General features: G+C 44.0%; 3 protein-coding genes across 3 annotated transcripts; 2 read left to right on the forward strand and 1 right to left on the reverse strand.

Annotated features, from left to right (window-relative positions):
- Positions 1-8,405: 8,405 nt before the first annotated feature.
- On the forward strand, positions 8,406-10,472 carry LOC119365180 (60S ribosomal protein L19-3-like). Its single transcript, XM_037630786.1, has 3 exons — positions 8,406-9,074; positions 9,708-9,830; positions 9,915-10,472. The coding sequence occupies exons 1-3, from the start codon at positions 8,858-8,860 to the stop codon at positions 10,097-10,099; spliced, it is 525 nt and encodes a 174-aa protein (XP_037486683.1). The 5' UTR covers positions 8,406-8,857; the 3' UTR covers positions 10,100-10,472.
- Positions 10,473-31,682: 21,210 nt separating this feature from the next.
- LOC119368117 lies at positions 31,683-32,416 on the forward strand. The gene has a single exon (XM_037633458.1). It carries the CDS (start codon positions 31,795-31,797, stop codon positions 32,140-32,142), a length of 348 nt encoding a protein of 115 aa, XP_037489355.1. The 5' UTR covers positions 31,683-31,794; the 3' UTR covers positions 32,143-32,416.
- Positions 32,417-65,293: 32,877 nt separating this feature from the next.
- On the reverse strand, positions 65,294-66,176 carry LOC119365181 (3-hexulose-6-phosphate isomerase-like). The gene has a single exon (XM_037630787.1). The coding sequence runs from the start codon at positions 66,084-66,086 to the stop codon at positions 65,481-65,483; it is 606 nt and encodes a 201-aa protein (XP_037486684.1). The 5' UTR covers positions 66,087-66,176; the 3' UTR covers positions 65,294-65,480.
- Between the last annotated feature and the right edge of the window lie 5,913 nt (positions 66,177-72,089).

Below are 72,089 nucleotides of genomic sequence, written 5' to 3' on the forward strand. Positions count from 1 at the left end.
GCAAACACGGCCCGAAGCTTGACACTAATGGATGTATTCGAAGGCCCAAGCCAGGCAGTCCTGAATTGATCTCCCTTTAAGAAAACCGTATTGGTTTTTATGGATGATTTGGAGAATTACTTTCTGCAACCGATTAGCCAGGATTTTAGTTATCAACTTCAGACAGCAGTTCAGGAGGGTAATGGGCCTGTAATCATTAGTAGTCTCAGGCGAGTAGGATTTCGGGATTAAGGTAATAAACCCCGAGTTTAGGCTCTGCAGGTCCAAATTTCCATCATAGAAATCTGCACAAAGGGTGTAAAAATCATGCTTTATGATATGCCAGCATGATTTTAAAAAGCACCCATTAAAACCATCTGGTCCAGGCGCACGGTCGGGAGGCATTTCTTGGACTACTTTATCGATCTCCTCATGTGTAAAAGGTTTTGTCAGATCCTCTAGCCCTTCCACTTTTTTAATTAATCGAGACAGATCAAACTTCATGTCATGTGGTTCCGCCCTGCCCAACTTATTTTTGTATGTCTGGTAAAGCTCAAGCGCTTTCCCTCCATGGTCAGAAACAATCGATCCATCAGATAATTTCAAAGAGGCGATCGAGTTTCTCCTGAAGCGCTCACTCGCTGCGGAGTGAAAGAATTTAGTGTTGTCCCCCCCCCCCCACTAGAACCATCTAACCGTGTACCTCTTCCTCCAGTATTCTCGTTTATAACCAAGGAGGACAACCAAATGTTCCTTAAGAATAGCACGAAAGTTCTTCTCTAGGATCGTGAGAGGCCTCAAATCCTCAATCCCATCCAATTCAAGAAGAGCCCAATTGGAGTTATCAATACACAGATTTAGTCTGGAGATATTCTTGCTCCACTTCTTAAGAGCATATCTGAGATGCTTAAATATTTTGCACAACATGGCATCCGAGTTATGTGCAAAGCAACTTTTGTTCCAAGTGGACTGCACAACTTCAAAGAACCCAGGGTGTGATATCCAGAAGTTTTCAAAACGAAAGATTTTCGACTTAGGGACAGAAGTCTCAATTGAGATCACACACGGCACATGATCCGAGACAGGTTTTGGGAGAGGTGCAACAGTCGTGTTGGGGTAACTAGAGGTCCAATTGGCCGAGGTGAAGAACCAATCAAGCTGCTCTAGGAGTGGATCTGTCTGTATGTTACTCCATGTAAACCTCCTCCCTTTGATCGGCAGTTCAACTAGGTCTTGCGATTGGATGAAATCATTGAAGGTTAACATGTCATTAGCACTCCCACCTGGCTTGTTGCGATTTTTCGGGGCCCTTATATAGTTGAAATCTCCGCATAACAGCCAATCCTCATTGTGTGGAATATCTAGATCAAACGGCCAGGAGGTAAAGGTTGTCCTAACAGGGCCATCACATGGGCCATATATATTAAACAAGTTCCACGATTTGGCAGTTTGCAACGAAGTAAACTTAATACCCAAAGCAAAAGATTCAGAGCAGATAAGATCGCCAATAAAGATCGAGCTGTCCCATAAAGTGATCAGGCCCCCAGAAGCCCCTTGAGAGGGCACAACTTCAAATTTATCGAACCGTTTTGGACAGAAAGTTCTTACAAAAGACTTATCAAAAGAGACACGCTTAGTTTTAGATAACCGAGCACCCACTACTATCAATTGCATTGCGCAACGCCAAAAGTTTCTGATCGGAGTTGATCCCCCGCATGTTCCAGCACAGCACCTTCCACGCCTTATGCATCAGCCTTGAGATCGCCACGCTCCTGCGCCACCAAGGACGCGAGCAGTTTCTGCTTGCTCAACTGATTTGGGCGTAAGCCACACATATTAGTACCAATAGATTGTATGGTAGAAATAGGTGTGGGAGGGGGGATCTCACTATGTACCTTGTTGTTCTTATCTGAAGCATATGGCACTGTGGCAGAAGAAGAGCATTGCACTTGAGGAACTTTGTGTGGTTTCACTTTGGACTGCACTGGCTTCTTGTCAGACATCGGCGGCACTTTAAAGCCGTCGTACTTGTTAGAACGCGCACTCCGGCGCAACAGAACAGTATCCACATGTGCAGGTTCATTAGCCAGCAGAGAGCTAATGTGATCATCAATAGAACCAGATCTCTGCATGTTCCGCTCATCACTAGAAGAGGTTTCAACAGAAATAGAAACTTCCCCAACATCACTGCAGCAAACATCCATGAAGATAAAGCGAAAATGCGGCCAAGAACATCAGCTTCAGGAGAAATTGAGTCCATCAAAGCACGGGCAAACCCATGTAGTTGCTGCTGCAGGAAAGTAAACGGATTGAGCGGCAAATAGGCTCCATCAGGGTGGTCAGCAGGAAGTAGCGTCTTTGTATAGATCCTTTTGAGCATGCCTCCAATCCACCGCAGCAGTTCAATGTCTGCAGTTATAAGGAACGAGACAGATTCCCCCCCAGCCCGGACAAACGCAAACTGAGCCGAAGGGACCCCATTAATAAAGTTGTCAGCCAATTCTTCAACCTGAGAGAATTCAGACCAGACATCCGACAGATTGTCCACAATGTTATTCTCTTGGTGCACTCCATCCATGAGGGAGGGACCATCATACTCAAAGAACGTCCTGAAACTGAACCCAGTGAAAGGAGGTGGGACTACCGGCCAAACAGCCCAGCCATTTTCCTGAACTTCTTCTTACACGTGACCAACAGCATTCCATATCTGCTCATTGGCCGCCTGTTGGGCCTCCATCTCATTTATCCTGGCTTGCTGCATCAGAGTATAATAAGGGAGTTGATAAGGGTGGGGAGATGCATTGAGGAGGGGTGGAACATCCTCATTGTCAACCAGCCCAGGCACTGTGTCTCTGCCATTCATAACATAAACTGGGACTGACCAAGAACGGCCCAAACCTGGGAGCATGCCAACTCTAGACACTACCAGACTGTGCGGCACCTACGCTATATCCTTAATGTGGCACTTAACTAAAACTCTGGCTTTGTTCTCATTGGGCCTTGGCCAAGCTATCAACTTCCCAAAGTTAGATACAGCCTTATGGACATAGTGCTCTGTCATGTAATCCATCGGAAAAGCTAAAATCATGACCCAAACTTCATACTGAAAAGCGAGCATCCTCATATTGATGCCTTCATCATGGGGAGTGAGGGTGAAATAGGAGTCCTCATCTATAGCATGAGGACCATCTCTAATGGCCTCATCTCTGCTTTGCATATCTTCAAAAGCAACGCAACCAATGCCAAACGAATATATAAACTCATCTGAAATCTGATACTCCAAGTCCTGTCTAATGATGCGGCAAATCTCTTCCAACCAGTAACTCTTCTGATGATCGGGAGGGGGAGGCTGAATCGAGATGATAGCGTACCTGTCATGGTTTAATGGCGGGTCATCCACCACCATGACACTCCTCTGCAGCCGATGATTTGGCCCCCTCTCAATGTTGGCACCGAGCGGAGCAAACGTGAACGGCCGGACCGGAAAGTTCGCCATCTTGTCACCGGAGGAGGTCGCCAGCGTAGCAGAGTTCTTGGATGGAGATGGCGGAGCGAGTTTGGAAGGGGTAGAGGGGGTTTTGGAAACAGAGGAGACTAGACGGGATTGGGTCCCCCGGGCGGTGGAGTTGACAGCTGAAGCAGGGGGGAGTCGTATCGGCAGGCAATGAGAAGATGACACGTCAACACGTGGTGGGATTTTCTGTTTCACTTGCCAAACTGAACTCCGATTATATTCCCGTGCGTTACGATTTCCATGATTTTGTTTTTGGGCACAAGTCGGAACACACAAATCCATATCATTAACCCCAATGCTACCCGAGGCGGGTACGGGCAGCCATCTGAACTTGGGACAATGTTGCTGGTGTTGCAGCCCATGAGCTGTGTGCCCCAAAAAGCCACAGGAGGCACAACGAATAAGGCCGGGGCATTGGTTAACTTGGTGATCACTTCGACGGCATGCAGTGCATGCAGAGTTACGGCCCAGCAGGCATGCAGCCTCCATCGAACGTGTCACAAGGCAGGTGCACTCATGTAACAGGTTGATGCATCTTTCACAAAATTTACCTGGGCAATCCCCAACCAGATGACCATGGCGCAAGCAATTCAAGCATTTCAGAAGCCTGGCATCAATGTAGTCCTGAGTAGGCACATCTTTGATTTGCACCATAACTTTAACCTCATTATCCGAATACCCAGCTTGCCAACCATCCATAATATGAAATAATTTTTCATCCGGGAGAGACTGCCAGTATGATTCCTTGAATTGGGGGCCATGAAAAGAAGTACGAGCATTATGCCGGAAATCTTTCTGCTTGAGAACAAAATCCTCCAATCGAATATGCATATCCTGATCCGAAAAAATCGGGAATTCGAACTTGCCAAACAGGATACTTGGCCCGGCCGGTGGGGTATACATCCTCGCCGCCGGCAACTTTGTGGATTGAGAGTTAACCATTATTTGCTGCTCTCGAAGCCAATTAGATCGTATAGCGATCGGCCTAACCTTAGGAAGATGATCATCTACATGCCAGCTCATATCAGAATAATCCACAACAGAAAGATCACCACGATAGAGGTGGAAATGACAAATAAAGTCAGGCCAGATGCGGTCCCTAAGACCATAGATGAAATGACCAACTATCAATGACATCCAATGTCCATGGTCAGGAAACCATAACCATCTATTGATCAACGAGCTAGTCAACTAGAGGCTCACTAGGGACATGTTGTGGTCTATGTATTCACACATGTATTACGGTTTCCAGTTAATACAATTATAGCATGAACAATAGACAATTATCATGAACAAGGAAATACAATAATAACCATTTTATTATTGCCTCTAGGGCATATTTCCAACATGAAGCACAAGTAGTATTTCTACTTGGTGCAAGGAATTTGGCTAGCATGAGGGGGAAAGGCAAGCTCAATATGTTTGGAAGGTCAATGACAATATACTTTAACTGAGACGCCGGAAAACATAAACCATTACGTTGTCTTCCTTGTCCAACGTCAACTCTTTTAGCATGTCATACTTAATGAGTGCTCCCAATTATAAAAGGTGTCCAAAATAATATATTTATATGTGAACCCCTCTTTCCTTATCACTTCCTATTAATTGCAACGATGACCAAGGCTAAGTTTATCAACTCTCAACATTTTTTATGCCTCATACTTTCTATATGTGAAGTTATCACTATCCATAAGATCAATATGAACTCTTTTATTCTTTCTACTTTCTCAAGATCATAGCAACATAGCAAAGCCCTTGACTCAACACTAATCTTTATTATAGATAGCTCGCGGACTCGGTTACATAAAGAGATCACAAAGCAAAACTCAAACTACTTGATATCAAAACTTCAATCTACTAGATCAAGATACTACTAAAAGGATCAAACTAAATAAAACGGTAAAGATAGGAGTGTGATGGTGATACGATACCGGGGCACCTCCCCCAAGCTTGGCAGTCGCCAAGGGGAGTGCCCATACCCATGTGATTATGTCCTCGGAGGTGATGGAGGTGGTGATGATGACGGTGGATAATCGCACATCGAGCGTAAAAGCTCCTCCAACTTGCAGATAATGCCCTTGAGTCCAGCGATATGATCCTTCAATAGAATATTCTCTTGTGTAAGATACTCGTTCTGTATGCGAGCTAACTCAATCATCTTAAAAGCTTCGATCTCTGTTGGAGTGAAAAGGTTAGGTAAAGGTTGAGGGATGTCTTCTTCTTTCACCGTCGGAGCTTGAACCTCCGTGGCCTTCTTGATCCCTTCATCCCTGTTGATCTCTTCCAGTTCTTCTCTTTTCAGCTCTATCTTCAATAGCCAAGCATCCTTGTCTTCGCTGTTGGTGGAGGGTGAAGTCATGGTGCTTTAGATCTGCAACGAAAACAGCTTGAAACGAAAACATGGGATATTTGCATGATACGGTGGTCAAAACCTTCGGGAGTATATATAATGAATTTTTACCGACCAAAATACATAATGTGCAAGAAAACGGAGTCCGGGAGGCACACGAGGTGCCCACAAGACAGGGGGGCGCGCCCAGTAGGGGGGCGCCCTCCACTCTCGTGGGAGCCTCATGTCCCTTTCGGACTACTTCTTTCTTCCTAAAATTCTAAAATATTCCAAAACTGATAAAAATTGCCTTTGGAGTTGTTTTGTAGTCGGTTTACTTACCATACCACATACTATAACCTTTCGGAGTCTGGAACGTTCTGGAAAGTTTCCCTTATGTGTTCCTCAGGGGTTACGGTTTCAATAATATTAGTTTCAACATTGATAGGATGACCTGAAATATAATGTTTAATTCTTTGACAGTTTACCACCCTTGGACTCGTGCCTTCGAAGTTGTTGATTTTTATGGCACCAGAATGATAGACCTCCTCAATAACGTAAGGACCTTCCCATTTCTAGAGAAGTTTTCCTGCAAAAAATCTCAAACGAGAGTTGAATAATAATACATAATCTCCTACGTTAAACTCACGCTTTTGTATCCTCTTATCATGCCAGCGTTTGACTTTTTCTTTGAATAGCTTGGCATTCTCATAGGCTTGAGCTCTCCATTCATCAAGTGAGCTAATATCAAATAACATCTTCTCACCAGCAAGTTCGAAGTCATAATTGAGCTCTTTAATAGCCCAATATGCCTTATGTTCAAGTTCAAGAGGTAAATGACACGCTTTTCCATAAACCATCTTATATGGAGACATACCCATAAGATTTTTGTATGCAGTTCTACAGGCCCATAAAGCATCATCAAGTTTTTTGGACCAATTCTTTCTAGATCTATTCACAATCTTTTGCAAAATTAATTTGAGCTCTCTATTTCTCAACTCTACTTGACCACTAGACTGCGGATGATAAGGAAATGCGATTCTATGATTGACATCATACTTAGCAAGCATCTTACGGAAAGCACCATGAATAAAATGTTAACCACCATCAGCCATAAGATATCTAGGGACTTCAAACCTCGGAAAAATAACTTCTTTAAGCATTTTAATAGAAGTGTTATGATCATCACTACTAGTTGGAATAGCTTCTACCCACTTACTAACGTAATCAATAGCAACTAAAATATGTGTATAACCATTGGAGGCAGGAAAAGGTCCCATATAATCAAAGCCCCAAACATCAAACGGTTCAATAACAAGAGAGTAATTCATTGGCATTTCTTGTCGTCTACTAATGTTACCTATTCTTTGACATTCATCACAAGATAAGACAAACTTACGAGCATCTCTGAAGAGAGTATGCCAATAAAAACCAGATTGTAGTACCTTGTGTGCAGTTCTATCTCCAGCGTGGTGTCCTCCATAGGATTCAGAGTGACACTTATGTAGGATCTGTTACTGTTCATGCTCAGGCACACAACGTCTGATAACACCATCTACTCCTTCTTTATAAAGGTGTGGGTCATCCCAGAAGTAATGTCTTAAATCATAAAAGAACTTTTTCTTTTGCTGGTATTTGAAACTAGGCGGTATAAATTTAGCAACAATGTAATTAGCATAATCAGCATGCCAAGGAGCAGTACAAGAGGCATTAACGATCGCTAATTGTTCATCAGGAAAGCTATCATTAATAGGTAGTGGGTCATCAAGAACATTCTCTAACCTAGACAAGTTATCTGCAATGGGGTTCTCAGCTCCCTTTCTATCAATAATATGCAAGTCAAATTCTTGGAGCAAGAGAACCCATCTAATGAGTCTAGGCTTAGAATCTTTCTTTTCCATAAGATATTTAATAACAGCATGATCAATGCGAATAGTAACTTTGGAATCAACAATATAAGGTCTAAACTTATCACATGCAAACACAACTGCTAAGAACTCTTTTTCAGTAGTAGCATAATTTCTCTGGGCAGTATCAAGAGTCTTACTAGCATACTGGATAACATTTAATTTTTTATCGACTCTTTGCCCTAGAACGGCACCTACGGCAAAATCACTAGCATCACACATAATTTCAAAAGGTAAATTCCAATCAGATGGCTGAACAATAGGTGCAGTGATCAAAGTTTTCTTAAGTGTTTCAAATGCTTCTACACAATCATCATCAAAGACAAAAGGAATATCTTTTTGCAATAAATTAGTTAGAGGCCTGGAGATTTTAGAAAAGTCCTTAATGAACCTCCTATAAAAACCGTCATGACCAAGGAAACTTCTTATACCTTTTATGTCCTTGGGACATGGCATCTTTTCAATAGCATCAACTTTGGCTTTATCAACTTCAATACCTCTCTCGGAAATCTTGTGCCCTAAGATAATGCCTTCATCTCTACTCCTAATGGAGCAGTTGGTGAATAGTCCGCCGGTTATCTTTCGCTGTTTTTTTTCGTCCTCCACCTTCGCTGGTTTTTTTCGTCGGTTTTTATCATCCCACCTCCCCATACCTAGAAAAAAATGTACCCCGCCCCTTCTCTCGATCCGTCCCCTCCCACTGCGACCTCTCTCTTCCCCTCGTCTCCCGCTCCACCGCCGCCGCCCCATCTCCTGCTCCACCGCCGCCGCCCCATCTCCTGCTCCGTCGTCGAGAGGAGTTGCCCTTCGCCGCCGCCGAGATCCCGTGCCTCTCTACAGATCCCTCCCGCTCTCCTCTTCGTCCATCCACCTAATCAAAAATTGAAACCCGCCGCCCCTCTGTCTCTGCTGGTGCTCGAAGGAAGACGAGGGCTCCTCCTCCCGGCGATTCCCTGTGGTCCTCGGCGGCGGAGACAGCTAGGTCAATCCTCTTTCTCTGGCTCTCCCAATTTGCCCGGGCCGGCGAGCTAGGGTTAGGGTTACCAGCTCGACGCCGCCGCCCCGTGATGTCCCAGGTGCTGCTATTACCCGCTGTCGACCCCGTGTGCTCGTGGTCGGCCCGTATCGATGTTGTTGTTCGTGGCTGACCCCCCTTGTGTTCGTGCTGCTTCTGCTTACTGTGCTCACATGCGGAGGTCGTGCGTCCGCCTTGATTTATACATCGCCTTTATTGCGGACCTCCAGGTCGTCGTCAGGCCACGTCGATGCCACTTGCATCAAACCCGAGGGCAGGGCTCTTCGAACCCCGTGGAAGGGCGGCCTGGGATGAGCGAACCACACAAAGGTACTAAACCTCGCTACGTTCATCTATTATAAGATCCCACATCTCTGTATACTTGTATTTGTAGTTTTGTACACATATGTTGAGATCACATGGCCGCTCGTCTGTACACATATGTTAAGATCACACATGCTGCCCTAGGACGAGGTGTTAAGATCCCACATCTGGAACCTGTGGAAGTAATACATTTTTGGTTAAATGTTGTGTCACTGGCTGGGCGCTGAGATCCCCATCAGTGAGCAGCCATTAACGCCTCTTCAAAAAGCAAAGCAGTGGACATGTTGTTAGACCTAGCTCCCAATTCTATTCCTCTTGTCTGTTAAGGCTCAATTGTCGCTTCATTTGTGAATGTCAACCTCATGGACCTAGCTCCCAATTCTGTTCCTCAGTTTGTATTAGTAAATATGTAGTTCACATGCACTTGAATGTCATGGTATTGCAATCACATCCATTCTTATGCTATATGTTGTTTGTTTACAATAGGCAGTTTTTGTGTTAGTTTAACTCATATTTCTGCATACTTTGTACCTGTTCTGTTGTTTCAATCCATTGGAGCCTCTTCAATCTTCACTATGTAGTGTCCATTGATCCATAACTGAGCATAACTATGATGCCTTGTTTGGTTAATACTTGCAGGGCAGAACATCCGGAAGCCGGTAAAGGATGGTTTAACCATCAGGAAGCCTCAGAAGATCCACTACAGGTTTCATGCAAGGAGGGCACATGAGGCCAAGCAGAAGGGCCATCACTCTGGATATGGTTTGTAGCTGCAACTTTAATTGGCACGAGGGTGTTCATTTGTGCATATATATGTTGTAACCTATGATTTTGTTCTCTGCACAGGTAAGCATATGGGTACTAGGGAGGCTAGGCTCCCCACCAAGATCATGTCGATGAAGAGAATGCGCATCCTGAGGCCTCTTCCGCGCAAGTACCGTGAGGCCAAGAAGATTGACACGCACATGTACCATGACATGTACCTAAAAGTCAATGTAACATGTTCAATCACAGGAGGTGTCTGCATGTAAAGTATCTACAAGTCCAAGGCTGAGAAGACAAGAGAGAAGACCCTCTCTAACCAGTTTGAGGCCATGTGCGCTAATACCAAGGTAATAGGGAGAGGAAGATTGCGAGGAAGGAGGAGAGATTGGCTCATGTTAAGTCCAAGGCTGAGAAGACAAGAGAGAAGACCCTCTCTAACCAGTTTGAGGCCATGATGTTTTCACTCGAGCCCTCTCATTTCCTCGCATAGTTAGATTTGTGTTGCATTATATTGGTACTGAAATACATAATGTGTGCACATGTCTCTTGTTGGATGTTTCAGAGATGCTTATGCAGTGTTTCTTTAAACATTTGGGTTCACAGAACCAGCTAATGAAATTTACGTGCTCTGATGATGAATTCGTGCCATGTCGAGTAAGATGATGCTTATCCATTCACTTGCAAGTTGCAATCATGAGAGGATTCCGGACCTTAAAATTTCAATGCATTTTGTTTAGCACTAAATGTCGGAAACTGAAAATCATAAGAGGATCGGATGCATCCGTCTGTAGTTTTTACCAGTAGATATGTGGAACAATACTTCTGCTTGTGTTTCCTACCATGTTTGTTTACATTCATTGATCCTTTGGTTTACTAAGAAATTCCTGAAACACAGCCATCTAAGTACTTTTACTATTGCATCAGGTGGTCGAACCAAGCATGCTATCAACAATACTTTAGTTAATACGATTGTGATTTCACATAATAAATACTGAAGTTCAGTACTAGCTCCAAGGTGAGTAGTTCAATTACTGATAATGGAGGTAATTAAGTGGTTAGCTAAAATGATAAGGAGTTGATGTATTCACTCCAGTCATGTGTCTGATTTCCTGAAAGTTGTTAATCTGTCGGATGCATATTTTTTCCTAGATGCCCCCACTCCTCCATCGCCAGGTTCTCCATCTTCTTAGATCCCTCCCTGCCATGACGAACATCTCCCTTGACGCCGGAAACTGCATTTTGTGTTCACTAACCTACCGATCCTCTAGAGGCCCACTATCCAGATTTGATGTGATAGGGTACAACATGTAAATATATATAATTCAGCTATCCATGATCTATCAATCTTACCAAGATGGTTTTTATCTTATAGGACATCATAAGTGCACATGTCTCCTGTTGGATGTTTCAGAGATGCTTATGCAGAGTTTCTTTAAACATTTGGGTTCACAGAACCAGCTAATGAAATTTAGGAGCTCTCATGATGAATTCGTGCCATGTCGAGTTAGATTGGCAGCGGCGTATTTTTCTTCTTCTGGTTTAGTCAAATTAGTGAGATGATTTGTTCTCTTCTTTATATGAACGTACGTGCTTATACAATGTAATTAGGTGCAGTACTTTTGGTCAGTCAAAGCAGAAGAAAGCTACATGTATGACCAGTATTGGGTCACGACGAGAGCATAATGTAGCTTCGTCCCTCCCTGATGCTGCTAATGCGAGATGCATAGGAATCTTATTCAAAATCAAAAACTGACATACCATGCAATCATGTCTAATGTCTTTCATTAAATCTACTCAGAGGTGCCGGCCAGTCGGTACATACGTCAGTGCATCATCTATCTCAGACTCTCAGTCACAGCTATGATAATTGGAGTATATTCATCTCCAGTTATAGCCTCGTATTTTTTTTGGACATTCATTTACAGCCCCATCTACATGGATGTGTAGACCTGGGAGTTGGAACAATTCACCCAGAGAAGCCACCAGTTCGTGTATAACAGAATAGGTGAGTAAAGCCGTGTCATACTCCACATCTCCATTCACATTTCAGAGAACAAGACAGTAATTATTGATATTTTGCTCTACAGGTGGAATTTATCGTGAGATCTTACCCAAATCCGAGTACTTCTCCAAGGCACTATAGATATTCCATCATGCCCAAAATGATCTCACCAAGGAGCGGTTCACTGCAGCAATGTAGGTACAATTCAAGCTAATTTGCTGACAATCTTGCTCACAGCCAAGAAAATTTTAGTTCTGATTCTTTGAAAAAAAATCAAGTTCTTGGCACAATTAATATTGCATGATCTGTGTTGGCTACAATTTATTCATGCTTGCTTTGAATTCTTGGTTCATGGGAATAATTTATAATTTTATCTCTGTACTACACATGTAATATAACTTGTACAAGGAGAAGAAGCTTGTCAAGTTTTACCTCTATACTAGACATGTAATATAACTTGTAGAAGACGAGTACTAGACATGTACTCCCTTCGTCCCAAAAATCTTGTCTTAGATTTATCTAGATACGGATATCTAACACTAAAATGTGGATAGATACATCCGTATGTAGACAAATCTAAGACAATTTACTTGTAGAGAAGAAGAAGCTTGTCCATTTCCTCTCAACGAATTTGCCAGGCTGGTCTCACAACTGAGCCATATCTACGATGCTCAATATCTTGTTGCTTTTCTCTCTGAACCCTTTGGTATGAGGCCCAAGCTTTGCCAAATTAGTAATCTGGCTTATCCATTCACTTGCAAGTTGCAATCATGAGAGGATTCCGGACCTTAAAATTTCAATGCATTTTGTTTAGCACTAAATGTCGGAAACTGAAAATCATAAGAGGATCGGATGCATCCGTCTGTAGTTTTTACCAGTAGATATGTGGAACAATACTTCTGCTTGTGTTTCCTACCATGTTTGTTTACATTCACTGATCCTTTGGTTTACTAAGAAATTCCTGAAACACAGCCATCTAAGTACTTTTACTATTGCATCAGGTGGTCGAATCAAGCATGCTATCAATAGTACTTTAGTTAATACGATTGTGATTTCACATAATAAATACTGAAGTTCAGTACTAGCTCCAAGGTGAGTAGTTCAATTACTGACAATGCAGGTAATTAAGTGGTTAGCTAAAATGATAAGGAGTTGATGTATTCACTCTAGTCATGTGTCTGATTTCCTGAAAGTTGTTAATCTGTCGGATGCATATTTTTTCCTAGATGCCCCCACTCCTCCATCGCCAGGTTCTCCATCTTCTTAGATCCCTCCCTGCCATGACGAACATCTCCCTTGACGCCGGAAACTGCATTTTGTGTTCACTAACCTACCGATCCTCTAGAGGCCCACTATCCAGATTTGATGTGATAGGGTACAACATGTAAATATATATAATTCAGCTATCCATGATCTATCAATCTTACCAAGATGGTTTTTATCTTATAGGACATCATAAGTGCAAATAGGAGTTGAAAGAAAGCATGTTCCAGCAGAAAAAAATGTTTATGTGCACACAACTTAAGTAGCGAACGCTGAATGTCAAGAGCTCGATGAGAAGGTTCGCAATATTTGGAATATCCTGAGTACATGCGGTGTACATCCGCTGAAAATTACAATCGAAACCAAACAACCAGGCTTATGTCGTAAGTTAACTATGATCAGAGGGTCGACCGGTCTGATCCCGCGTCTGGGCTCGCCCCACTCCTTGCCCGCCACCAGCAACGATGCGTCCTTCCCATCACTCCACCACCTTATAGCCAAGAGGACCAGACGCCTCTTTGCCTCATGTTCTACCAGCGCTCAAGGCAAACATGTAGCCCTTCGAGACCTACAATGACAATATCAGATTTCTCCACACCTACAAGAACTTAAGTGGCTTTCTTGATTCCTAATGGTGAGATTCTCCATGTCCAGTACTGTACCATAAATAACTTCAATATGTATTAAATAGTGCTGATGAATGCGTGGGTGGGGAAATGTATAATTCAGCACATTTCTCAGTTCTATAGGAAGTTTTATCCTTGAGCTGGACCATCAGGTATCCACCTCTGAAACCACACTTCTGGTGTCCCCCTCTTTTTTTTACCTCAAGTATGGATTACCCATGTGCTACGATTACTTAGATTTGCACATGAATTTAATATGAATACTTGCACTGAACTATTATTCATTGAGCTAAGTATTAAGTCTGGTTTGAAATCTTTATGTTTTTAGACCAGCGTATACCTGAAGTTCACTTTTTAGGACCCAAAGGGACGCTACTGGACAATGGGTTGCAGGACGTGGTTCCAGGGTCATATATGTTGAATGGTAAGTATGCATTTTTGTCTAATTCTAAGTTAGCGGTGGATGTATTCCATGCTACCATGTTGATCAGAATTGGGACTCTGATTTCAATCTTCGAGTCCGTGATTGATGCATACAAGAGTTATACATTGTATGGAAGATAGTATGAAGAAGTAAATAGAATATTGGTAAAAAGCATGGTGAGGAACAAGGTTTTCTTTATCAAGTCAACCTGTGGTCTGATTTGTATTTTCTCGTTGGTTATCATAAACAGTAGGTGTGTATATATGTGTCTGAGGATCATAAACGGTGTGTTAAACATGATTGATGTTGAACCACTAAATATGTGTACCCCCTAACAACGCACGGGCAATATCCTAATTTAGGGATGGAAATTTTAAACTTCGGTTTATGCTTTATTGGCCGTTTTTCTCTAATAAATATATTCCATGTAGTATAAACATCTCGAGGTATGATGGGTTTTTCTTTAATTCTGTATAAGACAACAACTGCGCGAAAATACAAAGGTGAACATGGGTGTGCTCGCACCAACGTGAATAGTAGATTCATAAAAAATACAAGAAAAAATAAAAAATTCTGAAATTTCGTGGTATGAACCTTAGTAGATCATTCTACTCATGTGTGAAGTTTCATGATGTATTGACACCCATGGTATTCTTAGTAATTAAATACACATGCGACCATACTATTCATTAAATAGTGCTTTTTTAATATAACTTCGATTAGCCCGAGCGAATGAGGAAGGAATGAGCTTCGACCTAGGATATGAGCTTAATCATTTTTTAATTCATTTATATGCATTGCAGCCCGTAGCAACTCACGGGCATTCTACTATATATTTAAGTTGCCATGGAAATGAAAATTGAGTTGCCATGGTGAAATGTTTATTGTTTTCAATGATGATGATGTAAAAATAAAATGTTATACAAGAAATTGCCATGTTGGAAATAATAAAATTGACATGCCATTTAAAAATAAAACTGTTGCCGTATATTTTCATTGTCATAGCAAAACATGACAAACAGGAAATTGCCATAATTGAAATAATGAAATTGCCATGCCATTTAAAATAAAACTAGCATGATTTAGATAAATTAATTTTGGTGTGAACTTATAAGAAAATTGATGAGGTATATATTTTCTTCGTCGTCACATAAAATCACACATAGAAATTTACCATGGTGGAAATAATAAAATTGCCATGGAATGTACAAAATAGTTGCCATGATACGTTCAATGAAAGTGCATGTCCTAAGATTGAAAATGGAACTACATAACATAAATTTGCCGCTAATAAACCTTTCACACAAAAAAATTGCATTCATGAAGCTGGAGCTCGCTGGAAGCCGAATAGAATAAACCGCTCTTTGGTGAAGCTGCAATTCATGAGTGCGACTGCTCCAAAGTTAATTTGGTGGAGTGAAGTTGTCCTAAAAATACTTCAACTCCTCTAAGGCAGCGGAGTCCATCAAAAATATTTTATACGATCAATAGGCACTATGCCACATTATAGAATCAGGCTAATTAATTTAGCCAGCATAGAGGATTTAGTATTTAAGCCTGAATAACACATTGTCACTATAGGAGTAGGATTGCATCCCCACCCCACCCCACGCACACAACTGGTTTGTGGAATGACAATGACACAGCTTTGTTCTGCGTTGTTGTACGTCTATTTATGATCCATAGGAATATAAAGTTAAGTGATGGAGGTGCCGAGGGAGAAAAGGACCATCTTATGTGGAGAAGAAGGCATAGCCCATGTGTAGGTTGGAGGCAAACAAAACATCATTCAAATGAGTCGCTAAATGAGGGTGTAGTGGAATGAATGTTTTCTTGCCGAGTCCCTTCTCTTATTTCACTTTTTAATTCATTTTCTTATGATTTGTACTAAGGTGAGGCGCCTTATGAATCACCATTCGGTGATGGTTTGAAATATATTAGAGAGCAACAAAACGACAAAGAAGCCACAAACATAGTCAAAGGGCAGTGAATTAAAAGATTAATGATGTAGGGACGTAGAAGGTGATTGATAACAACTTGGATGAAAAGGTCTGCCGGAGGGGTGAATGTTCTTTGTTAAAAATAGAGAGGAAGATGCTTGTGTTGTCTCGTGGAATATCACACACAATATACACACTCATGGTAAAAAACGAGTAATATTTACATTTAATTTTTGGCCAGTGGCAACGCACGGGCACTCTACTAGTTAACCATAAAGTGACACTTTTCCCAATTCAGGACGAGACTAGTGTCTTCGCATCTCTGCAAAACTCGATCAAGGTTGCTCAAACAATCATCAAAAGAGGATCCATAGACGGAGAAGTCATCCATGAATACCTCACAAATCTTTTCACAAAAATCAAAAAATATAACCATCATACATCTTTGAAAGGTAGCAGATGCACTACACAAACCAAAAGGCATACGTCTATAAGCAAAAGTACCAAAACGGCAAGTAAAAGTAGTTTTACATTGATCCTTTGCTGACACAGGTATCTGAGAGAAACCAGAATAACCATCTAAAAAGCAGAAATGTGTGTGTTTGGATAGTCTTTCTAGCATTTGATCAATAAAAGATAAAGGGTAATGATCTTTCTTAGTAGCCTTATTTAACTTACGGAAATCAATTACCATCCTATAACCTGTAATAATTCTTTGCGGGATCAATTCATCTTTACCATTAGGAACAACGGTAATGCCTCCCTTTTTAGGAACACAATGGACATGGCTTACCCATTCACTATCACCAACGGGATAAATAATACCTGCCTCAAGGAGCTTTAGTATCTCCTTTCTTACCACTTCCTTCATCTTGGGATTTAATCGTCTTTGAGGATCTCTAACTGGTTTGGCATCGTCCTCCAATGTAATTTTGTGTTGACATAACGTGGGACTGACGCCCTTAAGATCATCCAGAGTATTTCCAATAGCTGCTCGGTGCTTCTTCAGAGTTTTCAATAATCTTTCTTCTTCTTTCTCTAAAAGGTTAGCACTAATAATAACAGAATATATTTCTTTTTCATCAAGATAAGCATACTTAAGATCGTCAGGTAAAGGTTTGAGTTCAAAAACAGGATCACCCTTGGGTGGAGGGGGATCCCCAAGAATTTCAACGGGAAGGTTATGTTTCAGCATAGGTTCCTGTTTAAGGGACACTTCATCTATTTCCTCTCTTTCCTTCATAAACATATCGTTTTCATGGTCTAGCAAGTATTGTTCTAACGGATCAGTTGGAGGAACAGCAATGGAAGCAAGAGCAGTAATTTCATCCTTACTAGGTGGTTCCCTTTCATGAGGTTGTCTACTAAACTTGGCGAAATTAAACTCATGAGACATACCATCTATGCCAACAGTGACAATATTCTTTTCACAATTAATCTTAGCACTAGCTGTATTCAAGAAGGGTTTATCAAATACAATGGGACAAAAATCATCTTGTGGGGAACCAAGAACGAGGAAATCAGTAGGGTATTTAACCTTCCCACACAAAACTTTAACATCTCTAACAATCCCAAAGGGTTTAATGGTATCCCTATTAGCAAGCTTAATAGTAACATCAATGTCTTCTAATTCAACGGGTGCAATGTCATGCATAATTTCTTGATATAAAGAATAAGGTATTGCACTAGCACTAGCACCCATATCACATAAGCCGTGATAACAATGATCTCCTATTTTAACAGAAATAACAGGCATGCCTACGACAAGTCTACGTGTCTTAGTATCTGGCCTAGCAATATTAGCAGTCTCACCATTGAAAGAAATAACATGCCCATCTAAATCCTCATCCAAGAGATCTTTAACCATAGCAATACTAGGTTCAACATTAATTTGCTCAGTAGGTGTATAAGTCCTAGTATTACTCTTACGAACAACAATCGAAGATTTAGCATGATCCTTTATCCTAACAGGAAAAGGAGGGTTTTCAACATAAGCAGTAGGAACAATAGGATCACTATAGGTAATAGTCTTTTCTTCAACTGTAATAGGTGCAACTACTTTCACTTCAACAGAAGGATTATATTTAAACCACTTCTCTTTAGGGAGATCAACGTGAGTAGCAAAAGATTGACAAAAAGTAGCTACTATCTCAGAGTCAAGTCCATATTTAGCGCTAAATCCACGAAAAGCATCGGTATCCATAAAAGATTTAACACAATCGAACTTAGCTGTCATACCTGACTCCTTACCATCGTCGTAACCCCAATCTCCAGAGTTGCGTTTAATTCTTTCCAATAAGTCCCATTTGAAATCAATAGTCTTCAGCATATAAGAACCAGCACAGGAAGTATCGAGCAGGTTGCGATTATCAAGAGAAAGCCAAGCATAAAAGCTCTAAATAATCATTTCCCGAGAGAGATCATGATTGGGGCATGAATATAACATTGACTTAAGCCTCCCCCAAGCTTGAGCGATGCTTTCTTCTTTGTGAGGCCAGAAATTATATATGTAATTACAATCACGATGAACAAGATGCATAGGATAGAACTTCTGGTGAAATTCCAACTTCAATCGCTTATAATTCCAAGATCTCATATCATCACATAGCCTATACCATGTCATTGCATCTCCCTTCAAAGATAAAGGAAATACCTTCCTTTTGACAACATCATCAGGAATACCTGCAAGATTAAATAATCCACAAACTTCATCCACAAAGATAAGGTGTAAATCGGGATGCAATGTTCCATCTCCTGCAAATGGATTAGCTAGAAGTTTCTCTATCATACTCGAAGGAATCTCAAATTAAATATTTTCATAAAGTTCAGTAGGTTGAGGAGCAACTCTTTGCTCTTCTAGTTGGGGTGAAGATACCCAAAACAAGCCCCTCAAAGGATTAGTTTCCATAGTGACAAGTAACAGAAAATTTCAGCATACTATATAAATGTTTCCTTACCAAGTTCCACTCATCAAAAGCGCTACACTCCCCGGCAACGGCGCCAGAAAAGAGTCTTGATGACCCACAAGTGTAGGGGATCAATCGTAGTCCTTTCGATAAGTAAGAGTGTCGAACCCAACGAGGAGCAGAAGGAAATGATAAGCGGTTTTCAGTAAGGATTTCTCTGCAAGCACTGAAATTGTAGGTGATAGATAGTTTTGTGATAAGATAAATAGTAACGAGCAACAAGTAAATAAAGTAAATAAAATGCAGCAAGGTGGCCCAATCCTTTATTTAGCAAAGGATAAGCCTGGACAATATCTAATAATGAGAAAGGAGCTCCCGAGGACACATGGGAATTATCATCAAGCTAGTTTTCATCACATTCATATGATTCGCGTTCGGTACTTTGATAATTTGATATGTGGGTGGACCGGTACTTGGGTACTGCCCTTACTTGGACAAGCATCCCACTTATGATTAACCCCTATTGCAAGTGTCCACAACTACAAAAGAAGTATTAAGGTAAACCTAACCACAACATTAAACATATGGATCCATATCAGCCCCTAACGAAGCAATGCATAAACTAGGGTTTAAGCTTTTGTCACTCTAGCAACCCATCATCTACTTATTACTTCCCCATGCCTTCCTCTAGGCCCAAATAATGGTGAAGTGTCATGTAGTCAACGTTCACATAACACCACTAGAGGAAAAGACAACATACATCTCATCAAAATATCGAACGAATACCAAATTCACATGACTACTAATAGCAAGACTTCACCCATGTCCTCAGGAACAAATGTAACTACTCACAAAGCATATTCATGTTCATAATCAGAGGAGTAATAATATGCATAAAGGATCTGAACATATGATCTTCCACCAAGTAAACCAATTAGCATCAACTACAAGGAGTAATCAACACTACTAGCAACCCACAGGTACCAATTTGTGGTTTTGATACAAGATTGGATACAAGACATGAACTAGGGTTTTGAGAGGATATGGTGCTGATGAAGATGTTGATGGAGATTGACCCCCTCCCGATGAGAGGATCATTGGTGATAACGTTGGTGATGATTTCCCCCTCCCGGAGGGAAGTGTCCCCGGCAGAACAGCTCCGCCAGAGCCCTAGATTGGTTCCGCCAAGGTTCCGCCTCGTGGCGGCGGAGTTTCGTCCTGTAAGCTTGCCCATGATTTTTTCCAGGGTAAAAGCAATGATATAGTAGAAGATGGACACCGAAGGCCCACCAGGGGGCCCAGGAGATAGGGGCGCCCCCCTGTCTCCTGGACAGGGTGTGGGCCCCCTGGTGTATTTCTTTCGCTCAGAAATTCTTATTAATTCCAAAAAGTTGTTCGCACTTGCCCCTTCGCTTCTCCGCTAAGCCAAGTCCGAGTGTGCCTTGGGCCCGGGGGCTACTGTCGGCGTTCTAGGAACGGGGTCCCTAGACTTGCCTGCTTGCGGCCTGCGGCATGGCTCAAGTGGTGGCCCAGTACGACCCATCTTCATCAGCACAAGACTCAAGACCCTCGCGAGGGGCCAAGCCTCGCGGGGCGAATGACACGGGACTTCCTCAGGAACTGCCTCGCCAGGCAGGCTCGCGAGGAGGCGGAGAGATCAAGGCAGGGTACCTCGCGAGGTGCTCGTGACGCAAGCCATGACGATCAAGACCAGGCGGGCGCCAGGCGGGCGCCAGCCTGCGTAGTGTCCTTGTTTCCTCTTTGGTGCAAAGGGGGCAAGCACAGGCGTGGAGTACCAAGGCATCAGGCAAAGGTTGCCATTTCAGTGCAACAAGACCAAGACCAGCAGAGCGGCAGGATGGAGGTCACCGTGGAGCCCAAGACGGCGTCACCGCTAGTGCCTTTGGCAGCCGAAGACCAACTTTAGTCAGGATAACTTGTACTAGATGTTCCCCTTCAAAATGGCCGTTGTTGGCGCACTTCCCGCTCAATATTTGGGAAGAGGACAAGGGCCTCTATAAGGAGGACTAGCCACCACAGAGTGGAGGCAGATCAAGTACTCATTAAACCGAGAGGCGATTGAACTCACCCTTGCAGTTCATCGCACCAGCTCAAGAACACCTCTCACGAGGCTGTTCTTCCCTTGTATTGTTCATCATCAGCCCCAGAGGCAATCCACCACACCACACACTGGAGTAGGGTATTACACCACAACGGTGGCCTGAACCAGTATAAATCTTGTGTCCTTGTGTTGTTCATCGTTTAGCTTAGATTCTCACGAGGCGATCGAACATGGATCAGTAGGGGGAAGATCTTCATGCGCACCCCAGAGTTCGAACCTTGAGGGTCTGCCGGAACCCAACATCCGACACTCTTCAGCCCAATATCTTCGGATCCACTAAATCCGGTTCTTGCATTGGTTGTAGTTTTCATCAAGGTCTGACTTGTATTGTTCATACAAGGTAGGAGGCAGATCAAGAGTTGTGTTGCCTCGGTGTTGCCTGCCACCCTTCCGAGCAGACTTTTCTGTAGCCATAAAATTTAAGCTGATTGGCTTTAGCACAGTGAATGGCTTCCGTCTGATTGGCTTCAAACAGGAACTGGCTTTAGGAGATTCAATGCGATGCTGTAAATATTCTGCAAATGAATGCAGACTATGAGAACCAAGGGATTCTCCCAAGGACATGTACCTGTGACAGCATTAGAGATGCGAGGGAAGGGGAAGAGGTCATATGCATTCTTAGAAGATTTTGAAGATAAATCAGTGTTGAAGACATTGACCTCATAATGCGAAGACATTCACTTATTTGGAGAGAGTTGGTTCCAGATTTGTACGAATCCATGAATAAGTACAAGTGAGGAATCTTGGTATGAGATGCAAAAGAGAACAAATCCAGATTCGGAAGTTTAGAAACCACTTTTTGAAAAAGTGGTCAGATTTGACAGATGTAAAAGACAGTAAAAGTAAGATTTATTTACCCTTGACAAACTGCTAGATGGATGGGAAGAGAAGCCAAGCAGTTCGATCTCCCGCACCCTAACTTGGCGGCGGAAGACACCTACGGCGGCGGCGGAGAGGACAAGGTCCGCAGCCGGTGTGAGGACGGTGTTGAATAGGTTGCGGCAGCTAAGCGCTTCTTCTCCGGCGACAACGGGAGCTAGCGGAGGCGCTAGGGTTTGTTGGAGGTGGCAAGGTCGAAGAACAGATAATGACCGCGCGGGTGAGAATTTACCAGGAAGAGGAGGGCGGCACAGTGCAATTATGCAGGTGCCCCTGGTGGTTCACATCTGAGAGACATGTGGCATACATGCAACTCATTGAGAGTTGTTCCATGTTCCCACGCACGCCTGGATTGTCGGGTGGTTGTTCCGGCTTCTCCAGTTTTCAGGCAATAAGGATGCAGCATTAAAAACAGATTAAATGTTTTTCAGATTGTCCTCTGCTGACAGGGATTCATAGAAGACAATCGTCAGGTTTCAATAGAATGCACATGATTTGGACAGATAGAGTTGAGGTATAAGCATAGAATAGGTTAGGGTCCGATCACATTCACTTAGATCAAAAGATTCAAGAGTGAAGACATAGCTATAAGTGAATGTTGTAGAGGATAGAACACAAATATATATATATATATATATATATATATATATATATATATATATATATATATACATACACATATACATATGAACTAGCTCAACATTTTGAAGATAAATCATGAAGACAAATCAATGTTGAAGACAAACCAAATGCAAAGATTTTGCAATTATAACGCCAAGAGAAACACTTCAATAAGAATTTGGTGGTGACGTTACCCACCGTATAGGAAGTATTAGACCCAGACACGACGCACAATTATCGTGGCACTCCGAAGTCAAATTCCACATTAATGTATTCACACTCAAAGGGCAAGTCTTCATTAATTGAAGATATACGTTACTTCATGTGTTGCACATCTAAGTCGTCAACATGCATAAGCGTTAGGATGTGTGTCCATTCACAGGACATTCGAGGATTCTAAGATATTTAGCTCACACCGCTGCAAAACCTCTTTTTATCCAAGGGCTTAGTGAAGATATCTGCCAATTGCTCTTCAGTGTTGACGTGAATGATATCAATGTCTTCCTTGTTGACATGATCTCTGAGAAAGTGATGACCGATCTGAATGTGCTTTGTCTTCGAGTGCTGAACTGGATTCTTGGAAAGCTTGATGGCGCTTTCATTGTCACAGAAGAGTGTCACATTCTTCGTGTTGATGCCATAGTCCTTGAGAGTTTGCTTCATCCATAGAAGCTGAGCACAGCACGATCTAGCAACAATGTATTCAGATTCAGAAGTGGAGAGTGACACACAATTTTGCTTCTTTGAAGACTAACAGACAAGTGAGTGACCGAGAAAGTGACATGTTCTAGAGGTGGATTTGCATTCAACCTTGTCACCAGCATAATCAGCATCAGAATACCCAATCAGATCAAATGTCGAGCCCTTTGGATACCATGATCCTATCGTTGGGGTGTAAGCCAAATATCAAAGTATTCGCTTCACCGCTAGGTGATGCAACTCCTTTGGTGCCGCTTGGAATCGGGCACACATGCAAATGCTAAGCATTATATCTGGCCTAGATGCACATAAGTAAAGTAAGGAACCAATCATGGAGCGGTATACCTTTTGATCGAACTCTTTACCATTGTCGTCAGGACCCAGATGACTTTTGGTTGGAATTGGCATCGTGTAACCTTTGCAGTCTTGCATTCCAAACTTCTTCAGGCAATCTTTGAGGTATTTCTCTTGTGATATGAAGATCACATTCCTCTGTTGACGGATTTGAAGACCAAGGAAGAACTTCAGCTCACCCATCATGGACATCTGATATTGCTCTTGCATCATGTGCCTAAACTCATCGATGTATCTCTTGTCAGTGCAGCCGAAAATAATGTCATCCACATAGATTTGGCACACAAACAGTTCACCGTCGTATGACTTCGTGAAGAGTGTTGGATCTGGAGAACCAAGTTTGAAGCCTTTGCTCTTCAAGAAGTCTTTGAGCGTGTCATACCAAACGCGAGGAGCTTGTTTGAGGCCATACAGTGCCTTGTTGAGCTTGTACACCATATCAGGATGTTTTGGATCTTCAAAGCCAGGTGGTTGTGCAACATACACTTCTTCTTCAATCCTGCCATTGAGAAAGGCACTCTTCACATCCATTTGGTACAGAAGGATGTTGTGATGGTTGGCATATGCTAGCAGTATGCGAATGGCTTCAAGTCTTGCCACGGGAGCAAATGTTTCATCGAAGTCAATCCCTTCTATTTGAGTGTAACCTTGAGCAACCAGATGAGGCTTGTTTCTGACAACTTGACCATGTTCATCTTGTTTGTTGCGATAGATCAATTTGGTGCCAATGATATTATTCTTGCGAGGATCAGGACGCTTGACTAGTTCCCAGACGTTATTCAGCTCGAACTGATGAAGCTCTTCTTGCATGGATTGAATCTATTCAGGTTCCATAAAGGCTTCAGCAACTTTCTTGGGTTTAGATATAGAGACAAATGCAAAGTGCCCATAGAAATTTGCTAGTTGTGTTGCTCTTGAACGAGTGAGTGGACCAGGTGCATTGATGCTGTCAATTATCTTCTCAATCTGTACTTCATTTGCAACTCGGGGATGAACTGGACGAAGATTTTGCCCTTGCAGATCATTGTCTTCAGCTTCAGCATTGACTTTAGGCTGAGCATTGTCTTTAGGTTGATTTGGTGCAATGATGAGTTCGTTTTCAGCCTGAGCTTCAGAAGGTATGATTTCTCCAGTACCCATGAGCTTGATAGATTCACTAGAAGGGACTTCATCTAGCACATTTGGCAAGTGCTCTCTTTGCGAGCCATTAGTCTCATCGAACCGCACATCCACAGTTTCAACCACTTTATAGTGAAAGAGGTTGAAGACTTTGTAGGAGTGCGAATCCTTTTCGTATCCAAGCACAAAACCTTCATGTGCTTTTGGTGCAAATTTTGAAGTGTGATGTGGATCCTTGATCCAGCACCTAGCACCAAATACTCTAAAGTAACTATTGTTTGGCTTCTTACCAGTTAGCAGCTCATATGATGTCTTCTTTAGAAGCTTGTGAAGATAAACACGATTGATGACATGGCATGCAGTGTCAATGGCTTCAGTCCAGAACTTCCTTGGAGTCTTGTACTCATCAAGCATCGTCCGAGCCATCTCAATGAGGGTTCTGTTCTTGCGCTCCACGATGCCAGTCCGCTGAGGTGTGTAGGGAGCAAAAAACTCATGAGTGATGCCGAGTGTATCAAGATAGGTGTCGAGGCCGTTGTTCTTGAATTCTGTGCCGTTGTCACTTCTGATGCGCTTGATCTTGATGCCATAGTTTGTCATGGCACGATTGGCGAAGCGTCTAAAGACATCCTGCACTTCAGTCTTATAGAGAATTATATGCACCCAGGTATATCTCGAGTAATGATCAACAATAACGAAACCATAGAGACAAGCAATGGTAGTAAGAGTAGAGTAGTGAGTAGGGCCGAATAAATTCATGTGAAGCAGCTCGAAGGGTTGAGATGTTGTCATGATTGTCTTCGAGGGATGCTTGGCCCTCGTCATCTTCCCACCTTCACAGGCACCACACAGATGGTCTTTCTTGAACTTGATGCCTTCAATGCCCACGACGTGCTTCTTCTTTGCAAGAGTGTACAAGTTCCTCATGCCCGCATGTCCTAGCCTCCGATGCCAGAGCCAACACTTTCAAGCTTTTGCTAGAACACATACGGCAAGATGTGGTCCTACTGAGAAATCTACCATATACAAATCATCTTTTCGATACCCTTCAAAGACTAGAGATTTGTCAGATTCCATAAGGACAAGGCAACGATATTTTCCAAATATCACAATCATGTTCAAATCACATAGCATTGATACAGACATTAAGTTGAAACCAAGGGATTCAACAAGCATCACTTTATCCATGTGCTGATCCTTTGAGATTGCAACTCTACCAAGACCCAATACCTTACTTTTGCCAGTGTCACCAAATGTGATATGACTTTTATGAAACGGCCGAAGAGTTGAATCCATTAGAAGACTTCGATCACCAGTCATGTGGTTGGTGCAGCCACTATCCATAATCCATTCTGAAGCTTGAGGTGTCATAGCCTACAGTATAGTTTGGCGGATAGGCTTCACCAAGAGAGTTGTGAAGCAGAAACATTTGACAAACAAGCGGAACATAGAAGTTCAGATCTTGGTTAGGATAGATAGGATGAGTGTCAAGGAATCCCAAGACGAAATACATAGTAAGACCATTTGGACATTTTATCTTGCGTCCCACAAGATGTTTAAGGTCCCCAACATAAGTATCAGACTCCTTTGATTTCCAGCTGGAGACCTTTCCCTGCAAAAGAGAGTTAAGTTTTCTTAACCACCCACATCTTTAGGGGTGGCTTAGAAGCAATGAGTCTAAGTGCAGCATCTGAGAACTTTGACTTTGGAGCCCTAGCAAATAGCCTTGCAGGAGGAGAATAATACTCATAAGAATAAGCAAAAAAAGTTCTTAGACTTATGAACATAGCGGTTTGATGAAACACGCTCATATTCAAAGGTCTGAGTATGATTTCCCTGCAAAACATTGGCGTTAGGGTGACTCAGGTGAGTCCTCGGTGTGTATGAAGCCTTTGGTCTGGGGTTTGTCTTCTTTCCTGGTGGTGTCATGACGACATTCAAGGGAAGACTTTCTAGACAACGCTTGGGTACCCAGATCTTCTTAAGAGGTGGTCCATTCCTGCAGTTAGTACCAATGTACCTAGCAAACACTTCACCATTCTGATTCCTGAACATTTTATAGTTTGCATCAAAGGACTCATAAATGATAATTGGGTTAGCACTAGTGAAGCCAGATAAGGTAGATGGATCCACTAAAGGTCCCTTAGCAGCAACCCATGTGGTTTTGGGGTACTGCTCAAGCATCCAGTAAGAACCATCAACATTCATTTTCCTCTCGAACCCAACACCCTCTTTCCTAGGGTTTCAGTTCAAAATCTGCTTTTTAAGGACATCACATAGTGTCTGATGCCCTTTGAGAATTTTGTACATTCCTGTCTCAAGTAATGACTTCAACCTGGCATTCTCATCATCAATAGTAGTGGTATCCTCAGCTGAGGGGTTAGTTACCACATTGGCAGTTGAAGATATTGCAACAGTAGCAGCTGTTGAACATTCAGCAACAGAGACAGCATTATCACGCTCAATACATTTTAGACATGGTGGTTCAAATCCTTCCTGAGCGGAACTGATCTGTTGAGCGCGGAGTGACTTGTTTTCCTTTTGAAGATCTTCATGAGCCGATCTTAATTTCTCAAGTTCCTGCTTCCTTTGAAGGTAATCATAGGAAAGCTTTTCATGATAGGTTGAGAGAGATCCATGACGACTTTCAAGTTCCTCATACTTAACATGAATATTTTTAATGTCTTCAATTAAGGACTGAGATCGGGTCATTTCCGCGTCCAACAGGTCATCGCTTTTGTCTAACAATTTTTGAATATGTTCCATGGCATTCTGTTGTTAAGTTGCAATTTTAGCAAGTGTTTTGTAGCTAGGTTTAGATTCACATTCAGAGTCATCTTCACTTGATGTTTGAAAGTAAGAATCGCGTGAGTTTACCTTGGCACCAAGTGCCATGAGCAGTAGGTGGGAGCAGAGTCATCCTCATCCTTGGCATCAGCGTTGGTGATGAGGCCATTGTCTTTAGTGTTGAAGATGGACTTGGCGACGTATGCAGAAGCTAGAGCTAGGCTTGCTACTCCAGAATCATATTCCTCTTCGGACTCCACCTCTGCCTCCTCGGGTGCAGACTCCTCCTCTGAATCCATCTCCTTGCCAATAAAAGCACGAGCCTTGCTAGATGAGCTCTTCTTGTGTGATGAAGACTTTGATGAAGACTTGGAAGAAGACTTTGAGGATTTCTTCTTCTTCTTGTCATCAGAATCATATTCCTTGCTCTTCTTCTTCTTCTTTGTCTCATTGTCCCACTGTGGACACTCAGAGATATAGTGACCAGGTTTCTTGCACTTGTGACAGGTTCTCTTCTTGTGATCATGAGAGGAAGCTTCATCATTTCTTGAGCTGGATCTTGAAGACTTTCTGAAGTCTTTCTTCTTGGTGAACTTTTGGAACTTCTTCACAAGCATAGCAAGCTCCTTTCCAATGTCTTCAAGATCCCCAGAATTGCAGTCAGATTCTTCTTCGGACGAGGAGTTTTGCCTTCAAAGCATGAGTACGAACATAGTTGGGACCATAGATATCTCTTTTCTCAGATAGCTGGAACTCATGTGTGTTGAGCCTCTCAAGTATGTCAGATGGATCGAGAGTCTTGAAGTCAGGGCGCTCTTGAATCATCAGGGCCAGGGTGTCAAATGAGCTGTCAAGAGATCTCAGAAGTGTCTTGACGATTTCGTGCTTGGTGATCTCAGTGGCACCGAGTCCATGAAGCTCATTCGTGATATCAGTGAGGCAATCAAATGTGAGCTGGACATTCTCATTGTCATTTCTCTTGAAGCGGTTGAAGAGATTGCGAAGAACACTGATCCTTGAATCTCTCTATGTTGAGACGCCTTCGTTAACCTTGGAGAGCCAGTCCCAGACTAGCTTCGTAGTTTCCAAAGCACTCACACGACCATACTGTCCCCTTGGTCAGATGACCACAGATGATGTTCTTGGCAGTTGAGTCCAGTTGTATGAACTTCTTGACATCAGCAGGAGTGACACCTTCACTAGTCTTGGGAACGCCGTTCTTGACGACATACCAGAGATCAACATCAATGGCTTCAAGATGCATATGCATCTTATTTTTCCAGTAGGGATAATCAGTGCCATCGAAGACAGGGCACGCAACGGAGATTTGATTATCCCTGCGGTTGACATAGCTAAACTCCAGGTGGTTAAACCGAATCACACAGAACAAGGGAGCACCTTGCTCTGATACCAATTGAAAGTGCTAGTATTCGACTAGAGCGGGGGTGAATAGGCGATTTTTATGAAAGTCTTCAAAGTAGGGGTGTTTCAAAGACAAACAATAGAAATGAACCTATTGATATGCAACGGAAGGGTAGACTAAACTAGACAAGCCATAGTCAAGTAAGCAATGTAGTGAAAGCACGAAGACTATGAGCAGCTAGGTAATATGGATCAGGATGGAAAAAGGTATGAAGCCAAATAGACAGCAGTCTTCACACAGTGAAGGCAATCAGATCAGGCAAGTAGACAAAGACTTCATGAAGACAAACTGTAAGTAAGGTGAGAGAGGTAGGATAGAACTAGTTGTTCGGAGAGGACAAGGGGTTTGTTGGATCAGTTCCAATTGTTGTGATAACTGTACGTCTGGTTAGGGAGGCTGAGATTCAACTCAGAAGACCGTGTCTTCACCTTATTCCCCTTGAGCCAAGAACACTTAGTCCTCGCCCAATCACTCTGGTAAGTCTTCAAGGGAGACTTCCAAACCTTCACAGACTTCGTTCACCGACAATCCACAATGACTCTTGGATGATCAGAACGTGACGCCTAACCGGCTGGAGGATTCACAGTCCTCAAGTGTAATAAGTCTTCAAATCACGCGGACAAAAAGACTTCAGTGATGCCTAACACTCTTTGGCTCTGGGTGTTTTGGGCTTTGTTCTCGCAAGGATTCTCTCACAAAGGCTTCGGAGGTGGCTTGCTCTCAAACGACAAAAGCCATGCACTAACTCTGAGCAGCCACCAATTTATGATGTAGGGGGTGGGCTATTTATAGCTAGGAGGCAACCCGACCTGATTTGTCCAAAATGACCCTGGGTCACTAAGGAACTAACACGTGTCCAATGGTCAGATTTCAAACACACGTGGCAGCTTAGCTAACTCATCCAACTGGATAAGAGTTGCTCTCATTGTCTTCACTCGAAGACATAGGATTTGGTTGAGCATCACATCAGTCACTCTGACTTTGTTCACTTGGACCCCACTTAACAGTACGGTGGTTCCTACGACTCAACAAAGAAGAAAAGGAAACTACGAAACAACTATGTCTTCGCACTCCATAGTCTTCGCGCGATGTCTTCTCCTGTCATAGTCTTCAATGTGAATGTATTCACAGACCACCATTGTCTTCAATGTCTTCACACATTTTTAGGGGTCATCTCTAGTAGGTAAACCAAATCAATATGGGACTACTACCTGTGTTATCCTACAATTCTCACAAACACATTAGTCCATCAACCAAGTTTGTCGTCAATACTCCAAAACCAACTAGGGGTGGCACTAGATGCACTTACAGTTATAGACATGTTGTGGGAGTAGCTAGTATGTGAATATTGGACATGGAACATCAAATTAAAATTTGAATATAACTAACATCTTGAATATTATGTTAACTCAATTTCTGAACACCACTACCCGGGAGAGTTGAATTTTTGGTACTTCCCTAACTGAATTTGATTTTTAAGGCCAAATCAACTTCATAAAAACTATATATGTGGGACTACTTATATGTATTGCTCAGAAATTCAGATACTGTTGATTTTAATAGGTAACAGATCCAAATCCATTGTTTCCTTTCTTCTACCTTTAGCCACCACCTCTGCCCAACAATCTTCTTCCATAACCCGTTCTCATCTAAGGGCTACGAGTACTGGTCCCGCCATCGCCCCTTGGCCATCCCTTTAACCTCGGGGACGGTTTTACCCTTCAATTCATTCCCTTCACCACAAATTCCCTACCCTGAACTAACCCTTGCACCGCAACCATGAATCCCCATCGTCATCGGCACTCACTCTGAACCTCATCGTTCTCGTCTCCAACTTGGTTCACGCTCACATTTGCCATTTTGTTTGAATGAACATAAATCACCAAAACCAGACTATTAAGATACCGATTGTATTATCTAAAATTTGGCCACAAGAGCTTTAGCAATTCGTAAAAGATATTATAGTCAATATTTGACTGTTTCTGTTGCCATGCTTTGGCGAATGTTAACAAGGAAGACGAACCAAAATCAGCTAAGGATTTTGTACACAAAAATGGTAAACACATAGGGTTTTACAGGGTGTTCATAGACTCTGTCCAACTTAACAAACACCCCCCCCCTAAATTTCATGAGGGTGCCCCCCCAACTAACACCCAATCAAAAACTCCACCTCTAACAACCCTGTAAAGACTCCGTGTGTGTAGCATTGTTATTTTGTACACATGCCAAAATTGTGTGACGCCTCATGGTCAACAGGGCACCACTCACCATTCAATTTTTCTTTTGAGAGTACACTCACCATTCAACCTTTTTTAATGACTTGCCATCCAAGTCTTTTCCAATGGAACTTACCATTCAACTTCCTTTTTAGACAAACTTAATTTTCAAATTTTTTTCTAAGACAAACTTAACATTCAACTGATTTAGATACTTCATTCAATAGCTTTTCTTTTTGAGAGAAACTTCATTCCATAGTTGAATAATATTTCAGGCCCAAGCCCAATTACACCTCCAAAGCCCGACAGCACTACCGGCCCAAGCCATGACCGAATTCCTCTAAAATGGAAAGAAAACGTACTGTAAGCCTACACATGCTTGATGGGGGAAAGCCGGCCCCGGCGGTCAGGGCGCCCACGTTTCTCGATCTTGGCCCGAGGCCTCGCATCTCGCGCACTCCCGCTCCATTAAAAGCCCAGCCGCGCCGTACCCAAAGCTCTCTCGAAACCCTAGCCGCCACCTTCCACCAAGGCACCAACCCACAGCACCCATCACACCTACGCGCCGACGGCGTACGCCATGCAGCGCGCCGCCGTAAGGTTTGCTTCCATGGCCACCCGCCGATTCGCTGCGTCGGCCACCCGCCCGGGGCTCCCAACTGGCGCGGCGCCTCTTCGGCCTGCCGCGGCGGTGGTCAACGGCACCTCGCGATTATCCCTCCAGCCAACTGTTGCTGCTGCCGCGGCGGCTGTGTGTGCCCGGCGCGGGTACGCCGGCACGTCTCGGGAGACGAAGACGGTCGGCGAGGAGGACGATGATGACGACGGCGACTTCTTCGACGATGTGTCCTGCGACGAGGACTCCGAAGGCGACTCCGACAGCGACGATTTGGAGGACGCTGATCTGTATGCTTCCGGAAGTGACTAGGAGGAACCAGTGAAGAAGCGCGGGAGGTGCTGACTGCTGAGAGGTCGGCTCGGTCGAGAAATTTTGTTGTTTCGTTACTTTCTCGAGATGGAGAACAAAATAAGCCATGCCATTTTACCACATTAAGTTGTATGCTACAGGAAAATTGTTTGTACTGTAGTGCCTAAATTACAGCTTGAATCGTCAATTTTAATTTCAGAGTGATATATAGTCTACAGTCTGTAGGAAAATTGGTACTTTGGCAATAAGAATTGAACGGGGAAAGGAAATTTAACTGTGCTCGTTGTGCAACAGACCAGCGGTGCTTCTTGCTTTTGTGTGCTGGTTCTCAGTGTGCTGCTCCCTGGCTCTCAGTGCTTAGGCTCCGCTCCACGCTCATTTGTGGTTGTGCACCTTCTTTTTTCTTTCGAGAATCTCATGTGGTTGTGCATCTTTGCCCTAGCTTTTGTGTGCTGGTTTGCGCACGGGATCCGGGCAAGGCGTTGCAGGATGCAAACTTGTGAAGGGAATGCAAGCTAGCGAGGCTGAAGCTCTACAATGGGCCGGGATCGGTGTATGTATAAAAAAAATCTCATGGGTTGGGCGGGCCACAACACGATTTTACCCTCTTGAAGCTCCGCCGGTGGACATAGGGGCAGCAAAGCAAAGGATGACAACACGCGGTGGTAGAGATTTTTTTTTTTTTTGAAATGGAACACTATGATTCGATACATTAACCAGGTCCAGCCAGGCTGCTCGCCCGTCGAACACTTACATCATATGGGAGGGCTTCAAGTCATATCTCCCGAACAACGAGGCGCTTTGCTCCAAAAGCAGCGACAGCATGAACTAAATCATTACAACCCCTTGGGGCATATTACGCAATCTCGGGACCGCTATCATCAGCGTTTCCGACCCACATGCGTCAATCAGACCCAACCGGAGAGCAACACCGACTTATGACAGGCTTTGGGCCCTCTCCCCCAAAAGACTAGCCTGTTAGGAGGGGATACCCCCGCCCTTATAAGTCGTGTTATTTCTCCCCCCACAACCGATGTGAGACTAAACCCAACAATCTCCCCCTCACACATCGGTCATCCATGGGCCCGCTAACACCAGCGTTTCCAGCCCACCAACCATGACCGACCACCCATGAGTCTACCGAGATTCATTCCGGGCACCTGGGCTCTGATACCACTTGTTACGCAATCCCGGGTCCGCTATCACCAGCGTTTCCGACCCACATGCGTCAACCAGACCCAACCGGAAAGCAGCACCGACTTATGATAGGCCTTGGGCCCTCTCCCTCCAAAAGACTAGCCTGTTAGGAGGGGACACCCCCGCCCTTATAAGTCGTGTTATTTCTCCCCCCACAACCAATGTGGGACTAAACCCAACAATTGTTAGAGTTGCGTCGAATATTATTGTACAAGTTAGGTTACAGTTGGACTTGGAGTCATATTGTGTGTAGACAGGGTAGGTGTTGTGTCCTAATAGGACACTTGTATCCTAGGCCTCTCATATATATCGGGGGTAGACACACGATGTAACCCATACCAACATAATAGCACGGACACGCGGGGGAGCCGGCGGCGTGTGCCGGCGCCCGGGCGGCCAGGGTGCGGTATTGTGACGGTGTCATGGGAAGGAGCGCCCGTAGTCAAGCCCCGGGGACGTAGCCATACTGGTGAACCTCGTTAACAAATCTCGATGTCGTGCCTCGTGTGATTGCTTAGTCCTCGGTAGATCGACGAAGTGCCTCGAATTTATTCTAACAAGTGATATCAGAGCTTGGTTACTCGAAGGTCACGAACGTATTGATCTAGAGGATGGATCGTTCCGTTTAAAGACAACATGAGGAAGGATCGTATCGAAGCTAGTCGATTAGAAATGTCCTTTGGAAGTTGTCTGGTTGCGATCGGGCGAGATTGAAGAAAAGCAGTCAGAATCGGGCAGAAGATCGTGTGGATTTGTTAAAGGAAAAGAAAGGATCTCGAAGAGATCGAAGGCGGCAGTAGCAGCGGATCGGATCGGTTTGCCTCGTCGAGCGGTGGCTGCGCGGTGCGGCCGTAATCGATTCGAAGCCGAGCGTGATGGTGCAAGGCCGAGTTGGGGCGCCAGCGTGGCATCAGGCAGGAAGTGCGTGTCGTACGCGATGCGGTCCAGCGGGACATGCAGCATGCATGGCGGCGCCTGGACCAGGTACTGGTGAGGCCCAAGGGAGGCGGCGACTTTACGCGGAAGGCTAAGTGGGCTGTGATACGTCCGTGGAGGTCCAACGGTGGACGAGTTGGATCGTTTGTGATAAGGCGGGTGCGTTTGGTGTTGTTACGTTGCAAGGAGAAGCTGCTGGACATGGGATGAACCCGAAGCGTGCATGTATGTGAAGAAACAAAACAAAAGAAAGTGCAAGGAAGTCACGTGTGCTGTTATGGATTGGTCTTGAGCTTTATTGCTGATCATAGATCTCCAGTTTGGACACACAAGGAAGGCTACCAAGGCTATCTCTTTTAGGTTTTTCTTTTCTTTTCTTGGGTATGCAGATTGTTCGTCAAGATGTCAATATGGAAGCGACCTTGCTGTTCGTCAACACAGATTCGTAGCGCATCACACATGGATCATGCATACGCAGGGCGTCAAGCAATGCACTGAGACGTGCGGGCGGACAAGATGCGGGGTGGAGCATGGTTGCAGTCGGATAACTTCGACTGGGTCGGACTGGACTGTCTGACGGATCGACGGGGATGTCGGTCAAAGGAGAAGACGGCGGTGTTTTCAGCGACGACGACGTAGGAGCGTGATGCTGATGGTGGCCGACTTCTGGGGCGCGGAAACACGTGGTGCAGGTCTGAGGGCTTGTGCGGCTTCGACAAGACTATGACGCAGGGTTGATTCAAGGCAGTGCACACATAAGAGTTTGAAATCGACGGAGCGCCGGGGGTAGCATAGCGCAACTACATGGAGTCATGTTGAAGGTGGAGCTGGAGTCTGATGGATGACTATGCTCTGTGCTGATGGAGGGGCTACGGTGTAAGATATCGGAGAATCGAAGCCTATTTCAGCGGGATAGCGAGACACGTGGATCGGACTGGGTACCAGTGGTCTGATGGAGACGTGATACTTGGCATCGGTCGGTGATGATCGATGGTTCTCTGCAGTGGGGGTTGAGGCAGTGGGGGCTAGCTACTCGGGAGACTCGACCAGGACAGCAGAGGCTCGACATGGTGATAGCGGCGAGGCGTGCGGTAAGCATGGGACACAGCGACAGACCAAGGCACTGGTGGTCAGACATGTGGTCAGACAAAATGTGCAAGGGTGTTGAAGCAGTGTTGACAAGTACCAGATTCGAGTTGGTGACTGGGTCTATCGGTGCTAGTTGATGGACATGAGTTGACCATGGAAGAATCTGAGAAAGTGGCGGAAAGTCTGAAATTGTCAAAAGCTGAGAGAGTACATGGCCGTATATTCTGTGGTGTTCAGTGCACATGGCAAAGTGCAGATGACAAATACAGAAAGAGGCGGAGTGCTATAGCTGTGGGACATGCCAAAGACTATCCGAAAAAGGGGTGAGACAACTGCGAATTTGACTCAGGGTGACACAGGGCGACGGTGAAATTCCTTCAAGTTTCAGACAAGCAGTCAAGAAAGAGCGGTGACGTTGAGTTCAGGTAACTCTTATATGTGGCGTCCAATATGTGAATTGTTCATTTTCATGCAGACAGTGGTCGGTGTGTGATGGCGTTGAACGGATTCTCCAGAAGTTGGAAGCACAAGGTAGAGTAATGAGGAACTTAATTTTGCTCGAGTATTGATTGTGAAGAAGACAAGAAGAGACTACAGTTGCAGGTGGAGTCACATGGAGTCTGGGAGTAGCAGCGGTGCTCATGGCGTATCTCAAGTCCAATGTACATGGAGGTTCGATGCGCGGACGAATTCAAGATGATGGAGAATATTCGCCAAGGTGGAGTTTGTTAGAGTTGCGTCGAATATTATTGTACAAGTTAGGTTACAGTTGGACTTGGAGTCGTACTGTGTGTAGACAGGGTAGGTGTTGTGTCCTAATAGGACACTTGTATCCTAGGCCTCTCATATATATCAGGGGTAGACACACGATGTAACCCATACCAACATAATAGCACGGGCACGCGGGGGAGCCGGCGCCCGGGCGGCCAGGGTGCGGTATTGTGATGGTGTCATGGGGAGGAGCGCCCGTAGTCAAGCCCCGGGGACGTAGCCATATCGATGAACCTCGTTAACAAATCTCGGTGTCGTGCCTCGTGTGATTGCTTAGTCTTCGGTAGATCGACGGAGTGCCTCGGATTTATTCTAACAGGGCAAAGGAGAAAGAAATCTGGCTAAAATTCAACCGAGCAAACTCACGTATATCTCTGAATAGGATTCCTTCGGCCGCCAGGTCTGATTCGTTGCTAGTTAGTGCTTTTACCAACTCTTTACTGTCCAACTTGACCTGGACGCGCGTCATGCCCAGTCGGATGCCGCCTCAAGGGCCGCAATGTACGCTTCTGCTTCGGCTTGCAGTGCTGACGCCACATGTTTCAGATGGCCAGCTCCGGAACCCCTCACGTCCCCTGCTTGGTCTCGGATTGCGAAGCCCTAGCCCCCGGTGCCATGTCTTGCAGAGTAGGCCCCGTCGCTATTAATCTTCAGGATATCCCTCGGGCCTCCTCCACACCTACGCTGGCTGTCCTCCTTTTGTACTTCAAGGCTGTCGGCACAATTCCATCGAGTCAGAGGCCCAATGGCTGATCTCGGCAGGCAGGCTGTCCAGGGAAACATGCTTCTCGCCCGCATTAAATTTGTTTCGCCAGGTCCACCACCTCCACAGCAGGCATGCAACAAATAGTTTTTTATCCTCTGGCAGCCGAAGCGTTTCATGCATAACCTCCATGGCTCCCCTGCAGGCAGTAAGTCGCTCTCTTAGGTTTTCTAGTTGCAGCGCTCGCCACATCCGCCTGACCTGCTTGCAGCGCGGAAACAAATGTGCCCCGTCCTCCTCGAGTCTCTTACAGCAAACACGCAGGGTGTCACATTCAACTCCTCTCCGCTTGATGCTTCTCTTCAGAAGCAGACTGTTGTGTGCAAACCTCCATAGGAAATGTTGGATTTTTGGCTGGCAAGGCAGAGACCAAATCTCTTTCCATTCCCATCCATAGGGGATAGGTTCAGAGGCCCCCGGTCTTTCCAAATCACGCTCTTGCGCATACAATTTGTAGGCTGACTTTACCGAGAACTGGCCCTTGTTGTCATGGAACCATGCATAGAAATCCTCAAAGTCCTCCCGGAGTGGTGTTGCTAAGATAATTGTGGCCTCTTCCTCTTGGAAAATGTCTCGTACCAAGTCGTCATCCCATGTATGTGTATCTGGATCAACAAGCTCGCAAACTTTGGTAAGGAGGCAATTTCCGCGTGGGGTTCTAGGTATCCTTTGGTGAAAATGCAACTATCCCTAGGTGGTTTTGGTAATTCCTAACAACATATAGCTCATTGAGCTAACATCATTCCAAGATGAACATTTTAGGAAAAGCTCAATGAATGGCATGGCATGGATGAGAAAAGTGGATCCCTCAAAATGCTAAGGATAAAAGGATTGGCTCAAGCTCAAAAGCTCAAGACTCTACATTTTATATTTTAGTGATCCAAGATCACATTGAGTCTATAGGAAAAGCCAATACTATCAAGGAGGGATGAGGTGTTGTTTAATGAGTTTCTTGCTCCACAGTGCTTAGTGATATGCTCCAAAACCCTCAACTACTTTCTCACATCCACATATGACCTAAACCAAAAGTCAAACTCGACCCTACCGATTCTTTCTATCCGGCGCCACCGAGTTCAGATGTCATAGCCACTGCCACAAACCCTAGGCAAATCGGTCTCACCGATAGGGATCTCGGTCTCACCGAGATGGGATTGTAATCTCTCTATTTCCCTTCGTAACGTTTCGGTACCACCGAGATGAGCGATCGGTCCCACCTAGATTGCAACGTAAACTCCCTGTTTCCTTTTCGTAACATTTCGGTCCCACCAAAATGAGCGAACCGGTCCCACCGAGTTTACCTGACCAACTCTCTGGTTAGCTTATTACCAAAATCGGTCTCACCGAGTTTGTGCAATCGGTCTCACCGACATTACGTTAAGCCCTAAACCCTAACCATATCGGTCCTACCGAGTTGCATGTCGGTCCCACCAAAATTCCTAATGGTTACTAGATTTGCTAAATTGGTCCGACCGAGTTTATCAATTCGGTCCCACTGAGTTTGGCAAGTTGTGTGTAACTGTTAGATTTTGTGTGGAGGCTATATAAACCCCTCCGCCTCCTCTTCATTAGTGGAGAGAGCCATCAAAACAAACCTACGCTTCCAACTTGCTGTTTCTGATAGAGAACCACCTACTCATGTGTTGAGGCCAAGATGTTCCATTCCTACCATATGAATCTTGATCTCTAGCCTTCCCCAAGTTGCTTTCCACTCAAATCTTCTTTCCACCAAATCCAAATCCTGTGAGAGAGAGTTGAGTGTCGGGGAGACTATCATTTGAAGCACAAGAGCAAGGAGTTCATCATCAACACACCATTTGTTACTTCTTGGAGAGTGGTGTCTCCTAGATTGGCTAGGTGTCACTTGGGAGCCTCCGACAAGATTGTGGAGTTGAACCAAGGAGTTTGTAAGGGCAAGGAGATCGCCTACTTCGTGAAGATCTACCGCTAGTGAGGCAAGTCCTTCGTGGGTGATGGCCATGGTGGGATATACAAGGTTGCTTCTTCGTGGACCCTTCGTGGGTGGAGCCCTCCGTGGACTCGCGCAACCGTTACCCTTCGTGGATTGAAGTCTCCATCAACGTGGATGCACGATAGCACCACTATCGGAACCACGACAAAAACATCCGCGTCTCCAATTGCGTTTGAATCGTCCAAACCTTTCCCTTTACATTCTTGCAAGTTGCATGCTTTACTTTCCGCTGCACATATACTCTTTGCATGCTTGCTTGAATTGTGTTAAGATTGCTTGACTTGTGCTAAGATAGCTAAAATCTGCCAAAGACTAAAATTGGGAAAAGGATAAGTTTGTATTTGGTCAAGCAGTCTAATCACCCCCTCTAGACATACTTTTGATCCTACAAGTGGTATCAGAGCTTTGGTCTCCATTTGCTTTGATTTCCATAGCTTTTGGTGGTCATAGCCTTGGTTTCACAACCTAGGAGAGTATGGCGTCTAGTGAGGGAAATTATCACCGTAGAGGTCCTTACTTTGATGGTACTAATTTTGCTAGTTGGAAGCATAAGACGAAAATGCATATTCTTGGACATAACCCCACCGTTTGGGCTATTGTGTGTATTGTCTTGCAAGGTGAATTCTTTGATGGGAGAGAACCGAACCGTGAAGCTAGCGCGGAAGATTTGAAGATGCTGCAATACAACGCTCAAGCTTGTGATATCCTCTTCAACGGATTGTGCCCCGAAGAATTCAACAAAATCAGCCGTCTTGAGAATGCAAAGGAAATTTGGGATACTTTGATTGATATGCATGAAGGTACCGACTCCATCAAGGAATCCAAGTTGGATGTGCTCCAAAGTCAACTTAACAAGTTCAAAATGAAGGATGGTGAAGGTGTCGCTGAAATGTACTCTAGGCTTGCTCTTATCACAAATGAGATTGCCGGCTTAGGTAGTGAAGAGATGACCGAAAAATTCATCATCAAGAAGATCCTAAGAGCTTTGGACGGAAAATATGATACCGTGTGCACATTGATCCAAATGATGCCCAATTACAAAGATCTCAAGCCAACGGAAGTCATTGGAAGAATTGTTGCTCATGAGATGTCACTCAAGGATAAGGAGGAACTTCACAACAAGTCAGTGGTGCTTACAAAGCCTCATCTGAATCTCCTACATCATCAAGTGAGAAACAAACCTTCAATGAAGAACTGAGCTTAATGGTGAAGAACTTCAACAAGTTCTACAAGAATAGAAGCAAAGAGAGAAGCTCCAAGTCAAGGTCCTACAATGACAAAAGATCTTCTAGTCGAGAGCGCAATTGCTACAATTGTGGGAGACCCGGACACTATTACAATGAGTGTACGGCGCCCTACAAAAGAAGAGAAGAACTACCCAAGAGGAGAAGTAGAAGAGAAGAATCACCACCAAGAGAGAGGAGGAGTAGAGATGATCATTATGAACGAAGAACATCCCGGAGAAGCAAGGATTCGGAAAGGAAGGACAAGTTATCAAGGAGCTACACAAAACGAAGACATCAAGCTCATGCTGGTGAATGGGTATCCAGCTCCGACTCCGACAATCACTCCGAGAGAAGCTATCACTCTGACTCCGAATATACTCAAGATGAAGGTGTTGCCGGTCTAGCACTTGTGTCAACCAACTCCTACGACATATTTGATTCACCAAATGAAGGACTTGGAAGATGCTTCATGGCTAAAGGGCCCAAGGTAACACACCCCGAGTATGTTGATTTCAATAGTGATGAAGATGACTTGCTAGGTGATGATGATTTACTTGTTGACAACTCTAGTGATGAATACTATGATGAAACGTCAATTAATCATGCTAATCAAGATAAAACGAATGACACTGATAAGGAGAAGATTGAGCTTCTAACTAAAGAACTAAACACTCTTAAGTTAGCTCATGAAACTATCTTAGAAGATCATCGAGAACTTTTAAGGACTCATGAGAAGTTACGCTTTGAAAAGCTCAACCTTGAGCAAGAGCATGAGTTCTTAAAGGCAATCAATGATGATCTCCGTAAGAAAAGTTCTTCTTACATTGCCAAGCGTTTACTTTTATCTACTTACATGCCTCAAGTCAAGTCCATTAACAAGAACAAGAAGGATTCTTCCTCTCGTAGTAACAATAATCATGCTAAATCCAATGTTGTTGCTTCTAGTAGTTCTCTTGATTCCACTAATGATTCTCTTAGCCAAGTTACACTTGAGCAAGAAAATAGCTTATTGAAGGGAATTATAGAGAAAGGTGTTTACAAGAGCCTTGCCGGGAGTAAGCAATTTGAGGAAGCTGTACACAAGCAAGGAAGGCACCGGAAGAACCAAGGTGTTGGTTTTGAACGAAAGTTCAATGCCAATGGAGTTGAGTGGGAAGAAGATCAATACCCCAAGACGAAGTTTGTTCCTCAACAAGAGAAGTATGATCCTACTTCCTTCAAGGGAACACAAGCTCAAGATGATCTTCCACCACAAGACCACAAGCAAAAAGGCAAGGACAAGCTTCAAGAGGAGATTGATGCATTTGAAGAAGCTCCTAAGGCCTTGGTCAAGTGGGTTCCCAAGACTACATCAAGTTCTACTTCATCAAGTACAACTAAAGCTCCAAGGATTCCCATCAAGATGATGTGGATCCCGAAGAAGAAGAACTAGAGAGTTCTTGAGGGTGACTCCGCCAACATATTTCACTCATATCATTTTGGCAACAACAAGTGCAATCAACTTCCACATTGCACTAGTTTAAGGAGTCACAAACCCTCTTGTTGGTAAGACAAGGGACAAGGTAACCTAATGCTTTCATAGACATCATCTTGTGTGTGCATCACTCTATGTCTATGGATATCCTTGTTTGTTCCTTGTGGGACTAACCCGTGTAGGTATTGAAAGTGCAACTCACTCCAAGGGATTGCTCCAAATGATCTACATCAATATTGAGCATCCACATCTTCAACACCTACATGAGGTCATCATCGACAAAACCCAAGGTTAGTTCATCCCTCTAAGGGGGGATCTCACATCTAGGGGGAGCTTAATTCTAAGAATTGAGTCAAAGCAACTCTAATGGTGTGAACACATCAATGCACTATGTAAAAGTGGCAAGCCCACTTGAGCTTAAACGATGAGTATGACCTATGATCAAATGTTCTCATTTGACTCCTAAGTCAATATACTCATATATAGATGACCTAGTCATCGCAAATTGTTTGCTAGATGCTAGAATTGGTTGTGCATGCTTTGCCACATATTTCATTTGCCATTTTATTGTGTGAGCATGTTGGTTGCATATTTCACTCATTCGAGGACATCCACTTGTTGCTTTGATAGATTGGTTTCTTTTTCTTTTGCCAAGTGGATGGACAAGAATTCCTAAGAACCTTCTCTAGCTATCTATGCTTTTCTTGTCTCAAACTCTATTCATGCTACATCACAAAATTTGATCAAGTCAGATTCGAACCACTGTGTGAGGAGCACTCGGAGTCCCCGATTCGTCATAGACTTAAATTTTCCAAAACTTCTTTGTGCGTTTCAGTCTGACCGATTCTTCCATTTCGGTCATACCGAGATCACTAAGTCGATCTAGGTTTTCAATCTCGGTGCAACCGATTTGAACTTTTCGATCACATCGAGTTGCTGTAACTGTCAACAGTTATGCATCTCGGTGCCACCGAGTTGTTCCACTCGATCACACCGACAGGGTCGGGCTATATATACCCACGGGAAAAATTTTGGAAACTTTCTCCGAACTCTTTCGCCCGCGCGTAGCTCGCTCTGCCTCCAGGGTCTCCGGATCATCCTCCTTGTCGCCAGCCGCCTCCAGTCACTGGTCTCCGCCGCCGTTAGCGGAAATCATCCCCGCCGTTGCCACCGTAGGGAGTTCATCACCAAACTAGGGTATGGACTTGATCACTGTGCTATCCCCGTCCGATTCCTAGCACATTGTGTTCATCATGAATCTTGCCACGATTGAAACTATTCTATCCAGTCAAAACACTCCATAGATTAGAGGTGAATTGAAAATTTAGGGTTAGGTTTCCGCCGAAACCATCTCGGACCCACCGAGTTGTAGAACTCGGTTCCACCGATTCGGCTAAGACCATTGCACAAGTGATTCTCGGCCTGACAGAGAATTGCAAATCTGTGTGACCGAGTTCAGGACTTTGTGACCCTAGCAGTCTCGGTGCCACCGGACTGTGACTCGGTCTGACCGAGTTCACTAGTTGAGGTTCCAAAAGCTACTTCGGTATCACCGAGTTTACAAATCGGTTGATCCAAATGCTTTCTGTGGAAAACTAAAACTAAGTTTTTGACTCATTCTTTTGCAAAAACCTCTGTATTTTGTGATGCTCATCCACTCTATCTCATCTATATCTATTCACAGGGTCTGCAGTCAGTGTTTGCAACATGTCTGATCAAAGTGATAGCCAGAACAGGGAAGAGGAGCAAATTCAGATGAGTGAGGGCACTAGTCCCTCTAGCACCTCTGATGATGGTAGCAGGAGCACCCCAAGCAACTTACCCAAAGCTGCCACCAGGGCCAGAAAGAAGAAAACCTCAGAATCTGAGGATGAAGACTATGTGGCAGTTGAGGATGAGGCCACTTCCAAGAAGAAAGTGCTCAAAAAGGAGTATGGCACAACTGCTGCCATTAAGCCTAGTATGAAGACCAAAGTACCTGCAAAGAGAACTCCCATGTCTAAAGCCAGAGCCTCTACTCAAGTACCTTTGGAATCTCAACCCAAAGAGGCTGTTGTAGAAGGGAAGAAGAGGAAGGAAAGGGTCAAGAAGACCATGGCCAGAGTTGTTGGAAAGCCTTCCATGATGGAAGAGGAAGAAGAAGAAGAGGTTGCTGCACGAGCACCCAAGGCTCAGAAGCTTATGGGTGATGCTATTAGGTCAGGGGCTGCATCATCAAAGCCCAAAGAAGCACCCAAAGCTGCCTCCAAGCCCAAGATTGCACCAAAGAGGAATACCAGAAACATATCTGCTGCTGAGAAGAACAAGGCCCCAGTGCCTGAAACTGTTGCTGAAGAGGAAGAAGATGAAGAGCATGTCTTGAGAAAGTTGAAGCCAAAAATTCCAGATCATAATGATGCTCATCTTGTGGCTGAGAACATGAAACTGAGAAAGGATGCAGGACTCAGATAGTGGAGGTTGTCTGATCCGTATGCTATCATGATAAGGACTGATGTTGATTACAGGTTCCATACTAAGGAACAGCAGGATTTCTATGAGACAGTGTTGTTGGACAAGAAGCCTATAGTGTGTGACATGAGGTGGGTGGACTGGACCTACATGAAGGAGAACAAGGTGTGTATGACCGTTTTAGTGCTTGTGGAGTTGCAGACTTTGTTGGGCAGAAGCTCACAAAGTGGAATGATGAGCTCATAATGCAATTCTACTCCACATCACACTTCTATCCAGATGGCAGGATAGTATGGATGTTTGAAGGTACTAGGTACCAATCAACAATTTAAGAATGGGCAAATCTGATCAATGCACCTAAGGGGAAAGAAGATGACTTGGATGTCTATGCCAAGAAGAAGATGGATCACAACACTATGGCACATATGTACAAGGAGATCCCAGATGCTGCAGTTGAGACACATAAGTTTGGATCAGTACATTACCTTCTGTCAGGACTGCCAACCATCAACTGGATCCTCAGGCATACTCTCTTGCCCAAGTCAGGTTACCACAACATGATCAGAGGCCATGCAATAAACTTGCTACACTTATTTGATGTCCACAGAAGTTCAAGGTCATGAGCCTCATAGTTGAGACTATCAAGAGGACAACAGCTGACCAGAAGAGAAGTTGTGGGTATGCCCCACAGATCCAGGAGCTGATTAACTCAAAGATGGGCATAGGCACATACTTGTTGGACAAGGATCACATGCCTATCTATCCAGACTTTGAGGACAACCAAGTGGTTATGGATGAAGATGAACCATCTTCTGTGCATGCTCAAGCAAAGAAGGAGAAGGCAAGGACAGAGAAGGCTACCAAGATGCCAACAATGGAAGAGGCATCTCAGTACTTTCTAAAGAGCAAACAAGATCAGCTAGGCTACTTGATTGCATCCACTCTGAGGATTGAGAAGGGGCTGGCCACCTTGACTCAAAACCAGGAGAGCCTGGAGAGGATCATGGAGCAGATGTTCTATGACTTCGATGTGAAGGTAACTGAGATCCAGTCTATTGTTGAGCAGCTTCAGGATGATATGCAGGAGAGGAAGGGCAACAAACCACTGATGCATTTGCCAGAGTGCCTAGAGCTCAGAGATCAGCTGCAGTGCCAGTGACAGACACCAGAGCCACTTCATCTGCACCAGCTACAGCTCCTATAGCTCCATTGCAACCAGTGATACGGCTCCAATGTATCTATTATTTTTGATTGTTCCATGCTACTATATTACCCTTTTTGAATGCTTATGGGCTTTATTTTACATATTTATATCATTTTTGGGACTAACCTACTAACCGGAGGCCCATCCCATATTGCTGTTTTATTGCCTATTTCAGTATTTCGAAGAAAAGGAATATCAAACGGAGTCCAAACGGAATGAAACCTTCGGAATCGTGATTTTTTGGAAGAATATCATCCTGGGGGCTTGGAGATCAAGTCAGAAGACCCTCAAGGAGCCCAGGAGATAGGGGGCGCCCCCCTATAGGGCGTGGCCCCCTGTCTCGTGGACCCCTCGAGCACCTCCCGACCGACTTCTTTCACCTATATATGCCTACGTCCCTAAAACCATCGAATATCAAGATAGATCGGGAGTTCCGCCGCCGCAAGCCTCTGTAGCCACCAAAAACCTCTCGGGAGCCCGTTCTGGCACCCTGCCGGAGGGGGAACCCATCACCGGTGGCCATATTCATCATCCCGGCGCTCTCCATGACGAGGAGGAGTAGTTCACCCTCGGGGCTGAGGGTATGTACCAGTAGCTATGTGTTTGATCTCTCTCTCTCGTGTTCTCTCTATGGCACGATCTTGATGTATCGCGAGCTTTGTTATTATAGTTGGATCTTATGATGTTTCTTCCCCTCTACTCTCTTGTGATGAATTGAGTTTCCCCTTTGAAGTTATCTTATCGGATTGAGTCTTTTATGAGAACACTTGATGTATGTCTTGCTGTGCTTATCTGTGGTGACAATGGGATATCATGTGCCACTTGATGTATGTTTTGGTGACCGACTTGCGGGTTCCACCCATGAACCTATGCATAGGGGTTGGCACACGTTTTCTTGACTCTCCGGTAGAAACTTTGGGGCACTCTTTGAAGTACTTTTATGTTGGTTGGATGAATCTGAGATTGTGTGATGCATATCGTATAATCATGCCCACGGATACTTGAGGTGACAATGGAGTATCTAGGTGACAGTAGGGTTTTGGTTGATTTGTGTCTTAAGGTGTTATTCTAGTACGAACTCTTGAATAGATCGATCCGAAGGAATAACTTTGAGGTGGTTTCGTACCCTACCATAATCTCTATGTTTGTTCTCCGCTATTAGTGGCTTTGGAGTGACTCTTTGTTGCATGTTGAGGGCTTGTTATATGATCTATCTATGTTATTATTGTTGAGAGAACTTGCACTGGTGAAAGTATGAACCCTAGGCCTTGTTTCCTATCATTGCAACACCGTTTACGCTCACTTTTATCATTAATTACCTTGCTGTTTTTATATTTTCAGATTACAAAAACCTATATCTACTATCCACATTGCACTTGTATCACCATCTCTTCGCCGAACTAGTGCACCTATACAATTTGCCATTGTATTGGGTGTATTGGGGACACAAGAGACTCTTTGTTATTTGGTTGCAGGGTTGCTTGAGAGAGACCATCTTCATCCTACGCCTCCTATGGATTGATAAACCTTAGGTCATCCACTTGAGGGAAATTTGCTACTGTCCTACAAACCTGTGCACTTGCAGGCCCAACAACGTCTACAAGAAGAAGGTTGTGTAGTAGACATCAAGCTCTTTTCTGGCGCCGTTGTCGGGGAGGTGAGTGCTTGAAGGTATATCTTTAGATCTTGCAATCGAATCTTTTTGTTTCTTGTTTTATCACTAGTTTAGTTTATAAAATAAAACTAAAAAATGGAGTTAAGTTTGTCTCATACGCTTCGTCTTTTTAATATCTTTCGTGAGTATGATGAAAAGGAAAATTGTGCTCAAGTGCCAGAAGAAGAATGCATTAAAATGATTGGTAGTAGATCTTTGTATGATGAGCATGATTGCAATGTTGTTAGTATGAATTCCTTGAATATCCATGATGCTAATGATATGCAAAGCCACAAGCTTGGGGAAGCTATGTTTGATGAATACGATATTTTTTGTCCCCCAAGTCTTGATGAACAAATTTATTATGATGATAGCATGCCTCCTATCTATGATGATTATATTGATGAAAGTGGGTTTGGAAGAGTGTCAACTTTAGGAAGTAGTGATCCCACTATTTTGGAGGATGTTGAATCTTATTGTGATGAATATGAAAGTGGATTTGGAAGAGTGTCAACTTTATTTAGTAATAATTCCACTATTTCGGAAGAGGTTCCAATTGATTATGAGAACAAAGTTGCTATCTATGATGATTATTGTGATGACTTGTATGCTATTAGGAATAATGATAACCATGAAACTTGTCATCATGATTTTAGTTTTCAATTGGATTATGCCTCACATGATAATTATTTTGTTGAGTTTGCTCCCACTACTATTCATGAGAACAATATTGCTTATGTGGAGAGTAGTAAATTTTCTATGCTTGTAGATCATGAAAAAAATGCTTTAGGTGCTGGTTATATTGTTGAATTCATTCATGATGCTACTCAAAATTATTATGAGGGAGGAATATATGCTTGTAGGAATTGCAATAATGTCAAGTTTCCTCTCTATGTGCTTAAATTTTTGAAGCTATGCTTGTTTACCTTCCTATGCTAGTTGATTATTGTTCCCATAAGTTGTTTGTTCACAAAATCCCTATGCATAGGAAGTGGGTTAGACTTAAATGTGCTAGTCATATGCTTCATGATGCTCCCGTTATGTTTCAATTCTTATCTTTTATGTGAGCATCATTATCATCATCATGCCTAGCTAAAAAGGCATTAAAGAAAAGCGCTTGTTGGGTGACAACCCAATATTTATCCTTACTGTTTTTGTGTGTTCACATGATTATGCTACTGTATTAATCATGTTTTATAGCTTTTGTTTCAATAAAGTGCCAAGTAAGACCTTTAGGATAGCTTACGGTGATAGTTGTGTTGATCCTGCTGAAAATCAGAAACTTTTGCACCCAGTAAATTAGTTTTTTTAATTCACATAAATGTGCTTATGATCTGATTATTTTTGATATGGATTGGTACACCAATTACTTAGGACTTCCTAATTTGGTAGGATTGTTGGAGTTCCAGAAGTATACGTTTGATACAGATTACTAAAGACTGTTCTGTTTTTGACAGATTCTGTTTTCTATGTGTTGTTTGCTTATTTTGATGAATCTATGGGTAGTATCGGAGGGTATGAACCATAGAGAAGTTGGAATACAGTATATATTACACCAATATGAATTTAGAATGAGTTCATTACATTACCTAAGTGGAGATTTTATTTTCTTATACAAACGGAGCTTACGAGTTTTCTGTTGAGTTTTGTGTTGTGGAGTTTTCAAGTTTTGGGTAAAGATTCGATGGACTATGAAATAAGGAGTGGTAAGAGCCTAAGCTTGGGGATGCCCAAGGCATCCCAAGGTAATATTCAAGGACAACCAAGAGCCTAATCTTGGGGATGCCCCGGAAGGCATCCCCTCTTTCGTCTTCGTTCATCGGTAACTTTACTTGGAGCTATATTTTTATTCACCACATGATATGTGTTTTTCTTGGAGCGTCATGTTATTTTCTTTTGTTATTTTTTGCTTGCCGTTATTTAGAATAATGTTTTGCATATTTAGTTTCAATAAAAATGTCAAGGATAGCCTTTGTCATGCTTATTTTGCTAGTATACATGTTGCTGTTTGAAAACAGAAAGTTTACCGCTGTTGCAAAAATTCCCTAGAAAATTCAGAGAATGGTATAATGTTGAAACCTTTTGCATAATGAGATATGGTAAATTTACTACAGTGGGAATTTTATTTCATAATTTTTGGAGTTAGGGAAGTATGATGAATCTTGCATTCTTTACAGACTGTACTGTTTTGGCAGATTGCTGTTATGTTTGCATTGTTTGCATATGTTTGCTTGTTTAATGATTTTATTTGAGGATAGGAGTATTAAATATGCATAGGCATTTAGTATTCAATGTTGAATAATAATTTTAGTGATTTGTTACAGTAGGAAATGATAAGGTTTTGCATTGGTTTATACTAACCTATCTCACGAGTTCTTGTTGAGTTTGGTGTGGATGAAGCTTTTGATAAAAAGAGAAACCATGATATGAGAGGAATTAAGAAGACACAAAAGTTCAAGCTTGGGGATGCTCAAGGCACCCCAAGATAATATTTCAAGAAGTATCAAGCATCTAAGCTTGGGGATGCCTCGTTAGGCATCCCACCCTTCTTCTTCAACAACTATCTGTTAGTATCGGTTGAACCTAAGTTTTTGCTTCTTCACATGAGTTGTGATATCCTTGCAATGTCATTTTATTTTGTTTTTCTTGCTGCTTGATTAGAATACCAAGATCTTAAATTCCTTAATGTTACAGAGTCTTCACATAGTTGCACAATATTCGACTACTCATTGATCTTCACTTATATCTTTTGGAGTAGTTTGTCATTTGCTCTAGTGCATCACTTATATCTTTTAGAGCACGGCGGTGGTTATATTTTTGTAGAAATTGCTAGTCTCTCATGCTTCACTTATATTATTTTGAGAGTCTTTTAGAACAGCATGGTATTTGCTATGGTTACAAAATTGGTCCTAGAATGGTAGGCATCCAAGTTGGGTATAATGAAAACTATCATAGGAAGTGAATTGGATGCTATGATCAATTTGATACTTGATAATTGTTTTGAGATATGGAGGTAGTGATATTAAAGTCATGCTAGTTGTGTGATTATGAATTTAAAGAATGCTTGTGTTCAAGTTAGCAAATCCCATATTATGCACGTATGGTTAAAGTTGTGTAACAAATTTGAAACATGAAGTGTACCTGGCTTGTGCATCCTTATGAGTGGCGGTCGGGCACAAGCGATGGTCTTTTCCTACCAATCTATCCCCCTAGGAGCATGCGCGTAGTACTTGATTTTTGATGAATTCTAATTTTTTTCAATAAGTATATGAGTTCTTTTGACTAATGTTGAGTCCATGGATTATACGCACTTTTACCTTTCCGCCATTGGTAGCCTCTTCGGTACCGTGCATTGCCCTTTCTCACCTTGAGAGTTGGTGCAAACTTCGCTGGTGCATCCAAACCCCGTGATACGATACGCTCTATCGCACATAAATCTCCTTATATCTTCCTCAAAACAACCACCATACCTACCTATTATGGCATTTCCATAGCCATTCTGAGATATATTGCCATGCAACTTTCCACTGTTCCGTTTATCATCATCATGACATACTTTACTTTTGTCATATTGCCATTGCATGATCATGTAGTTGACATCGTATTTGTGGCAAAGCCACCATGCATTATTTTTCATACATGTCACTCTTGATTCATTGCACCATCCCGGTACACCGCCGGAGGCATTGATATAGAGTCATATCTTGTTCTAATTTCGAGTTGTAATTCATATGTTGTAATCAATAAAAGTGTGATGATCATCATTATTAGAGCATTGCCCAAAGAAAAAAAAGAAAAAAAGGAAAAAAAGAAGAAGAAAGGCCAAAAAAGGCCCAAAAAATGGAAAAAGAAAAAAAAAGGAAAAAGAAGAAAATAAATGAAAAGGGCAATGCTACTATCTCTTTTCCACACTTGTGCTTCAAAGTAGCACCTTGCTCTTCATGTAGTGAGTCCCATATATTGTGCTTCAAAGTAGCACCATGTTTTTCATATAGTGAGTCTCATAAGTTGTCTTTTTCATACTAGTGGGAATTTTTCATTATAGAACTTGGCTTGTATATTCCTACAATGGGCTTCCTCAAATGCTCTAGGTCTTCGTGAGCAAGCAAGTTGGATGCACACCCACTAGTTTTCTTTTGTTGAGCATTCATTTATAGCTCTAGTGCATCCGTTGCATGGCAATCCCTACTCCTCATGTTGAAATCAATTGATGGGCATCTCCATAGCCCGTTGATTATCCTCGTAAATGTGAGACTTTCTCCTTTTTTGTCTTCTCCACACAATCCCCATCATCATATTCTATTCCACCCATAGTGTTATATCCATGGCTCACGCTCATGTATTGCGTGAAGGTTGAAAAAGTTTGAGATTATTTAAGTATGAAACAATTGCTTGGCTTGTCATCGGGGGTATAGAAGTTGGGAACATCTTTGTGCGACGAAGATGAAGCATAGCTTAACTATATGATTTTGTAGGGATGAACTTTCTTTTGCCATGTTATTTTGAGAAGACATGATTACTTTGATTAGTATGCTTGAAGTGTTACTATTTCTTTTATCAATATGAACTTTTATTTTGAATCATTTGGATCTGAACATTCATGCCACAATAATGAAAATTGCATTATAAATTATGCTAGGTAGCATTCCACATCAAAAATTCTGTTTTTATCATTTACCTACTCGAGGACGAGCAGGAATTAAGCTTGGGGATGCTTGATATGTCTCCAACATATCTATAATTTTTGATTGTTCCATGATACTATATTACCCTTTTTGGATGTTTATGGGCTTTTTTTTACATATTTATATCATTTTTGGGACTAACCTACTAACCGGAGGCCCAGCCCATATTGCTGTTTTATTGCCTGTTTCAGTATTTCGAAGAAAAGGAATATCAAATGGAGTCCAAACGGAATGAAACCTTTGGAATCGTGATTTTTTGGAAGAATATCATCCTGGTGGCTTGGAGATCAAGTCAGAAGACCCTCGACGAGCCCAGGAGATAGCCCCCCTACAGGGCGCGGCCCCCTGTCTCGTGGACCCCTCGAGCACCTTCCGACCGACTTCTTTCGCCTATATATGCCTACGTACCTTAAAACCATCGAATATCAAGATAGATCGGGAGTTCCGCCGCCGCAAGCCTCTGTAGCCACCAAAAACCTCTCGGGAGCCCGTTCTGGCACCCTGCCGGAGGGGGAACCCATCACTGGTGGCCATCTTCATCATCCCGGCGCTCTCCATGACGAGGAGGGAGTAGTTCACCCTCAGGGCTGAGGGTATGTACCAGTAGCTATGTGTTTGATCTCTCTCTCTCTCTCTCTCTCTCTCTCTCTCTCTCTCTCTCTCTCGTGTTCTCTCTATGGCACGATCTTGATGTATCGCGAGCTTTGTTATTATAGTTGGATCTTATGATGTTTCTCCCCTCTACTCTCTTGTGATGAATTGAGTTTCCCCTTTGAAGTTATCTTATCAGATTGAGTCTTTTATGAGAACACTTGATGTATGTCTTGCCGTGCTTATCTGTGGTGACAATGGGATATCATGTGCCACTTGATGTATGTTTTGGTGACCAACTTGCGGGTTCCACCCATGAACCAATGCATAGGGGTTGGCACACGTTTTCTTGACTCTCCGGTAGAAACTTCGGGGCACTCTTTGAAGTACTTTTATGTTGGTTGGATGAATCTGAGATTGTGTGATGCATATCGTATAATCATGCCCACGGATACTTGAGGTGACAATGGAGTATCTAGGTGACATTAGGGTTTTGGTTGATTTGTGTCTTAAGGTGTTATTCTAGTACGAACTCTTGAATAGATCGATCTGAAAGAATAACTTTGAGGTGGTTTCGTACCCTACCATAATCTCTACGTTTGTTCTCCGCTATTAGTGGCTTTGGAGTGACTCTTTGTTGCATGTTGAGGGCTTGTTATATGATCTATCTATTCTATTATTGTTGAGAGAACTTGAACTAGTGAAAGTATGAACCCTAGGCCTTGTTTCCTATCATTGCAACACCATTTACGCTCACTTTTATCATTAGTTACCTTGCTGTTTTTATATTTTCAGATTACAAAAACCTATATCTACTATCCATATTGCAGTTGTATCACCATCTCTTCGCCGAACTAGTGCACCTATACAATTTGCCATTGTATTGGGTGTGTTGGGGACACAAGAGACTCTTTGTTATTTTGTTGCAGGGTTGCTCGAGAGAGACCATCTTCATCCTACGCCTTCGACGGATTGATAAACCTTAGGTCATCCACTTGAGGGAAATTTGCTACTGTCCTACAAACCTGTGCACTTGCAGGCCCAACAACGTCTACAAGAAGAAGGTTGTGTAGTAGACATCAACCAGCTCCAGCACCTACACCTCCAACTCCATCCACATCTACTGAAGTCTTCGTCCAAGGAGCCATCTCTACACCACCACCTGAAGATCAAGCCTGAGAGTCGATCTAGTGCTATGCATTTTCTATGAACTTTTTGGTAACTTGTTGCCAAAGGGGGAGAAAAATGTATAGATCATAGGCTTCGAGAGAGAGTGTTGCTTTTTTTATTCTCTCTTGCTTTGGTGGTTGAACTTTATTTGCTTGTTTGAGATACTTTATGTCTGTGTGATACTTGGATGATCATGTGTTTGATCATATGCTACATTTATGCTTGTTGGGTGACATTATCCTTTTATCTCTATATGATTATTCACTTTGCTTGGTGATGAGTGCATGTATTATATTATTATCATTTTGAGCGCTCCACCAAGATGTATGTGACATGGAAGAGTAACCCATGAGCCTAACTCTTTGTGCATTTGCAGTCCAAAGCAAATCTTAAACTATGCACAAATTTAGGGGGAGCTCTTGCTTATCACATACTTCTCAAAGCGACAATGTTTTTCACTCTTATTATCATTTGTCGAAGCTTTGATCTATATGTTGTCATCAATTACCAAAAAGGGGGAGATTGAAAATGCAACTATTCCTAGGTGGTTTTGGTAATTCCTAACAACATATAGCTCATTGAGCTAACATCATTCCAAGATGAACATTTCAGGAAAAGCTCAATGAATGGCATGGCATGGATGAGAAAAGTGGATCCCTCAAAATGCTAAGGATAAAAGGATTGGCTCAAGCTCAAAAGCTCAAGACTCTACATTTTATATTTTAGTGATCCAAGATCACAATGAGTCTGTAGGAAAAGCCAATACTATCAAGGAGGGATGAGGTGTTGCTTAATGAGTTTCTTGCTCCACAGTGCTTAGTGATATGCTCCAAAACCCTTAACTACTTTCTCACATCCACATATGACCTAAACCAAAAATCAAACTTGGCCCTACTGATTCTTTCTATCCGGCGCCACCGAGTTCAGATGTCATAGCCACTGCCACAAACCCTAGGCAAATCGGTCTCACCGATAGGGATCTCGGTCTCACCGAGATGGGATTCTAATCTCTCTGTTTCCCTTTGTAACGTTTCGGTACCACCGAGATGAGCGATCGGTCCCACCGAGATTGCAATGTAAACTCCCTGTTTCCTTTTCATAACATTTCGGTCCCACCGAAATGAGCGAACCGGTCCCACCGAGTTTACCTTACCAACTCTCTGGTTAGCTTATTACCAAAATCGGTCTCACCGAGTTTGTGTAATTGGTCTCACCGAGATTATGTTAAGCCCTAAACCCTAACCATATCGGTCCTATCGAGTTGCATGTCGGTCCCATCGAAAATCCTAACGGTCACTAGATTTGCTAAATCGGTCCAACCGAGTTTATCAATTCGGTCCCACCGAGTTTGGCAAGTTTTGTGTAACGGTTAGATTTTGTGTGGAGGCTATATATACCCTTCCACCTCCTCTTCATTCGTGGAGAGAGCCAGCAGAACAAACCTACACTTCCAACTTGCTGTTTCTGAGAGAGAACCACCTACTCATGTGTTGAGGCCAAGATATTGCATTCCTACCATATGAATCTTGATCTCTAGCCTTCCCCAAGTTGCTTTCCACTCAAATCTTCTTTCCACCAAATCCAAATCTTGTGAGAGAGAGTTGAGTGTTGGGGAGACTATCATTTGAAGCACAAGAGCAAGGAGTTCATCATCAACACACCATTTGTTACTTCTTGGAGAGTGGTGTCTCCTAGATTGGCTAGGTGTCACTTGGGAGCCTCCGACAAGATTGTGGAGTTGAACCAAGGAGTTTGTAAGGGCAAGGAGATCGCCTACTTCGTGAAGATCTACCGCTAGTGAGGCAAGTCCTTCGTGGGCGACGACCATGGTGGGATAGACAAGGTAGCTTCTTCGTGGACCCTTCGTGGGTGGAGCCCTCCGTGGACTCGCGCAACCGTTATCCTTCGTGGGTTGAAGTCTCCATCAACGTGGATGTACGATAGCACCACCTATCAGAACCACGACAAAAATATCCATGTCTCCAATTGCGTTTGAATCCTCCAAACCATTCCCTTTACATTCTTGCAAGTTGCATGCTTTACTTTCCACTGCACATATACTCTTTGCATGCTTGCTTGAATTGTGTTAAGATTGCTTTCTTGTGCTAAGATAGCTAAAATCTGCCAAAGACTAAAATTGGAAAAAGGATGAGTTTTTATTTGGTCAAGTAGTCTAATCACCCCCCCCCCTCTAGACATACTTTCGATCCTACATTTGTCCCTCACGATTCAGCCATGGATCTGCCCAGATGTTTATTGAGGTGCCATCCCCCACTCGATAGATCAATCCATCTCTTAGCAGCGCCACCCCCTTTAAGATACTTCTCCAAGTGTATGAGATCCCCGGATGTGCCACTGCATCAAGGATACTAGTGTTTGAGAAATATCTAGCTTTCAGAACTCTAGCACATAGTGACTCCATGGATGTTAGCATCCGGCATGCTTGGCGTGCCAGCATAGCTAGGTTGAAGCCATAGATGTCTTGGAACCCCATCCCCCCATTCTTCTTCGGCTTTGTCAAAAGTTACCAGCTGAGCCAATGCATGGTATTGGTCTTCTCTTGCTTTGCCCACCAAAACCGGTATATCATGGATCCAATCTCCTCACATAGAGTTTTAGTCAGGTCAAAACAAGACATTGCAAATGTTTTAATCAAGACATCTTTCCCCATTTTAGGCAGTAATCTCTCTTTCCATCCTTGTATCTTTTGCCAGATTCTATCCTTCAAGTATTAAAAACTTGTTCCGAGATTGGCCCACATAGAGAAATCTGATAATGAAAGAGGTGTGAATGCTAGATTGGCAAGAAAACAAAGGAGCCAGGATGGCAGGTTTGTTTAATGATTGTAGAACTTTAAACACTATTTGCACCATTGCATGTGTTTCAAACCGGGCTTGATCGGGGCTCAACCTGATCCTGTATCCACCATTGGTCAACAACACTACACGTCAACCATTATTATTTGGTACTCCATCCATTCCTAAATATAAGTCTTTGTAGAGATTTCACCATAGACTACATATGAAGCAAAATAAGTAAATCTACACTTTAAGATGCATCTACATACATCCATATGTGATCTACCGTGAAATCTCTACAAAGACTTATATTTAGGAACGAAGGGAGTATTATATTTAGTTTCTTTACAACCTTGTAATTTTTTTCGGGGGGCAACAACCTTGTAAATGAAGTTGTTGTAGGTGGAGATGAGCTCATTCTCCACTCCACCCGAACTCTCTCATCCATCTAAGGCCCACTAGGTCCTTCTAGCTTGGGAAAGTTAACTACCACTGCCCTTCAGTCTCCTTCATCCATTTGAATCCATCAGACTCTCTAGCTGGGAAGAAGAAGATAAATCATTAAAAAGGGAGTAAAGAATAATGCAATTGGGGAGTCTCAAACCTCACGCTTGGCTCTACATGTAGCTTGAACAAACTGGCAAGTCCCTACCTGTTCCTCCTGTGCACTAAGGGTTTGTCCAGTCTGCTATTCCAGAAGGTGTGTTGTGGCGAGCTACATGGGATTAAAAACGGCCGTCAAGGCCCTCCTATCTCACACCTCCTACTCGTGGACGATAGCATCTTCTTTGCTAAGAGTGATCAGCGTAGTGTGGATTAGTTGGAATCTGTGTTGCACACATACTGTGAAGGATCGGGTCAAGCAATCAACAAAGAGAAGTCTTCTATCTTCTTTGGTTGGAACTTCCCGGACAACATAAAAAATAGGGTGAAGAACCGGTTGGGAATCCACACTGAGACATTCCATGACTCATATCTTGGTATGCCCACTGAGGTTGGCAACTCTCCAACAAGCACTTTCAAGTTCTTGACTGACAGAGCATGGCAAAATATCCATGGATGGTCTGATCGTCCAATTTCTAGGGCGGGAAATGAAACTTTGCTAAAGTCCATCACCCAGGCCATTCCGACCTTTGTTTCGAGCTGTTTTCATTTGCCAATCGCTACTTGCGAAAAGTTTAGGCAGATTGTGTCTGACCAATGGTGGGGCAGAGAGAATGGAAAGAAAAAGATGCATTGGAGGTCTTGGGCATGGCTGTCGACCCCGAAGTCTTTAGGTGGCATGGGCTTCCGTGACATGACCCTGTTCAACCAAGCGCTCTTGGGCAAGCAGGGATGGAGCTTACTAACCGTGCCTAATTCTCTGTGTGCTCGTGTTCTGAAGGGTAGATACTTCTCCAACAGCAATTTCTGGAATGCTTCGGTTCCACGTACTGCTTCAGCCACTTGGAGGGGCATTATTCACGGCCGTGATCTGTTGAAACGTGGGGTTTAGTGGGGGATTGGTGATGGTCGACACACGAGCATTCTCTCGGATCATCGGATTCCGTCTACTCCACTAGCTTTGGTTCAGCCTCTTTCGCCGATCCCATTGTCCGCAACGGTCCATTGCCTTATTGATGAGGAAAGGGGGACATGGGATGAGGAGTCTGTTCGAGCCTTCTTTCTGGACAGAGTGGTTGATGATATCCTTCAAGTTCCTATTAACAGAAATGGTGGATCTGATTTTGCCCATTGGCCGTTCATGAGATTTGGAGACTACACCGTCAAGTCTGCATATAATTTGGCAAGAACTAGTCTTTTTCTCGTGAGCAGATGTGATTCTGGGCTGGGTGTGAGTTCTTGCTTGTGTGAAGACGAGAAGCTATGGAAAGTGCTTTGGCGAATCACAACCCCCAATAAGATGAAGATAGTCCTTTGGCACTTCGCGCATGATTGTCTCCATCAGGTGACCAGCTCCGAAGGCGTCATGTTCCAGCGAGATCAGATTGCTTTTTCTGTGGACCGCTGGAAAGCGTCGAACACGCGCTGCTGTTTTGCCCCCATGCCCGAGCTGTTTGGGATGAGATTAAGGAGTCCTTCAGCGCCCACCTCCGCAGGCCGTCGTTCTCCTCTCCCAAGCAATGGCTTTTTGACTTCTTATCTTCTTGCTCGGATCAGGATGCGATGGTTCTTACGGTTTCCTTCTGGCACTTATGGGAAGCTCGCAATTCGGCAAGAAATGATCCTGTTACTCCTCCCCCTAGGTGTACTGCGGCCAGAACAAAGGCATATATTGATCTCATCTTCCAACACCTTTTCAAATCTGTACCTGCTCCCAGGCGTGAGTCCTATTCTTCTCCCCATCTTTGGTCTCCGCCGCCGCAAGGTATAGTGGTTGCGTTCTTTGACTCCACTGTTAATGAGGTGATGGGCATGTCCAACGTTGGTGTGGTGATTCTCAACCACGAGGGGATTTGTGTGGCTGCGTGCTCTGAACCTGTAAGGGAAGTGTGTTCGCCGGAATTAGCTGAAGCAATGGCTATTCATCGCGCTGTCCGCTTGGTCCGCGAGGAGGGTTTTACCAATGTTTGTTTCAAGACCGATTGCCTCTCGGTGGTGCAGCGGTTGTCTTCTCCGTCTAGGGATCGCTCGGTGGTGGGCTCTGTCCTTGCGGATGTCAAGTCTCTGGCTAATGGCCTCTCATCTGTGGCCTTTCATCACGTCCGTCGGCATTGTAATGTTTTAGCTCATGTTTTAGCTAGATCAAGTTTGGGCTCTTCTGGCCCTTGTATCTTTCATTATGCTCCGGATTGTATCCGGGAGACTCTCTGTAACTTGGTTGCTTGATCAATAAAGGCCGACGTTCTCTCTCTCAAAAAAAGAAGAATGAATAAAACTACATGTCAACATGTATTTATTTACCGCCATGCGAATCAACTAAAACAATCCACCAATTCTACCCCCTCCCCCCTCCTTCAGGGCTCCTCCCCTATTTGCACCCTCCAACCGCTGCTCCTTCTCTTAATCTATGTCATTCTAGCTTCCGAATTTCAAAATCTTGGAATGGCTCCGCCGCTACAAATCTTGCACTGGTGCTCCCATGACCGTGCAGTTACACAAGTGCAGTGTTGCACGCTTGCTTGAATTTTTCTTTGCAGTATTGCAAGTTCATTGGTTGTTGTCTACCACTATCAAATAGAAGTTCAATTAGAATACTTTATCTATAGGTATGATCCTTCCTGTACGACAAGTGCCCGATACTACAAATCAATCCGTTCATATGTTGTTCATCAACCCATCAGACGTTGCAAAGGAACTGCTCATACACCTATCGGGTGCACAACAATTTGATACATAGGATAATAGTTGCTAGACTAGAGTTAAAAGCAACTATATCTCTACTATTAAAGGAGGATCGAACGTCGTGATGGTTCAACCTGGTTCGCTCCCCCTCGCCTCTTTCAATCCCCCTCCTAGCGTACATGCAAAAAAGGGCCTCCTCGCTCGAAAGAAAAATAAAAAGAAAACCGCCCATGTACCCACATCGTCCCACCTCCCAGGCTCCCACTCCCCTTCTAAAAGATCGAGGATGTCGCCTAGAGGGGGGGGGTGAATAGGCGCTTTAAAATAATTATGGTTTAGGCTTGAACAAATGCAGAATAAACCTAAGGGTTAAATTGTCAAGCACAAAACCTAAAACAACTAGGCTCACCTATGTGCACCAACAACTTATGATAAGCAAGATAAATAACTATGTGATAGCAAGATATATAACAAGGAACACTACGGCTATCACAAGGTAAAGTGCATAAGTAAAGGGGCTCGGGTAAGAGATAACCGAGGCATGCGGAGACAACGATGTATTCTGAAGTTCACACCCTTGCGGATGCTAATCTCCGTTTGGAGCGGTGTGGAGGCACAATGCTCCCCAAGAAGCCACTAGGGCCACCGTAATCTCCTCACGCCCTCGCACAATGCAAGATGCCGTGATTCCACTAAGGGACCCTTGAGGGCGGTCACTGAACCCGTACAAATGGCGACCCTTGGGGGAGGTTACCGAACCTGTACACTTTGGCAACCCTTGGGGGCGGTCACCGATACCCGTCAAATTGCTCGGGGTGATCTCCACAACCTAATTGGAGACCCCGACGCTTGCCCAGAGCTTTACACCACAATGATTGAGCTACGAACACCACCAACCGTCTAGGGCGCCAAGGCACCCAAGAGGAACAAGCTCAAGGGTACCAAGCACCCAAGAGTAATAAGCTTCTCAACTTGTAACTTCCACGTATCACGTGGAGAACTCAAACCGATGCACCAAATGCAATGGCAAGGGCACACGGAGTGCCCAAATACTTCTCTCTCAAATCCCACCGAAGCAACTAATGCTAGGGAGGAAGATGAGAGGAAGAACAAGAAGGAGAACACCAAGAACTCCAAGATCTAGATCCAATGGGTTCCCCTCACATAGAGGAGAAAGTGATTGGTGGAAATGTGGATCTAGATCTCCTCTCTCTTTTCCCTCAAAAACTAGCAAGAATCCATGGAGGGATTGAGAGTTAGCAAGCTCGAAGAAGGTCAACAATGGGGGAAGAACATGAGCTCAAAGGATAAGGTTCATTGGGGAAGAAGACCCCCTTTTATAGGAGAGGAAAAATCCAACCATTATGTGCTCAGCCCGCACACGAGTGGTACTGCCGCTCCACGAGTGGTACTACCGCTCGGGCGGAAGAAGCAGGGAAAACGAGCAACAAAACATGAACCTTGGGGCGGTAGTACCGCATATAAGCGGTACTACCGCTCACCCCAGCGGTACTACCGCTCATGAGCGGTACTACCGCACCTACTGCCGCTACTACTGCCGCTGAACCCGACACGAGAAAACCACGTCTCGAGTCGAGGCGGTACCAGCGCGGAACGGAGCCGTACTACCACTTATGGCCATGGGCGGTACTACCGCTCTGGGATAGCAGTACTACCGCTTGTGGCGATAAGCGGTACTGCCGCTCCGGCCCAGCGGTACTACCGCTGGCGCCATCCTTATGCCACTACCACGAAAATAAAGTATACTCCAAGGAAAACCAGAACTGCCATAACTTCTTCATATGAGCTCGAATTGAGCAAACTCAAGCTTGTTGGATAGAGGCAGGGGAGGTATGCCTAACAAACAAAGGAGTGAAACCTCCAACACAGAAGAACCGGCATACCCTCCAACATCGAAAACATCATAGAAGATGCATGTGAACTCCATTTTCGATGAACTCGAGCTTATCATAAAAATGACCGTAAGCTCCAAATCTCACAAGGAGAAGAACCAAACAAGAACCAAAAATATGATGCAAGGATGCAATGGTTTGAGCTCTCTACGAATGATACAATCAAGCAACTCATCAAGAGCCCCCCTCGATAGTACGGTAATCGATCCTATAACCCGATCTCCCACAACTACCATGAGACCGGTAAAATAGAAAACCTATCAAGGGCAAACCTTTGCCTTGCACATGGTCCACTTGAGCTAGATGATGACGATCTTGACTCCCTCAAGTTGGACCACCTTTCTTGATTGCATTGGCTCGATGAAGACTAGTTGATTGCTCCCCCATACTCCACTATGGGTGAGCCTCTCTTCCGCACATCTTCACAAGTCCATTGTCACCACAATGGACGACAAGCTTCAAGCATTCGATCTCTTCGTGATGCCTCACTTTGAACTTGCACACCACAACCTAACCCCACAAAGAACTCTCACGAAGATCATGTGTTAGTACACAAAGCGTAATTGACAATGCTTACCATACCATGGGATCGCTTGACCCCTCTTGGTACATCTTCTATGCTTTGTGTGTTGATCAACTTGATTCACTCTTTGACTTAGTCTTGATCAACCTTGAATCTTTCCAACTCTATTCATTTGGATGATGTCTTGAAGGTAAACATGAATGATCACACACTCTTCTTCTTCAAGACATGCTTGCTATAAGCACAACACTCATATGACCAATCTTTGGATAATTCCTTAATAGCACCTTGGTCATCACAAACTCTCCTTGAAACCAATAAATGGACTCCAAGAAAAGCCTATGGACAAACCCTTCAAATATAACTCAAGGCGACCATTAGTCCATAGAGATTGTCATCAATTACCAAAACCAAACATGGGGCACCGCATGTTCTTTCACCTTCCCCCAATTCCATCCCTCTTGGTCTCGTGGGGTTCTATCGCCGCCGTTGACCTCCTCCTGCGGGACGGCGACGAGCAGGAGCGGCGCGTCTACGACATCAATGAATGACGTCCCAGGTAACGCGATCTCCTTGTCCTTGCTCCACCTCATCTTCTCCCCATACCCATGTTCTCCTCTCCCATGCCAAGGGACGAGTGGCAACGGACAACAAGAGTCGACTGGTGGCGCAAAGACGGCGGGACACCGGATGGTGGCGCAATCCCATCTTTTTCCCGTAGCCCCTACTACCGCAACCCCATGCCTCCTCTCCTATGGCAGGTGCTCGCGAGTAGTGACGGATAGAGGAAGACCGGTTGGTGACGCCAGTGGCGAAGCCACGTTATTGTTGTGTAGTCAGGCCACTACACAGGATTTTGGCAAGTCAAAGACCCTTTCTTAGGCGTAGCTCACAGTTAAGTAAACCAATTGTGGAAATTGACTGCTTGTCATCTATTTTGTGTCAAATTTGGCAAGTCTAAAGAGAAAAAAGCAAGTCCTAATTAATTTCCCAGATCAGCAGATCCTCAAATCACAGGATGTTTCCTTCAACTTCTCTCCTTTCACCTTCGTGTGTATATGCTGCAAACGGAGCACTGATGATGCCTGCCGCCGGGAATCACCAACGTGAGCGCGTCCACCTTGACTGCTCCGCGGTACTGCACCTCCAACTGATAGATATACGAGGTTCTTCATATTGTTGCCTTGATTTTTTTTTAAGGCAAAAGGGGAACTATGCGGTTTGGCACTGCCATTGCAAAGATCCTTTTACTGTAGTAGCTTCAGTATTGCCGCCTCATTTTCTGCTAAATGTGTAAATTCAGTTAGAATTGAGAATACATGAGTTGTTTTTTTAAGAAAAAAGTTGAAAGATCTTTGTTACTTGGCCTTCAAAATATTTGAGAAAAAAATATCTTAGTTTAATATGTATTAACTAATACACGACACTTATAGTAATCTTCTAATTTGAGGACAATTGTAGAAGTTTGCTTGGTGAAGGTCTTGGATCACTCGGCATCACAGACTCAAAGAGCTCGACGAGCTTTAAAAGCGACCCGATTCATCTTTGAGGCACATAAGATCTGTAAGGGTAATTTCTTAGTTTTCATATGATCGTTGTGCAGAGGCTAGGAGCACTATCTCTTTCATTATCTGGAAAAAGGTACATATTCTTCCATATCTTTTTATGTTGTCATGTAGCTTTGGGTGTTCCCAGTTGATTTCTACTTTGTTAGATGATCGTAAGTGATATTAAGCTACTAGATGTAGGGTTTGATAGTGCCTTTTGGCCAGTGTTGTAGGTAAATCACAAGATCTGTATTGCTTCATTTAATTAAAATTGAGCAGGCCTATGTCCTGTTCACATCGGTGAGTTGCTTTGCACAATTTATTTTATTGAACTATATGAAGTTTGCAACTCGGGCTATTTGATTCCTTGTTATTGTTCTAGGAATGGACAACGATACATTAATACATTTGTTTTCATAATGCAATAAATCATATGTCCTAGAAACTAGAAATATTTTGCCTTTGTCACAGCCTGTAATTTTTTTTCAGGTTATGCTAGCTAGCATATGTTGGAACAAAAAAATGTGAATCGGTTTCAATCGTGCAGACATAGCGTATGCTTGATCAACTCACTTTTCTCCAGAGATAGGTATGCCTTTAACAATACAAATTTGATCTTAAATTGTATTAATAAAGTTTCTTACTGTTCTTATTAACTTTGCAAGAAGATATGTTGTGTGAAGCAAATAAGTTCATTAGAAGAAAAGTAATATCCATTGCGAAATAGTAGGGACTGAGTTCTTCCAGCTCATAATTCTGTGTTCAGCGTAGTTAACTAACATAGTAATTTCCCTTGCTTTCTGAATGTAGTTAACGAACAGCAGGGACACTGCCATCTAGGAATATATGACCAAAACAAATCGGTGGTATAATCCCTTAGCTTGTTGTACTTCTCCCTGGGAAAGGCTTTCCTATATGTCGAAGTATGTGTAGCTAGCATGATTGGTGTGATTCGAATCTTGACAGCAGATCTGCAAATTGGACATGTTATATATTTCCCATTATTTGCAAGGTCAAACTTATACTATGCAAATCTTGTTTGAAGAATGGTTGTGGCATAAAACATGTAATATGCTTGCTTTTCAGAAACCAAATGTATGCTAACCTTAAGTTTACACTAGAGGGTACATATATACATAGCAAAGAAGATCATGATGTTGGTTCCAAGTATATTGTTGTTACCTGCGGGCGACCAAAAAATGATGATGCAGTTACACCGGCCATTAGACGTGTCTCGCTATAATTGGGTATGCTAACTAGGGAACACTATATAATTCTGTTAGACATTGTTCTTTGAGTCTTCTATTTGTGTACAAAGAGATGGCAAAGCTAAGGGCAAGCCAAAGGAAGTAGACAACACCTTGTATTCTTGTGGGGGAGGGGAATGTCACCATGGACTCGGTCATGCTTCATTAACACTGACGAGCATGACGATTGTTCGAGAAAGGAAGTAGTTGAAAACAGAATGTGGGGAGTGTGAGGTCTATGATTTAATTTAATTTCATTGCAAATATCAGTGGAGTGTCATGAAGAAATGAAGAGTGTGGCTTGAAGTGCAAAGGTAATTATTCCACATGTCGAGTAAATCTAAATTATTGACCCATAACAACAGATGGATATATGTATCTAGCCCTACCCATACTCTTTATGACCTAATTGATGGGGGTGAGCATCGATGTGACATGCCATCTGGTGTTCACCTCATACAGGCGGAGGCTCCACAACCCCGACCTGCTATAAGAGGCGACGATAACGGGTGGATGGTGGTAAGCAACAGTGACAAGAGGAGATGATGTCGAAGGGAGGTCAACATGATGAAATGGGCATTGGCAATAGCATGTAAGGAAGAAGACGGCAAGCATATATAGGATGTAAAGGGAAGTGCCAGTGCGTGACTCGAGGACGTGACAACGGATTCATCACATCTGCAGAAAGAAGTGGTTCGGTGTGCGCACATAGAGAAAAAGATATATGTTTGTTCCGTGGCAACGCACGGGCACTCAGCTAGTATTATACAAACTCATGAAGACTCAAAAGCATCGGTTGGTCACAATCTTTCACAATTTTTTTCAATAAGAAAAGCTGTAGCATCGGACTACTCCAAGTTTGTGTGGCGGGCCCTCATCTGGGCCGGGCTTTGGCCCAGAACACCCGCGAGCTCGAGCACCACCATCTCGAACAGCACAAACATGGCCCCCTCGTACAGGCTCCCCATCGGCAGCTTCGCCTGCGCCGCCGCGCCATCCTCGTCGTCAGCCATGGTCTGCGCGGGGAGGTGGGCCACCACGTCGGCTTGGCGCCCAGGGAAATCTCCCTCCGGCCTCGCTGTGAGCAGCACGACGCGCGCGCCGGCGCCTCGCGCCACGCCGCAGATGGCGTCGACGGTGGAGAACGCGCCCGGTCCCGCGGAGGCGACGAGGAGGTCTCCCGATAAGGCGGGCGGCGCCGTGACGTCGCTGACGCAGTGCGCTGGGAGGCCGAGGTGCGCCAGGCGCATGCAGAGGGCGCGCATCATGAGGCCCTCGCGCCCGACGCCGTGCACGAACACGCGGCCTCCCCGGGAGGACGCGGCGGCGAGCTCAGAGACTAGGACGGCTCGCGCCGGTGGGTGCGCGGATGGCGCGGCGAAGACGGCCGCGATCTGAGCGCATATGGCGGAGGCGTCGGCCGGCGCCGGGGAGGCGGCATCGCGGCCGCTCATCGTACAAGACTACAAGTTTATCTTATCCGTGGCTCTGGTGGAGTGGTGGACTCCTTTGGTCAACGGCCTCAGCCCTTTGGATGCGGTTGATGGGGTATCGTCACAAACTTCGGCCGCGCTTGGCATGAGGTATTTTTATACATCTGTATTTATTTTTTCTCAAATACATACTCGAAAGTACATCTGTATTTATTTTACAGGTGTATAATACCGGCCACACTTGATTTTGAGCTAGAAAGAAAAAACGACCGACGGACTTACCGGAACACCCGCATACCTAGCTAGCCAACAAACTCCAGCCGCTCCTTCTCGCGCCGTCTTCCAGCGGCTCTCCTCCGCCGGCGACCTTTTAGTCGTTGGTGGTGAGGGGGTCGTCGGATCTCGCGAGTGTGGATTGTTTTAGCTTTAGTTTTTAGGGTCCAAGAAGCTTAGGGTTTTGGACCGTTCGACGTCTTGCCTTCGGTGGCGGCGGGCAGCGATGCTGAATAAAGAAGCTTCGGATTCTTCTTCGGTGAGGCGATCGTCTCTATTGTCGGTGAAGGATCTGGGAACCAACTTGTTCAAGCGGGGACGTTGTGGCGGCGGCGGCATTCGTGTGGTGGAAGTGTCCTCAGGCTCCACTGTTGCAACGACATCTGCTCCAACGTCGGCGCGAAGCTTGGAAGGTAGTCGAGGAGCGGATGCAGACTGTGGTCTGCATCGGCGACATCTGGAATACGGAACGTGTATTGGGCTCGTGGTTCATGGATGGCAGGTATGGTTTCCTCCTCCGACGTCTTAGTCATGTGGCCGTGCTAGATCTGGAGTTCGATGTCGTGTCCGGAGTGTTGCCCCGGCCTGATTCGTTCAACGGTAATGGTTTCATCTATGGCGAGCCACCTGGAGGTTCGCAAAGTCTCATATCAGCGACGGAGTCGCGTCGAGCTCGGGTGAGAAGGTGATCCGTCATTTTTTCTTTCGGCGGCTGCTATGGTGGTGCCGGAGGCAGGTGAAGGACATTGGTGTCAAGCTCAGAGACGTTCTGTCGTCTTTTCAGTTTTACCATATCGGTCTTTATGTGACATGTATTTTAATATTTATTATATAAATGAGATACATATTATCATAAAAAAAACCGACCGGCGTAGGTTTGTATATTTTACAGGCGTATTGCACCGTGAAATGCCAATCCAAATAGGGCCTTCAGGGGTACTCTAGTATGGCTTCATTCGACCACAATTTCTTTTTGACGGAAAAAAACTCAAACATTCTCTGACTAGCAAATTGCACGTTCGTTGCAATGGGTGATACATTATTTAAATATTCAAAAATCAGAACTCATATATGTAATTTTCAAAATTGGAATACATATATGTAATTTTCAAAAAAGAAAAATGTATGCATACTGCCGGATATCGGGTTCCGGCAAAACCCTTAAGTTTCGAACTCTGGGGTGCGCACGAAGATCTTCTCACTACCGAAACACGCCCAGAACCTCGCCGCGATTCTAAGCTAAAACGATGAACAACACAAGAGACACAAGGTTTGTACTGGTTCGGGCCACCGTTGTGGTGTAATACCCTAATCCAGTGTGTGGTGTGATGGATTGCCTCTTGGGCTGATGATGAACAGTACATAGAAAGAACAGTCTCGCGAGGAGATGTGTTCTTGTGGTGGTGTGCTTGAAGAGGAGTCGATCCGTCTCTGTTGGCTCTCGATGAGATGCCTTCTACTGTGGTGGCTAGCCCTATTTATAGAGACCCCGGTCCTCTTTCCAAATATTGAGCGGGAAGGGAGCCAACAACGGTCATTTTGAAAGGGGACAACTAGTATAAGCTATCCTGACTAAAGATGGTCTTCGACTGCCAAAGGCACTGGCGATGATGCCGTCTTGGGCTCCACGGTTACCTCCGTCCTGCCGTCCTGCTGGTCTTGGTCTCGTTGCACTGATAGGAAACCTTTGCCTGATGCCTCGGTACTCCGCGCCTGCGCTTACCCCCTTTGCACCAAAGAGGAAGCGAGGACACTGCGCGGGCTGGCGCCCGCCTGGTCTTGATCGTCATGGCTTGCATCACGAGCACCTCGCGAGGTACCCCTCGCCTTGATCTCTCCGCCTCCTCGCGAGCCTGCCTGGTGAGGCCGCCCCTGAGGAGGCCTTGTGTCGTCCGCCTCGCGGGGCTTGGCCCCTCGCGAGGGTCTTGAACTTGGGTTGATGAAGGCGGGCCGTACTAGGCCACAACTAAGCCACGTAGCAGGCCGCAGGCAGGCAAGTCTGGGGACTCCCGTTCCCAGAACGCCGACAGTAGCCCCCAGGCACAAGGCGTGCTCGGACTTGGCTTAGCAGCGAAGCTAAAGGGCAAGTGCGGAGCGCCATGGGCCCCAACAGCTTGTGGCCTTGGTTGACGTGTGGCGGTTGATTGGATGTGGGCGTCTCCGCTTCCCCACGCTGCCTCGCAACTGCCCAATTTGACGAGTCCCTGCTGCATGCAAAAAGAGTCACCATTACATGTGATCGTGGAGGCCGATGGTTGGCCTCCCTTGGGCTATAAGTACGGAGAGATGAGAGCCCCCGTTGTCCATCTCTTCTTGCTCCGCCTGCTCCTTCTCCCTTGCTCCACCTCCATTCTCGACGCCAATGGCACCGATCCGTAGGTTCTCAGCCAAAGAGAAAGGAAAGGCTCCCCGGGAGGGGCCTAACCCGCTCCCGCTGAAGAAGCGGCCGGTCCCGCGCCGCCGCGACGAGGTTGCGAGGCCGGAGATGACGAGGCCTTGGTGCGAGAGGCCACCTCCTGGGTTTTCGCTACCCCTATATGCCCGGACCGAGGGCCCTGGAGAAGAAGACAACGAGCGACGCCACCCGCGCCGCAGGCCAGGTCGACGAGCCATGGTGGCGCGCGCCGTCGCTCCTGGAGTCCACGCCACGGACTCCTCTTGCGAGCTCGTGCTCCACGCTGCTACGTCTTGAGCTTGCGTTGGTTTTTCTTGAAGAGGAAAGGATGATGCAGCAATAGTAGCATAAGTATTTCCCTTAGTTTTTGAGAACCAAGGTATCAATCTAGTAAGAGGCTCCTCAAAAGTCCCACGCACCTAAACAAACAAACAAAGAACTCGCAACCATCGCAATAAAGGGGTTGTCAATCCCTTCACAGCCACTTGCGAAAGTGAGATCTGATAGAGATAGTATGATAAGATAAATATATTTTTGGTATTTTATAATATAGATTGGAAAAGTAAAGATGCAAATAAAAGTAGATTGAAAGCTTATATGATAAAAGATAGACCCGGGGGCCATAGGTTTCACTAGTGGCTTCTCTCAAGATAGTATAAGTATTACGGTGGGTGAACAAATTACTGTCGAGCAATTGATAGAAAAATGAATAATTATGAGACTATCTAGGCATGATCATGTATATAGGCATCACGTCCGCAACAAGTAGACCGACTCCTGCCTGCATCTACTACTATTACTCCACACAATGACCGCTATCCAGCATGCATCTACAGTATTAAGTTCATAAGAACAGAGTAACGCATTAAGAAAGATGACATGATGTAGAGGGATAAAACTCATGCAATATGATATAAACCCCACCTTTTTATCCTCGATGGCAACAATACAATACATGCCTTGCAACCCCTATTGTCACTGGGTAAGGACACCGCAAGATTGAACCCAAAGCTAAGCACTTCTCCCATTGCAAGAAAGATCAATCTAGTAGGCCAAACCAAACTGATAATTCGAAGAGACTTGCAAAGATAACTCAATCATACATAAAATAATTCAGAGGAGATTCAAATATTTCTCATAGATAAACTTGATCATAAACCCACAATTCATCGGATCTCGACAAACACACCGCAAAAAGAGTTACATCAAATAGATCTCCACAAGAGAGGGGGAGAACATGGTATTGAGATCCAAAAAGAGAGAAGAAGCCATCTAGCTAATAACTATGGACCCGAAGGTCGGTGGTAAACTACTCACAACTCATCGGAGGGGCTATGGTGTTGATGTAGAAGCCCTCCATGGTCGATTCCCCCTCCGGGGGAGCGCCGGTGAAGGCTCCAAGATGGGATCTCGCGGATACAGAAGGTTACGGCGGTAAAAATTGTTTTTCGTTGGCTCCCTGGATGTTTTCGGGGTACGCGGGTATATATAGGAGGAAGAAGTAGGTCGGTGGCTGGCCGAGGGGCCCACAAGATAGGGGGCGCGCCCTGTAGGGGTGGGCGCGCCCTCCACCCTCGTGGTCGCCTCGGCTGCTTCTTGGCTTGCACTCTAAGTCCTCTGGATCACATTTGTTCCAAAAATCATGCTCCCGAAGGTTTCATTCCGTTTGGACTCCATTTGATATTCCTTTTCTTCGAAATACTGAAATAGGCAAAAAAAACCCAGCAATACGGGTTGGGCCTCCGGTTAGTAGGTTAGTCCCAAAAATGATATAAATGTGTAAAGTAAAGCCCATAAACATCCACAAAGGGTAATATAATAGCATGGAACAATAAAAAATTATAGATATGTTGGAGACGTATCAAGCATCCCCAAGCTTAATTCCTGCTCGTCCTCGAGTAGGTAAATGATAAAAACAGAATTTTTGATGTGGAATGCTACCTAGCATAATTCTCAATATAATTTTCTTTATTGTGGCATGAATGTTCAGATACAAATGATTCAAAATAAAAGTTCATATTGACAAAAGAAATAGTAATACTTCAAGCATACCAATCAAAGCAATCATGTCTTCTCAAAATAACATGGCTAAAGAAAGTTATCCCTACAAAATCATATAGTCTGGCTGTTGCTCTATCTTCATCACACAAAGTATTTAATCAGGCACAACCCCGATGACAAGCCAAGCAATTGTTTCATAATTTAGTAATCTCAAACTTTTTCAACTTTCACGTAATACATGAGCGTGAGCCATGGACATAGCACTATATGTGGATAGAATGGTGGTTGCGGAGAAGACAAAAAAGGAGAAGATAGGCTCACGTCAACTAGGCGTATCAACGGGCTATGGAGATGCCCATTAATAGATATCAATGTGAGTGAGTAGGGATTGCCATGCAACGGATGCACTAGAGCTATAAATGTATGAAAGCTCAACAAAAGAAACTAAGTGGGTGTGCATCCAACTCGCTTGCTCACGAAGACCTAGGGCATTTTGAGGAAGCCCATCATTGGAATATACAAGCCAAGTTCTATAATGAAAAATTCCCACTAGTATATGAAAGTGACAACATAGGAGACTCTCTATCATGAAGATCATGGTGCTACTTTGAAGCACAAGTGTTGTAAAAAGATAGTAGCATTGTCCCCTCTCTCTTTTTCTCTCATTTTTTCATTTTTTTTCTTTTCAATCTTTTTTTCTTTTTTTTCCTTTTTTTCTTCTGGCCTTTCTCTCTTTTTTTCTTCTTTTGGCCTTTCTCCCCCCTTTTTTTTCTTTTTTTGTAAAGTACGAAGTCTCATCCCGACTTGTGGGGGAATCATAGTCTCCATCATCCTTTCCTCACTAGGACAATGCTCTAATAATGAAGATCATCACACTTTTATTTACTTACAACTCAAGATTACAACTCAATACTTAGAACAAGATAAGACTCTATATGAATGCCTCCGGCGGTGTATCGGGATATGCAATGAATCAAGAGTGACATGTATGAAAATTATGAAGGTGGCACTGCCACAAATACGATGTCAACTACATGATCATGCAAAGAGCAATATGACAATGATGATGCGTGTCATATAAATGGAATGGTGGAAAGTTGCATGGCAATATATCTTAGAATGGCTATGGAAATGCCATAATAGGTAGGTATGGTGGCTGTTTTGAGGAAGGTATATGGTGGGTGTATGGTACCGGCGAAAGTTACGCGGCACAAGAGAGGCTAGCAATGGTGGAAGGGTGAGAGTGCGTATAATCCATGGACTCAACATTAGTCAAAAGAACTCATATACTTATTGCAAAAATCTACAAGTCATCAAAAACAAAGTATTACACGCATGCTCCTAGGGGGGTAGAT

Source organism: Triticum dicoccoides, chromosome 2B, assembly GCF_002162155.2.
Source record: "Triticum dicoccoides isolate Atlit2015 ecotype Zavitan chromosome 2B, WEW_v2.0, whole genome shotgun sequence".
In the NCBI taxonomy this organism is placed as follows: domain Eukaryota; kingdom Viridiplantae; phylum Streptophyta; class Magnoliopsida; order Poales; family Poaceae; genus Triticum; species Triticum dicoccoides.

Excerpts from the sequence above, each read along its gene's own strand:
- LOC119365181 (XM_037630787.1), bottom strand. The coding sequence starts at position 66,086 with ATGAGCGGCCGCGATGCCGCCTCCCCGGCGCCGGCCGACGCCTCCGCC.
- LOC119368117 (XM_037633458.1), top strand. The coding sequence starts at position 31,795 with ATGCAGCGCGCCGCCGTAAGGTTTGCTTCCATGGCCACCCGCCGATTC.
- LOC119365180 (XM_037630786.1), top strand. The coding sequence starts at position 8,858 with ATGTTGTTGTTCGTGGCTGACCCCCCTTGTGTTCGTGCTGCTTCTGCT. Across the intron at positions 9,075-9,707 it reads GATGAGCGAACCACACAAAG|GGCAGAACATCCGGAAGCCG; the intron begins GTACTAAACCTC and ends TAATACTTGCAG. Across the intron at positions 9,831-9,914 it reads GGGCCATCACTCTGGATATG|GTAAGCATATGGGTACTAGG; the intron begins GTTTGTAGCTGC and ends TTCTCTGCACAG.